Source organism: Metopolophium dirhodum, chromosome 1, assembly GCF_019925205.1.
Source record: "Metopolophium dirhodum isolate CAU chromosome 1, ASM1992520v1, whole genome shotgun sequence".
NCBI classification, from domain to species: Eukaryota; Metazoa; Arthropoda; class Insecta; order Hemiptera; family Aphididae; genus Metopolophium; species Metopolophium dirhodum.
The window spans coordinates 138,440,582-138,512,670 of record NC_083560.1 but is presented as its reverse complement, the minus strand read 5'-3'; the positions used below and the strand labels follow the sequence as shown (position 1 = coordinate 138,512,670).

The 72,089-nt window shown below is 26.5% G+C and overlaps 3 protein-coding genes across 3 annotated transcripts; 1 reads left to right on the top strand and 2 right to left on the bottom strand.

Moving 5' to 3' along the window:
• Positions 1-48,824: 48,824 nt before the first annotated feature.
• Positions 48,825-49,862, bottom strand: LOC132932714 (ATP-dependent DNA helicase PIF1-like). Its single transcript, XM_060999080.1, has one exon. It carries the CDS (start codon positions 49,860-49,862, stop codon positions 48,825-48,827), a length of 1,038 nt encoding a protein of 345 aa, XP_060855063.1.
• A 190-nt stretch (positions 49,863-50,052) lies between these two features.
• LOC132932713 (uncharacterized) lies at positions 50,053-53,560 on the bottom strand. The gene is made up of 3 exons (XM_060999079.1): positions 52,875-53,560; positions 52,239-52,743; positions 50,053-52,157 (listed from the first exon to the last, which is right to left on the bottom strand). The coding sequence occupies exons 1-3, from the start codon at positions 53,352-53,354 to the stop codon at positions 50,053-50,055; spliced, it is 3,090 nt and encodes a 1,029-aa protein (XP_060855062.1). The 5' UTR covers positions 53,355-53,560.
• Positions 53,561-71,406: 17,846 nt separating this feature from the next.
• LOC132932712 (uncharacterized) lies at positions 71,407-71,838 on the top strand. The gene has a single exon (XM_060999078.1). It carries the CDS (start codon positions 71,407-71,409, stop codon positions 71,836-71,838), a length of 432 nt encoding a protein of 143 aa, XP_060855061.1.
• Positions 71,839-72,089: the final 251 nt, after the last annotated feature.

Here is a 72,089-nt window from a genome sequence, read left to right as displayed (position 1 = left end):
CTTAAAATAAATAAATTCTAAACACAAATGTCCACATATAGGTGGATCGTTATAATATTGGAATTTGTCATCGGTATACATAAGGTTGTCTTCACCCGAATATTTTACAAGTTCAGGAGGAGGAACGATTCCAAATGAATCGAAATAAAATTTCTTATTTTTATTTTTTTCCATGCAACCCAATGTGACCCATCTTTAGTAGAATTATTTAAATTTAATATTCCTCATTCATTTAACAATGGTTTTTTAGGTAATTCATCTCTCATGAAACAACCTCTGAATATTTTTATATTATTTCCAAATTGTATTATATCAAAATTACTTAATTGTTTAATTTTTGGATTTTATTGTCAATGTTTTTTTAAAAATGTTGATTTATTGAAATTATTCGTTTTTTTGATTTGTTTTTTTTTTTTTCAAATATTAAAATCATTCCTAAACGTATTTTTCCTTTCATTGTATATGCAGTGAAAATAGCCGGAAATTTTTCAGACATAGAACTATCAGGATCATTATATCTTTCCAATGCTTTTTTTTCTAAAATGTCTTTATGATTTTCGTACTAATAATCTTGTTCTTTTGCAGCTCTGTCTAATTTGTTCTTCATTTTTCTCTAAATTTGTAAATGGTCCTAAATAATTATAATTAGGATAATGCATCGGAGGTAAAAATTTACAATTAAAAAAAATCATTAAAAAAAACCTGTACCTTTTACAATTTTCTTTGGTAAACTTGAAATTTATGACCACAAAAATATCGTCCCTTTATCAGGAATGTCAATTACTTTTTCCATTTTTTTAATACAAAAATTAAGAATTTCAAAGTTTATCATCATGGTATTTATTATTTCCGCCCTTTCTTCACTAGATATATGATAGATTTTTTCTCTTAATTGTTTTATATCATATTCTATGTCATTTGTTATTTCCTTTGGTAAATTGATCACAGATTGTAGTAAATATTCAATATCTTTAGCATCATCTATTAAATGTTCCATTTTTGTTTTAAATAATTTAAGAATAGCCTGTTTTTCATTATGAAAACCATAATTTCCTGCTATTTCTTCAGCTGCTATTAAATTACATCTTTCATTTAATTGTTTCATATTATCTATCCAACGCTATTCAATTTCGTTATTTGTATAATTCATTAAACCAGCTCCTTTATTTTCTATCGGTATTGTAGGATTTAAATTTTCTTTTGGTATTGTTGGTGTTTTATTTTCTTTTGCATTTTTATTTGAAATAACTGCTTTCCAAATAGGACTAATCAATTTCATATATCTGTCATCTCCACTTGATTTATCTTTTCCTGTTGATCTATCATTATTTTGATATATTGAATCTGTTTCAATCAATATTTTTGCATATTTATTAAAATCTTCATTATTATATTCACTCTGTTTTGGAACGTCTTTCCGAGTTAACAAACACCATATACCTGGAGTTAGTATACGTTCTTTACCATTTAATATTATATTATCTAAATTAAATTGTCTTATAAGAGAATTATATTTTGTTTTTATCGGAGAACTTTTAGGTGTTTTAATATTTTCATAAACCTCTGTACTTAATAATCCTAATATCTCTGCATTACGAGGTTTATAAGGAGTAGGTATTAACATTTTTTTAATATCATTACCGGTTTTAATTGCAACCTCTTTAACATCATTAACAGATGATTTAACTTTTGATAAACCTTCTAACATTGGTTCAAAATTTTTTACTTTTTCTTCTGCTGAATGTTTATCATTTATAACTCTTTTTCCATAGTTACTTTTTACATTTTTTTTTTATGTGAATTATTGTTTTTAACTTTACTGGTGTCCATGCTTTTACTTTTAATTTTTTTTACATTATTTTCATCTTCATCTTCATATTTATCTTTTTTCAAATTATTTAACTTTTTTTCAGAATGTGATAAATCTTATTTTTTAAAAGTATATTTTAAACTGATGAATTAATTCTTTAATATTTCCAGGTTAGTTTTCTAAATTAGTTCCTTCTTTAAAATGGTTTTGTGTTTCTGGTGGTTCTGGAAAAGTAACTTTTTTTTTTTATTATTTTTCTTAAATTCTTTTGAATTTGTTCGACATTCATTTATTATTTGAAAAATATTAATTTTTCAAGTTTATAGTAGAAACGATTATTGATTAGATCGATTGTTATAAAACCATAGTCATTTTTCCAACAATCTGAACATAGAGTTTTAAAATCATTTAAAGAAATAATATTACTTAAAAAATTCTCCCAAATTTTTTTAATAAATTGAGTTGATTTAAAAACCATTAAAAATAGTTAAATTATTTCTAATATATTGTTTATTTGCTGAACTATAACATTGTGTTAAAAAAAAAACCGAAGTATTTTTTGGTCTTCATCTATTCATATATTCATAAATAGCTTTTTGTTCATCTAAAGGAATATCATCAAAAAAAACTAAGCTATCGCGTTTACATTCGTCTTCAGATATTATATCTGTATCAGAGACATAAAAATAAATCTCAGGTATATCTTCAAATAGTTATACCAGTTCTTTATAAATTGGTTGGTCGAGACTTTTTGTAAAAATATATAAATTTTCATAATTAGTCCAATGATTTAGAATTATACTCTTCAACAGAGTTGTTTTTCCTTTACCTGATGGACCAATCTGCATATCTCACATAGGTAAATGAAATAAAGATTTTATTTTAGATTATTTTATTTCAATAAAATTCATTTTATAATAAACATTTTTTTTTATTTCTGCTATTATAAATAACGAATAATATGTTTTTAAAACTATGATCCGTTTATTGAAAGAGTTCAAACGAAAACTTTGATACCTACGAATAACGCCTAATAAAGATATTATTTTTAAAATAAATAACATGAATGGTTTTCTGGATATAAAAAAAAACAAAGTTTTCTATCTATGGTTGATATTTGCAAAAAGATGGAAAAGAATATTCTAATGATTCAAAAATACAACTAATTGATAATTTTCCTCCATATTTATTTAGTAAAGTTGTAGTTAAAATTCGAGGTAAAACAGTATCTGAAATTGAGTATGTAGGAAGAGTAAGTACAACTAAATGTGTAATAAGCTACTCTCTGGATGTAAACGGACCAACTATAAACTCAGGTTTTGTAAGCAATTTTAAAGGTGGAGGTAATTTTAATGTTATGGGTGACTTATCACAATTTGGTTTACAATTTTTCAAACACCATCCATATCTATTCTTTAATTAAATCAAGATAAACAATAAAATCATCATCATCAAAATAATATTTATCAATTTGATCTATAAAATGTATTTCTATATTTTGAAAATTTCCTTTACTCAATTTTTGAAGTAAATGTAATAACATTTTCATCATTTTGTAATTTCATACCTGAAGGTAATAAACTATTCAATTGTTGAATTGAATAATTTCCTTTTATTTTAGTTTTAATTTCATTACTTCGACAAAAAAATTTCAAACCGACGACGAGATGAAACAAGTGGTCTTGAAGTGGATGAAGGAGATGGCGGGAGAGTTCTATGAGGAGGAAACAATGATTTAAACAACGTAAGAAGAGTGAGAGCAAGTGTTGTACAAAACTTTCAACATTAGTTAAAATTAAAAAAAAACATTACTTAATAATCAATAATTATTAATTAATAATATATATTTATTTTATTATTAATTATAATTTGAAATATTATATTAGAAACAATTCGATGTCTACATAATGAAAAAGATTTAATAAAAATAAAACTTAAAATAAATAAATTCTAAACACAAATGTCCACATATAGGTGGATCGTTATAATATTGGAATTTGTCATCGGTATACATAAGGTTGTCTTCACCCGAATATTTTACAAGTTCAGGAGGAGGAACGATTCCAAATGAATCGAAATAAAATTTCTTATTTTTATTTTTTTCCATGCAACCCAATGTGACCCATCTTTAGTAGAATTATTTAAATTTAATATTCCTCATTCATTTAACAATGGTTTTTTAGGTAATTCATCTCTCATGAAACAACCTCTGAATATTTTTATATTATTTCCAAATTGTATTATATCAAAATTACTTAATTGTTTAATTTTTGGATTTTATTGTCAATGTTTTTTTAAAAATGTTGATTTATTGAAATTATTCGTTTTTTTGATTTGTTTTTTTTTTTTTTCAAATATTAAAATCATTCCTAAACGTATTTTTCCTTTCATTGTATATGCAGTGAAAATAGCCGGAAATTTTTCAGACATAGAACTATCAGGATCATTATATCTTTCCAATGCTTTTTTTTCTAAAATGTCTTTATGATTTTCGTACTAATAATCTTGTTCTTTTGCAGCTCTGTCTAATTTGTTCTTCATTTTTCTCTAAATTTGTAAATGGTCCTAAATAATTATAATTAGGATAATGCATCGGAGGTAAAAATTTACAATTAAAAAAAATCATTAAAAAAAACCTGTACCTTTTACAATTTTCTTTGGTAAACTTGAAATTTATGACCACAAAAATATCGTCCCTTTATCAGGAATGTCAATTACTTTTTCCATTTTTTTAATACAAAAATTAAGAATTTCAAAGTTTATCATCATGGTATTTATTATTTCCGCCCTTTCTTCACTAGATATATGATAGATTTTTTCTCTTAATTGTTTTATATCATATTCTATGTCATTTGTTATTTCCTTTGGTAAATTGATCACAGATTGTAGTAAATATTCAATATCTTTAGCATCATCTATTAAATGTTCCATTTTTGTTTTAAATAATTTAAGAATAGCCTGTTTTTCATTATGAAAACCATAATTTCCTGCTATTTCTTCAGCTGCTATTAAATTACATCTTTCATTTAATTGTTTCATATTATCTATCCAACGCTATTCAATTTCGTTATTTGTATAATTCATTAAACCAGCTCCTTTATTTTCTATCGGTATTGTAGGATTTAAATTTTCTTTTGGTATTGTTGGTGTTTTATTTTCTTTTGCATTTTTATTTGAAATAACTGCTTTCCAAATAGGACTAATCAATTTCATATATCTGTCATCTCCACTTGATTTATCTTTTCCTGTTGATCTATCATTATTTTGATATATTGAATCTGTTTCAATCAATATTTTTGCATATTTATTAAAATCTTCATTATTATATTCACTCTGTTTTGGAACGTCTTTCCGAGTTAACAAACACCATATACCTGGAGTTAGTATACGTTCTTTACCATTTAATATTATATTATCTAAATTAAATTGTCTTATAAGAGAATTATATTTTGTTTTTATCGGAGAACTTTTAGGTGTTTTAATATTTTCATAAACCTCTGTACTTAATAATCCTAATATCTCTGCATTACGAGGTTTATAAGGAGTAGGTATTAACATTTTTTTAATATCATTACCGGTTTTAATTGCAACCTCTTTAACATCATTAACAGATGATTTAACTTTTGATAAACCTTCTAACATTGGTTCAAAATTTTTTACTTTTTCTTCTGCTGAATGTTTATCATTTATAACTCTTTTTCCATAGTTACTTTTTACATTTTTTTTTTTATGTGAATTATTATTTTTAACTTTACTGGTGTCCATGCTTTTACTTTTAATTTTTTTTACATTATTTTCATCTTCATCTTCATATTTATTTTTTTTCAAATTATTTAACTTTTTTTCAGAATGTGATAAATCTTATTTTTTAAAAGTATATTTTAAACTGATGAATTAATTCTTTAATATTTCCAGGTTAGTTTTCTAAATTAGTTCCTTCTTTAAAATGGTTTTGTGTTTCTGGTGGTTCTGGAAAAGTAACTTTTTTTTTTTATTATTTTTCTTAAATTCTTTTGAATTTGTTCGACATTCATTTATTATATGAAAAATATTAATTTTTCAAGTTTATAGTAGAAACGATTATTGATTAGATCGATTGTTATAAAACCATAGTCATTTTTCCAACAATCTGAACATAGAGTTTTAAAATCATTTAAAGAAATAATATTACTTAAAAAATTCTCCCAAATTTTTTTAATAAATTGAGTTGATTTAAAAACCATTAAAAATAGTTAAATTATTTCTAATATATTGTTTATTTGCTGAACTATAACATTGTGTTAAAAAAAAAACCGAAGTATTTTTTGGTCTTCATCTATTCATATATTCATAAATAGCTTTTTGTTCATCTAAAGGAATATCATCAAAAAAAACTAAGCTATCGCGTTTACATTCGTCTTCAGATATTATATCTGTATCAGAGACATAAAAATAAATCTCAGGTATATCTTCAAATAGTTATACCAGTTCTTTATAAATTGGTTGGTCGAGACTTTTTGTAAAAATATATAAATTTTCATAATTAGTCCAATGATTTAGAATTATACTCTTCAACAGAGTTGTTTTTCCTTTACCTGATGGACCAATCTGCATATCTCACATAGGTAAATGAAATAAAGATTTTATTTTAGATTATTTTATTTCAATAAAATTCATTTTATAATAAACATTTTTTTTTATTTCTGCTATTATAAATAACGAATAATATGTTTTTAAAACTATGATCCGTTTATTGAAAGAGTTCAAACGAAAACTTTGATACCTACGAATAACGCCTAATAAAGATATTATTTTTAAAATAAATAACATGAATGGTTTTCTGGATATAAAAAAAAACAAAGTTTTCTATCTATGGTTGATATTTGCAAAAAGATGGAAAAGAATATTCTAATGATTCAAAAATACAACTAATTGATAATTTTCCTCCATATTTATTTAGTAAAGTTGTAGTTAAAATTCGAGGTAAAACAGTATCTGAAATTGAGTATGTAGGAAGAGTAAGTACAACTAAATGTGTGATAAGCTACTCTCTGGATGTAAACGGACCAACTATAAACTCAGGTTTTGTAAGCAATTTTAAAGGTGGAGGTAATTTTAATGTTATGGGTGACTTATCACAATTTGGTTTACAATTTTTCAAACACCATCCATATCTATTCTTTAATTAAATCAAGATAAACAATAAAATCATCATCATCAAAATAATATTTTTTACCAATTTGATCTATAAAATGTATTTCTATATTTTGAAAATTTCCTTTACTCAATTTTTGAAGTAAATGTAATAACATTTTCATAATTTTGTAATTTCATACCTGAAGGTAATAAACTATTCAATTGTTGAATTGAATAATTTCCTTTTATTTTAGTTTTAATTTCATTACTTCGACAAAAAAATTTCAAACCGACGACGAGATGAAACAAGTGGTCTTGAAGTGGATGAAGGAGATGGCGGGAGAGTTCTATGAGGAGGAAACAATGATTTAAACAACGTAAGAAGAGTGAGAGCAAGTGTTGTACAAAACTTTCAACATTAGTTAAAATTAAAAAAAAACATTACTTAATAATCAATAATTATTAATTAATAATATATATTTATTTTATTATTAATTATAATTTGAAATATTATATTAGAAACAATTCGATGTCTACATAATGAAAAAGATTTAATAAAAATAAAACTTAAAATAAATAAATTCTAAACACAAATGTCCACATATAGGTGGATCGTTATAATATTGGAATTTGTCATCGGTATACATAAGGTTGTCTTCACCCGAATATTTTACAAGTTCAGGAGGAGGAACGATTCCAAATGAATCGAAATAAAATTTCTTATTTTTATTTTTTTCCATGCAACCCAATGTGACCCATCTTTAGTAGAATTATTTAAATTTAATATTCCTCATTCATTTAACAATGGTTTTTTTAGGTAATTCATCTCTCATGAAACAACCTCTGAATATTTTTATATTATTTCCAAATTGTATTATATCAAAATTACTTAATTGTTTAATTTTTGGATTTTATTGTCAATGTTTTTTTAAAAATGTTGATTTATTGAAATTATTCGTTTTTTTGATTTGTTTTTTTTTTTTTTCAAATATTAAAATCATTCCTAAACGTATTTTATCCTTTCATTGTATATGCAGTGAAAATAGCCGGAAATTTTTCAGACATAGAACTATCAGGATCATTATATCTTTCCAATGCTTTTTTTTCTAAAATGTCTTTATGATTTTCGTACTAATAATCTCGTTCTTTTGCAGCTCTGTCTAATTTGTTCTTCATTTTTCTCTAAATTTGTAAATGGTCCTAAATAATTATATTTAGGATAATGCATCGGAGGTAAAAATTTACAATTCAAAAAATCATTTAAAAAAAACCTGTACCTTTTACAATTTTCTTTGGTAAACTTGAAATTTATGACCACAAAAATATCGTCCCTTTATCAGGAATGTCAATTACTTTTTCCATTTTTTTAATACAAAAATTAAGAATTTCAAAGTTTATCATCATGGTATTTATTATTTCCGCCCTTTCTTCACTAGATATATGATAGATTTTTTCTCTTAATTGTTTTATATCATATTCTATGTCATTTGTTATTTCCTTTGGTAAATTGATCACAGATTGTAGTAAATATTCAATATCTTTAGCATCATCTATTAAATGTTCCATTTTTGTTTTAAATAATTTAAGAATAGCCTGTTTTTCATTATGAAAACCATAATTTCCTGCTATTTCTTCAGCTGCTATTAAATTACATCTTTCATTTAATTGTTTCATATTATCTATCCAACGCTATTCAATTTCGTTATTTGTATAATTCATTAAACCAGCTCCTTTATTTTCTATCGGTATTGTAGGATTTAAATTTTCTTTTGGTATTGTTGGTGTTTTATTTTCTTTTGCATTTTTATTTGAAATAACTGCTTTCCAAATAGGACTAATCAATTTCATATATCTGTCATCTCCACTTGATTTATCTTTTCCTGTTGATCTATCATTATTTTGATATATTGAATCTGTTTCAATCAATATTTTTGCATATTTATTAAAATCTTCATTATTATATTCACTCTGTTTTGGAACGTCTTTCCGAGTTAACAAACACCATATACCTGGAGTTAGTATACGTTCTTTACCATTTAATATTATATTATCTAAATTAAATTGTCTTATAAGAGAATTATATTTTGTTTTTATCGGAGAACTTTTAGGTGTTTTAATATTTTCATAAACCTCTGTACTTAATAATCCTAATATCTCTGCATTACGAGGTTTATAAGGAGTAGGTATTAACATTTTTTTAATATCATTACCGGTTTTAATTGCAACCTCTTTAACATCATTAACAGATGATTTAACTTTTGATAAACCTTCTAACATTGGTTCAAAATTTTTTACTTTTTCTTCTGCTGAATGTTTATCATTTATAACTCTTTTTCCATAGTTACTTTTTACATTTTTTTTTTTATGTGAATTATTGTTTTTAACTTTACTGGTGTCCATGCTTTTACTTTTAATTTTTTTTACATTATTTTCATCTTCATCTTCATATTTATCTTTTTTCAAATTATTTAACTTTTTTTCAGAATGTGATAAATCTTATTTTTTAAAAGTATATTTTAAACTGATGAATTAATTCTTTAATATTTCCAGGTTAGTTTTCTAAATTAGTTCCTTCTTTAAAATGGTTTTGTGTTTCTGGTGGTTCTGGAAAAGTAACTTTTTTTTTTTATTATTTTTCTTAAATTCTTTTGAATTTGTTCGACATTCATTTATTATATGAAAAATATTAATTTTTCAAGTTTATAGTAGAAACGATTATTGATTAGATCGATTGTTATAAAACCATAGTCATTTTTCCAACAATCTGAACATAGAGTTTTAAAATCATTTAAAGAAATAATATTACTTAAAAAATTCTCCCAAATTTTTTTAATAAATTGAGTTGATTTAAAAACCATTAAAAATAGTTAAATTATTTCTAATATATTGTTTATTTGCTGAACTATAACATTGTGTTAAAAAAAAACCGAAGTATTTTTTGGTCTTCATCTATTCATATATTCATAAATAGCTTTTTGTTCATCTAATGGAATATCATCAAAAAAAACTAAGCTATCGCGTTTACATTCGTCTTCAGATATTATATCTGTATCAGAGACATAAAAATAAATCTCAGGTATATCTTCAAATAGTTATACCAGTTCTTTATAAATTGGTTGGTCGAGACTTTTTGTAAAAATATATAAATTTTCATAATTAGTCCAATGATTTAGAATTATACTCTTCAACAGAGTTGTTTTTCCTTTACCTGATGGACCAATCTGCATATCTCACATAGGTAAATGAAATAAAGATTTTATTTTAGATTATTTTATTTCAATAAAATTCATTTTATAATAAACATTTTTTTTTATTTCTGCTATTATAAATAACGAATAATATGTTTTTAAAACTATGATCCGTTTATTGAAAGAGTTCAAACGAAAACTTTGATACCTACGAATAACGCCTAATAAAGATATTATTTTTAAAATAAATAACATGAATGGTTTTCTGGATATAAAAAAAAACAAAGTTTTCTATCTATGGTTGATATTTGCAAAAAGATGGAAAAGAATATTCTAATGATTCAAAAATACAACTAATTGATAATTTTCCTCCATATTTATTTAGTAAAGTTGTAGTTAAAATTCGAGGTAAAACAGTATCTGAAATTGAGTATGTAGGAAGAGTAAGTACAACTAAATGTGTAATAAGCTACTCTCTGGATGTAAACGGACCAACTATAAACTCAGGTTTTGTAAGCAATTTTAAAGGTGGAGGTAATTTTAATGTTATGGGTGACTTATCACAATTTGGTTTACAATTTTTCAAACACCATCCATATCTATTCTTTAATTAAATCAAGATAAACAATAAAATCATCATCATCAAAATAATATTTTATACCAATTTGATCTATAAAATGTATTTCTATATTTTGAAAATTTCCTTTACTCAATTTTTGAAGTAAATGTAATAACATTTTCATCATTTTGTAATTTCATACCTGAAGGTAATAAACTATTCAATTGTTGAATTGAATAATTTCCTTTTATTTTAGTTTTAATTTCATTACTTCGACAAAAAAATTTCAAACCGACGACGAGATGAAACAAGTGGTCTTGAAGTGGATGAAGGAGATGGCGGGAGAGTTCTATGAGGAGGAAACAATGATTTAAACAACGTAAGAAGAGTGAGAGCAAGTGTTGTACAAAACTTTCAACATTAGTTAAAATTAAAAAAAAACATTACTTAATAATCAATAATTATTAATTAATAATATATATTTATTTTATTATTAATTATAATTTGAAATATTATATTAGAAACAATTCGATGTCTACATAATGAAAAAGATTTAATAAAAATAAAACTTAAAATAAATAAATTCTAAACACAAATGTCCACATATAGGTGGATCGTTATAATATTGGAATTTGTCATCGGTATACATAAGGTTGTCTTCACCCGAATATTTTACAAGTTCAGGAGGAGGAACGATTCCAAATGAATCGAAATAAAATTTCTTATTTTTATTTTTTTCCATGCAACCTAATGTGACCCATCTTTAGTAGAATTATTTAAATTTAATATTCCTCATTCATTTAACAATGGTTTTTTAGGTAATTCATCTCTCATGAAACAACCTCTGAATATTTTTATATTATTTCCAAATTGTATTATATCAAAATTACTTAATTGTTTAATTTTTGGATTTTATTGTCAATGTTTTTTTAAAAATGTTGATTTATTGAAATTATTCGTTTTTTTGATTTGTTTTTTTTTTTTTCCAAATATTAAAATCATTCCTAAACGTATTTTATCCTTTCATTGTATATGCAGTGAAAATAGCCGGAAATTTTTCAGACATAGAACTATCAGGATCATTATATCTTTCCAATGCTTTTTTTTCTAAAATGTCTTTATGATTTTCGTACTAATAATCTCGTTCTTTTGCAGCTCTGTCTAATTTGTTCTTCATTTTTCTCTAAATTTGTAAATGGTCCTAAATAATTATATTTAGGATAATGCATCGGAGGTAAAAATTTACAATTCAAAAAATCATTAAAAAAAACCTGTACCTTTTACAATTTTCTTTGGTAAACTTGAAATTTATGACCACAAAAATATCGTCCCTTTATCAGGAATGTCAATTACTTTTTCCATTTTTTTAATACAAAAATTAAGAATTTCAAAGTTTATCATCATGGTATTTATTATTTCCGCCCTTTCTTCACTAGATATATGATAGATTTTTTCTCTTAATTGTTTTATATCATATTCTATGTCATTTGTTATTTCCTTTGGTAAATTTATCACAGATTGTAGTAAATATTCAATATCTTTAGCATCATCTATTAAATGTTCCATTTTTGTTTTAAATAATTTAAGAATAGCCTGTTTTTCATTATGAAAACCATAATTTCCTGCTATTTCTTCAGCTGCTATTAAATTACATCTTTCATTTAATTGTTTCATATTATCTATCCAACGCTATTCAATTTCGTTATTTGTATAATTCATTAAACCAGCTCCTTTATTTTCTATCGGTATTGTAGGATTTAAATTTTCTTTTGGTATTGTTGGTGTTTTATTTTCTTTTGCATTTTTATTTGAAATAACTGCTTTCCAAATAGGACTAATCAATTTCATATATCTGTCATCTCCACTTGATTTATCTTTTCCTGTTGATCTATCATTATTTTGATATATTGAATCTGTTTCAATCAATATTTTTGCATATTTATTAAAATCTTCATTATTATATTCACTCTGTTTTGGAACGTCTTTCCGAGTTAACAAACACCATATACCTGGAGTTAGTATACGTTCTTTACCATTTAATATTATATTATCTAAATTAAATTGTCTTATAAGAGAATTGTATTTTGTTTTTATCGGAGAACTTTTAGGTGTTTTAATATTTTCATAAACCTCTGTACTTAATAATCCTAATATCTCTGCATTACGAGGTTTATAAGGAGTAGGTATTAACATTTTTTTAATATCATTACCGGTTTTAATTGCAACCTCTTTAACATCATTAACAGATAATTTAACTTTTGATAAACCTTCTAACATTGGTTCAAAATTTTTTACTTTTTCTTCTGCTGAATGTTTATCATTTATAACTCTTTTTCCATAGTTACTTTTTACATTTTTTTTTTTATGTGAATTATTGTTTTTAACTTTACTGGTGTCCATGCTTTTACTTTTAATTTTTTTTACATTATTTTCATCTTCATCTTCATATTTATCTTTTTTCAAATTATTTAACTTTTTTTCAGAATGTGATAAATCTTATTTTTTAAAAGTATATTTTAAACTGTTGAATTAATTCTTTAATATTTCCAGGTTAGTTTTCTAAATTAGTTCCTTCTTTAAAATGGTTTTGTGTTTCTGGTGGTTCTGGAAAAGTAACTTTTTTTTTTTATTATTTTTCTTAAATTCTTTTGAATTTGTTCGACATTCATTTATTATATGAAAAATATTAATTTTTCAAGTTTATAGTAGAAACGATTATTGATTAGATCGATTGTTATAAAACCATAGTCATTTTTCCAACAATCTGAACATAGAGTTTTAAAATCATTTAAAGAAATAATATTACTTAAAAAATTCTCCCAAATTTTTTTAATACATTGATTTGATTTAAAAACCATTAAAAATAGTTAAATTATTTCTAATATATTGTTTATTTGCTGAACTATAACATTGTGTTCAAAAAAAACCGAAGTATTTTTTGGTCTTCATCTATTCATATATTCATAAATAGCTTTTTGTTCATCTAAAGGAATATCATCAAAAAAAACTAAGCTATCGCGTTTACATTCGTCTTCAGATATTATATCTGTATCAGAGACATAAAAATAAATCTCAGGTATATCTTCAAATAGTTATACCAGTTCTTTATAAATTGCTTGGTCGAGACTTTTTGTAAAAATATATAAATTTTCATAATTAGTCCAATGATTTAGAATTATACTCTTCAACAGAGTTGTTTTTCCTTTACCTGATGGACCAATCTGCATATCTCACATAGGTAAATGAAATAAAGATTTTATTTTAGATTATTTTATTTCAATAAAATTCATTTTATAATAAACATTTTTGTTTATTTCTGCTATTATAAATAACGAATAATATGTTTTTAAAACTATGATCCGTTTATTGAAAGAGTTCAAACGAAAACTTTGATACCTACGAATAACGCCTAATAAAGATATTATTTTTAAAATAAATAACATGAATGGTTTTCTGGATATAAAAAAAAACAAAGTTTTCTATCTATGGTTGATATTTGCAAAAAGATGGAAAAGAATATTCTAATGATTCAAAAATACAACTAATTGATAATTTTCCTCCATATTTATTTAGTAAAGTTGTAGTTAAAATTCGAGGTAAAACAGTATCTGAAATTGAGTATGTAGGCAGAGTAAGTACAACTAAAGGTGTGATAAGCTACTCTCTGGATGTAAACGGACCAACTATAAACTCAGGTTTTGTAAGCAATTTTAAAGGTGGAGGTAATTTTAATGTTATGGGTGACTTATCACAATTTGGTTTACAATTTTTCAAACACCATCTATATCTATTCTTTAGTTAAATCAAGATAAACAATAAAATCATCATCATCAAAATAATATTTTTTACCATTTTGGTCTATAAAATGTATTTCTATAATTTGAAAATTTCCTTTACTCAATTTTTGAAGTAAATGTAATAACATTTTCATCATTTTGTAATTTCATACCTGAAGGTAATAAACTATTCAATTGTTGAATTGAATAATTTCCTTTTATTTTAGTTTTAATTTCATTACTTCGACAAAAAAATTTCAAACCGACGACGAGATGAAACAAGTGGTCTTGAAGTGGATGAAGGAGATGGCGGGAGAGTTCTATGAGGAGGAAACAATGATTTAAACAACGTAAGAAGAGTGAGAGCAAGTGTTGTACAAAACTTTCAACATTAGTTAAAATTAAAAAAAACATTACTTAATAATCAATAATTATTAATTAATAATATATATTTATTTTATTATTAATTATAATTTGAAATATTATATTAGAAACAATTCGATGTCTACATAATGAAAAAGATTTAATAAAAATAAAACTTAAAATAAATAAATTCTAAACACAAATGTCCACATATAGGTGGATCGTTATAATATTGGAATTTGTCATCGGTATACATAAGGTTGTCTTCACCCGAATATTTTACAAGTTCAGGAGGAGGAACGATTCCAAATAAATCGAAATAAAATTTCTTATTTTTATTTTTTTCCATGCAACCCAATGTGACCCATCTTTAGTAGAATTATTTAAATTTAATATTCCTCATTCATTTAACAATGGTTTTTTAGGTAATTCATCTCTCATGAAACAACCTTTGAATATTTTTATATTATTTCCAAATTGTATTATATCAAAATTACTTAATTGTTTAATTTTTGGATTTTATTGTCAATGTTTTTTTAAAAACGTTGATTTATTGAAATTATTCGTTTTTTTGATTTGTTTTTTTTTTTTCAAATATTAAAATCATTCCTAAACGTATTTTTTCTTTCATTGTATATGCAGTGAAAATAGCCGGAAATTTTTCAGACATAGAACTATCAGGATCATTATATCTTTCCAATGCTTTTTTTTCTAAAATGTCTTTATGATTTTCGTACTAATAATCTCGTTCTTTTGCAGCTCTGTCTAATTTGTTCTTCATTTTTCTCTAAATTTGTAAATGGTCCTAAATAATTATATTTAGGATAATGCATCGGAGGTAAAAATTTACAATTCAAAAAATCATTAAAAAAAACCTGTACCTTTTACAATTTTCTTTGGTAAACTTGAAATTTATGACCACAAAAATATCGTCCCTTTATCAGGAATGTCAATTACTTTTTCCATTTTTTTAATACAAAAATTAAGAATTTCAAAGTTTATCATCATGGTATTTATTATTTCCGCCCTTTCTTCACTAGATATATGATAGATTTTTTCTCTTAATTGTTTTATATCATATTCTATGTCATTTGTTATTTCCTTTGGTAAATTGATCACAGATTGTAGTAAATATTCAATATCTTTAGCATCATCTATTAAATGTTCCATTTTTGTTTTAAATAATTTAAGAATAGCCTGTTTTTCATTATGAAAACCATAATTTCCTGCTATTTCTTCAGCTGCTATTAAATTACATCTTTCATTTAATTGTTTCATATTATCTATCCAACGCTATTCAATTTCGTTATTTGTATAATTCATTAAACCAGCTCCTTTATTTTCTATCGGTATTGTAGGATTTAAATTTTCTTTTGGTATTGTTGGTGTTTTATTTTCTTTTGCATTTTTATTTGAAATAACTGCTTTCCAAATAGGACTAATCAATTTCATATATCTGTCATCTCCACTTGATTTATCTTTTCCTGTTGATCTATCATTATTTTGATATATTGAATCTGTTTCAATCAATATTTTTGCATATTTATTAAAATCTTCATTATTATATTCACTCTGTTTTGGAACGTCTTTCCGAGTTAACAAACACCATATACCTGGAGTTAGTATACGTTCTTTACCATTTAATATTATATTATCTAAATTAAATTGTCTTATAAGAGAATTGTATTTTGTTTTTATCGGAGAACTTTTAGGTGTTTTAATATTTTCATAAACCTCTGTACTTAATAATCCTAATATCTCTGCATTACGAGGTTTATAAGGAGTAGGTATTAACATTTTTTTAATATCATTACCGGTTTTAATTGCAACCTCTTTAACATCATTAACAGATGATTTAACTTTTGATAAACCTTCTAACATTGGTTCAAAATTTTTTACTTTTTCTTCTGCTGAATGTTTATCATTTATAACTCTTTTTCCATAGTTACTTTTTACATTTTTTTTTTATGTGAATTATTGTTTTTAACTTTACTGGTGTCCATGCTTTTACTTTTAATTTTTTTTACATTATTTTCATCTTCATCTTCATATTTATCTTTTTTCAAATTATTTAACTTTTTTTCAGAATGTGATAAATCTTATTTTTTAAAAGTATATTTTAAACTGATGAATTAATTCTTTAATATTTCCAGGTTAGTTTTCTAAATTAGTTCCTTCTTTAAAATGGTTTTGTGTTTCTGGTGGTTCTGGAAAAGTAACTTTTTTTTTTATTATTTTTCTTAAATTCTTTTGAATTTGTTCGACATTCATTTATTATATGAAAAATATTAATTTTTCAAGTTTATAGTAGAAACGATTATTGATTAGATCGATTGTTATAAAACCATAGTCATTTTTCCAACAATCTGAACATAGAGTTTTAAAATCATTTAAAGAAATAATATTACTTAAAAAATTCTCCCAAATTTATTTAATAAATTGAGTTGATTTAAAAACCATTAAAAATAGTTAAATTATTTCTAATATATTGTTTATTTGCTGAACTATAACATTGTGTTCAAAAAAAACCGAAGTATTTTTTGGTCTTCATCTATTCATATATTCATAAATAGCTTTTTGTTCATCTAAAGGAATATCATCAAAAAAAACTAAGCTATCGCGTTTACATTCGTCTTCAGATATTATATCTGTATCAGAGACATAAAAATAAATCTCAGGTATATCTTCAAATAGTTATACCAGTTCTTTATAAATTGCTTGGTCGAGACTTTTTGTAAAAATATATAAATTTTCATAATTAGTCCAATGATTTAGAATTATACTCTTCAACAGAGTTGTTTTTCCTTTACCTGATGGACCAATCTGCATATCTCACATAGGTAAATGAAATAAAGATTTTATTTTAGATTATTTTATTTCAATAAAATTCATTTTATAATAAACATTTTTGTTTATTTCTGCTATTATAAATAACGAATAATATGTTTTTAAAACTATGATCCGTTTATTGAAAGAGTTCAAACGAAAACTTTGATACCTACGAATAACGCCTAATAAAGATATTATTTTTAAAATAAATAACATGAATGGTTTTCTGGATATAAAAAAAAACAAAGTTTTCTATCTATGGTTGATATTTGCAAAAAGATGGAAAAGAATATTCTAATGATTCAAAAATACAACTAATTGATAATTTTCCTCCATATTTATTTAGTCAAGTTGTAGTTAAAATTCGAGGTAAAACAGTATCTGAAATTGAGTATGTAGGAAGAGTAAGTACAACTAAATGTGTGATAAGCTACTCTCTGGATGTAAACGGACCAACTATAAACTCAGGTTTTGTAAGCAATTTTAAAGGTGGAGGTAATTTTAATGTTATGGGTGACTTATCACAATTTGGTTTACAATTTTTCAAACACCATCCATATCTATTCTTTAATTAAATCAAGATAAAAAATAAAATCATCATCATCAAAATAATATTTTTTACCAATTTGGTCTATAAAATGTATTTCTATATTTTGAAAATTTCCTTTACTCAATTTTTGAAGTAAATGTAATAACATTTTCATCATTTTGTAATTTCATACCTGAAGGTAATAAACTATTCAATTGTTGAATTGAATAATTTCCTTTTATTTTAGTTTTAATTTCATTACTTCGACAAAAAAATTTCAAACCGACGACGAGATGAAACAAGTGGTCTTGAAGTGGATGAAGGAGATGGCGGGAGAGTTCTATGAGGAGGAAACAATGATTTAAACAACGTAAGAAGAGTGAGAGCAAGTGTTGTACAAAACTTTCAACATTAGTTAAAATTAAAAAAAACATTACTTAATAATCAATAATTATTAATTAATAATATATATTTATTTTATTATTAATTATAATTTGAAATATTATATTAGAAACAATTCGATGTCTACATAATGAAAAAGATTTAATAAAAATAAAACTTAAAATAAATAAATTCTAAACACAAATGTCCACATATAGGTGGATCGTTATAATATTGGAATTTGTCATCGGTATACATAAGGTTGTCTTCACCCGAATATTTTACAAGTTCAGGAGGAGGAACGATTCCAAATGAATCGGAATAAAATTTTTTATTTTTATTTTTTTCCATGCAACCCAATGTGACCCATCTTTAGTAGAATTATTTAAATTTAATATTCCTCATTCATTTAACAATGGTTTTTTAGGTAATTCATCTCTCATGAAACAACCTCTGAATATTTTTATATTATTTCCAAATTGTATTATATCAAAATTACTTAATTGTTTAATTTTTGGATTTTATTGTCAATGTTTTTTTAAAAATGTTGATTTATTGAAATTATTCGTTTTTTTGATTTGTTTTTTTTTTTTCAAATATTAAAATCATTCCTAAACGTATTTTTCCTTTCATTGTATATGCAGTGAAAATAGCAGGAAATTTTTCAGACATAGAACTATCAGGATCATTATATCTTTCCAATGCTTTTTTTTCTAAAATGTCTTTATGATTTTCGTACTAATAATCTTGTTCTTTTGCAGCTCTGTCTAATTTGTTCTTCATTTTTCTCTAAATTTGTAAATGGTCCTAAATAATTATATTTAGGATAATGCATCGGAGGTAAAAATTTACAATTCAAAAAATCATTAAAAAAAACCTGTACCTTTTACAATTTTCTTTGGTAAACTTGAAATTTATGACCACAAAAATATCGTCCCTTTATCAGGAATGTCAATTACTTTTTCCATTTTTTTAATACAAAAATTAAGAATTTCAAAGTTTATCATCATGGTATTTATTATTTCCGCCCTTTCTTCACTAGATATATGATAGATTTTTTCTCTTAATTGTTTTATATCATATTCTATGTCATTTGTTATTTCCTTTGGTAAATTGATCACAGATTGTAGTAAATATTCAATATCTTTAGCATCATCTATTAAATGTTCCATTTTTGTTTTAAATAATTTAAGAATAGCCTGTTTTTCATTATGAAAACCATAATTTCCTGCTATTTCTTCAGCTGCTATTAAATTACATCTTTCATTTAATTGTTTCATATTATCTATCCAACGCTATTCAATTTCGTTATTTGTATAATTCATTAAACCAGCTCCTTTATTTTCTATCGGTATTGTAGGATTTAAATTTTCTTTTGGTATTGTTGGTGTTTTATTTTCTTTTGCATTTTTATTTGAAATAACTGCTTTCCAAATAGTACTAATCAATTTCATATATCTGTCATCTCCACTTGATTTATCTTTTCCTGTTGATCTATCATTATTTTGATATATTGAATCTGTTTCAATCAATATTTTTGCATATTTATTAAAATCTTCATTATTATATTCACTCTGTTTTGGAACGTCTTTCCGAGTTAACAAACACCATATACCTGGAGTTAGTATACGTTCTTTACCATTTAATATTATATTATCTAAATTAAATTGTCTTATAAGAGAATTGTATTTTGTTTTTATCGGAGAACTTTTAGGTGTTTTAATATTTTCATAAACCTCTGTACTTAATAATCCTAATATCTCTGCATTACGAGGTTTATAAGGAGTAGGTATTAACATTTTTTTAATATCATTACCGGTTTTAATTGCAACCTCTTTAACATCATTAACAGATGATTTAACTTTTGATAAACCTTCTAACATTGGTTCAAAATTTTTTACTTTTTCTTCTGCTGAATGTTTATCATTTATAACTCTTTTTCCATAGTTACTTTTTACATTTTTTTTTTATGTGAATTATTGTTTTTAACTTTACTGGAGTCCATGCTTTTACTTTTAATTTTTTTTACATTATTTTCATCTTCATCTTCATATTTATCTTTTTTCAAATTATTTAACTTTTTTTCAGAATGTGATAAATCTTATTTTTTAAAAGTATATTTTAAACTGATGAATTAATTCTTTAATATTTTCAGGTTAGTTTTCTAAATTAGTTCCTTCTTTAAAATGGTTTTGTGTTTCTGGTGGTTCTGGAAAAGTAACTTTTTTTTTTTATTATTTTTCTTAAATTCTTTTGAATTTGTTCGACATTCATTTATTATATGAAAAATATTAATTTTTCAAGTTTATAGTAGAAACGATTATTGATTAGATCGATTGTTATAAAACCATAGTCATTTTTCCAACAATCTGAACATAGAGTTTTAAAATCATTTAAAGAAATAATATTACTTAAAAAATTCTCCCAAATTTATTTAATAAATTGAGTTGATTTAAAAACCATTAAAAATAGTTAAATTATTTCTAATATATTGTTTATTTGCTGAACTATAACATTGTGTTCAAAAAAAAACCGAAGTATTTTTTGGTCTTCATCTATTCATATATTCATAAATAGCTTTTTGTTCATCTAAAGGAATATCATCAAAAAAAACTAAGCTATCGCGTTTACATTCGTCTTCAGATATTATATCTGTATCAGAGACATAAAAATAAATCTCAGGTATATCTTCAAATAGTTATACCAGTTCTTTATAAATTGCTTGGTCGAGACTTTTTGTAAAAATATATAAATTTTCATAATTAGTCCAATGATTTAGAATTATACTCTTCAACAGAGTTGTTTTTCCTTTACCTGATGGACCAATCTGCATATCTCACATAGGTAAATGAAATAAAGATTTTATTTTAGATTATTTTATTTCAATAAAATTCATTTTATAATAAACATTTTTGTTTATTTCTGCTATTATAAATAACGAATAATATGTTTTTAAAACTATGATCCGTTTATTGAAAGAGTTCAAACGAAAACTTTGATACCTACGAATAACGCCTAATAAAGATATTATTTTTAAAATAAATAACATGAATGGTTTTCTGGATATAAAAAAAAACAAAGTTTTCTATCTATGGTTGATATTTGCAAAAAGATGGAAAAGAATATTCTAATGATTCAAAAATACAACTAATTGATAATTTTCCTCCATATTTATTTAGTCAAGTTGTAGTTAAAATTCGAGGTAAAACAGTATCTGAAATTGAGTATGTAGGAAGAGTAAGTACAACTAAATGTGTGATAAGCTACTCTCTGGATGTAAACGGACCAACTATAAACTCAGGTTTTGTAAGCAATTTTAAAGGTGGAGGTAATTTTAATGTTATGGGTGACTTATCACAATTTGGTTTACAATTTTTCAAACACCATCCATATCTATTCTTTAATTAAATCAAGATAAAAAATAAAATCATCATCATCAAAATAATATTTTTTACCAATTTGGTCTATAAAATGTATTTCTATATTTTGAAAATTTCCTTTACTCAATTTTTGAAGTAAATGTAATAACATTTTCATCATTTTGTAATTTCATACCTGAAGGTAATAAACTATTCAATTGTTGAATTGAATAATTTCCTTTTATTTTAGTTTTAATTTCATTACTTCGACAAAAAAATTTCAAACCGACGACGAGATGAAACAAGTGGTCTTGAAGTGGATGAAGGAGATGGCGGGAGAGTTCTATGAGGAGGAAACAATGATTTAAACAACGTAAGAAGAGTGAGAGCAAGTGTTGTACAAAACTTTCAACATTAGTTAAAATTAAAAAAAACATTACTTAATAATCAATAATTATTAATTAATAATATATATTTATTTTATTATTAATTATAATTTGAAATATTATATTAGAAACAATTCGATGTCTACATAATGAAAAAGATTTAATAAAAATAAAACTTAAAATAAATAAATTCTAAACACAAATGTCCACATATAGGTGGATCGTTATAATATTGGAATTTGTCATCGGTATACATAAGGTTGTCTTCACCCGAATATTTTACAAGTTCAGGAGGAGGAACGATTCCAAATGAATCGGAATAAAATTTTTTATTTTTATTTTTTTCCATGCAACCCAATGTGACCCATCTTTAGTAGAATTATTTAAATTTAATATTCCTCATTCATTTAACAATGGTTTTTTAGGTAATTCATCTCTCATGAAACAACCTCTGAATATTTTTATATTATTTCCAAATTGTATTATATCAAAATTACTTAATTGTTTAATTTTTGGATTTTATTGTCAATGTTTTTTTAAAAATGTTGATTTATTGAAATTATTCGTTTTTTTGATTTGTTTTTTTTTTTTCAAATATTAAAATCATTCCTAAACGTATTTTTCCTTTCATTGTATATGCAGTGAAAATAGCAGGAAATTTTTCAGACATAGAACTATCAGGATCATTATATCTTTCCAATGCTTTTTTTTCTAAAATGTCTTTATGATTTTCGTACTAATAATCTTGTTCTTTTGCAGCTCTGTCTAATTTGTTCTTCATTTTTCTCTAAATTTGTAAATGGTCCTAAATAATTATATTTAGGATAATGCATCGGAGGTAAAAATTTACAATTCAAAAAATCATTAAAAAAAACCTGTACCTTTTACAATTTTCTTTGGTAAACTTGAAATTTATGACCACAAAAATATCGTCCCTTTATCAGGAATGTCAATTACTTTTTCCATTTTTTTAATACAAAAATTAAGAATTTCAAAGTTTATCATCATGGTATTTATTATTTCCGCCCTTTCTTCACTAGATATATGATAGATTTTTTCTCTTAATTGTTTTATATCATATTCTATGTCATTTGTTATTTCCTTTGGTAAATTGATCACAGATTGTAGTAAATATTCAATATCTTTAGCATCATCTATTAAATGTTCCATTTTTGTTTTAAATAATTTAAGAATAGCCTGTTTTTCATTATGAAAACCATAATTTCCTGCTATTTCTTCAGCTGCTATTAAATTACATCTTTCATTTAATTGTTTCATATTATCTATCCAACGCTATTCAATTTCGTTATTTGTATAATTCATTAAACCAGCTCCTTTATTTTCTATCGGTATTGTAGGATTTAAATTTTCTTTTGGTATTGTTGGTGTTTTATTTTCTTTTGCATTTTTATTTGAAATAACTGCTTTCCAAATAGGACTAATCAATTTCATATATCTGTCATCTCCACTTGATTTATCTTTTCCTGTTGATCTATCATTATTTTGATATATTGAATCTGTTTCAATCAATATTTTTGCATATTTATTAAAATCTTCATTATTATATTCACTCTGTTTTGGAACGTCTTTCCGAGTTAACAAACACCATATACCTGGAGTTAGTATACGTTCTTTACCATTTAATATTATATTATCTAAATTAAATTGTCTTATAAGAGAATTGTATTTTGTTTTTATCGGAGAACTTTTAGGTGTTTTAATATTTTCATAAACCTCTGTACTTAATAATCCTAATATCTCTGCATTACGAGGTTTATAAGGAGTAGGTATTAACATTTTTTTAATATCATTACCGGTTTTAATTGCAACCTCTTTAACATCATTAACAGATGATTTAACTTTTGATAAACCTTCTAACATTGGTTCAAAATTTTTTACTTTTTCTTCTGCTGAATGTTTATCATTTATAACTCTTTTTCCATAGTTACTTTTTACATTTTTTTTTTATGTGAATTATTGTTTTTAACTTTACTGGTGTCCATGCTTTTACTTTTAATTTTTTTTACATTATTTTCATCTTCATCTTCATATTTATCTTTTTTCAAATTATTTAACTTTTTTTCAGAATGTGATAAATCTTATTTTTTAAAAGTATATTTTAAACTGATGAATTAATTCTTTAATATTTCCAGGTTAGTTTTCTAAATTAGTTCCTTCTTTAAAATGGTTTTGTGTTTCTGGTGGTTCTGGAAAAGTAACTTTTTTTTTTATTATTTTTCTTAAATTCTTTTGAATTTGTTCGACATTCATTTATTATATGAAAAATATTAATTTTTCAAGTTTATAGTAGAAACGATTATTGATTAGATCGATTGTTATAAAACCATAGTCATTTTTCCAACAATCTGAACATAGAGTTTTAAAATCATTTAAAGAAATAATATTACTTAAAAAATTCTCCCAAATTTATTTAATAAATTGAGTTGATTTAAAAACCATTAAAAATAGTTAAATTATTTCTAATATATTGTTTATTTGCTGAACTATAACATTGTGTTCAAAAAAAACCGAAGTATTTTTTGGTCTTCATCTATTCATATATTCATAAATAGCTTTTTGTTCATCTAAAGGAATATCATCAAAAAAAACTAAGCTATCGCGTTTACATTCGTCTTCAGATATTATATCTGTATCAGAGACATAAAAATAAATCTCAGGTATATCTTCAAATAGTTATACCAGTTCTTTATAAATTGGTTGGTCGAGACTTTTTGTAAAAATATATAAATTTTCATAATTAGTCCAATGATTTAGAATTATACTCTTCAACAGAGTTGTTTTTCCTTTACCTGATGGACCAATCTGCATATCTCACATAGGTAAATGAAATAAAGATTTTATTTTAGATTATTTTATTTCAATAAAATTCATTTTATAATAAACATTTTTGTTTATTTCTGCTATTATAAATAACGAATAATATGTTTTTAAAACTATGATCCGTTTATTGAAAGAGTTCAAACGAAAACTTTGATACCTACGAATAACGCCTAATAAAGATATTATTTTTAAAATAAATAACATGAATGGTTTTCTGGATATAAAAAAAAACAAAGTTTTCTATCTATGGTTGATATTTGCAAAAAGATGGAAAAGAATATTCTAATGATTCAAAAATACAACTAATTGATAATTTTCCTCCATATTTATTTAGTCAAGTTGTAGTTAAAATTCGAGGTAAAACAGTATCTGAAATTGAGTATGTAGGAAGAGTAAGTACAACTAAATGTGTGATAAGCTACTCTCTGGATGTAAACGGACCAACTATAAACTCAGGTTTTGTAAGCAATTTTAAAGGTGGAGGTAATTTTAATGTTATGGGTGACTTATCACAATTTGGTTTACAATTTTTCAAACACCATCCATATCTATTCTTTAATAAAATCAAGATAAAAAATAAAATCATCATCATCAAAATAATATTTTTTACCAATTTGGTCTATAAAATGTATTTCTATATTTTGAAAATTTCCTTTACTCAATTTTTGAAGTAAATGTAATAACATTTTCATCATTTTGTAATTTCATACCTGAAGGTAATAAACTATTCAATTGTTGAATTGAATAATTTCATTTTATTTTAGTTTTAATTTCATTACTTCGACAAAAAAATTTCAAACCGACGACGAGATGAAACAAGTGGTCTTGAAGTGGATGAAGGAGATGGCGGGAGAGTTCTATGAGGAGGAAACAATGATTTAAACAACGTAAGAAGAGTGAGAGCAAGTGTTGTACAAAACTTTCAACATTAGTTAAAATTAAAAAAAAACATTACTTAATAATCAATAATTATTAATTAATAATATATATTTATTTTATTATTAATTATAATTTGAAATATTATATTAGAAACAATTCGATGTCTACATAATGAAAAAGATTTAATAAAAATAAAACTTAAAATAAATAAATTCTAAACACAAATGTCCACATATAGGTGGATCGTTATAATATTGGAATTTGTCATCGGTATACATAAGGTTGTCTTCACCCGAATATTTTACAAGTTCAGGAGGAGGAACGATTCCAAATGAATCGGAATAAAATTTTTTATTTTTATTTTTTTCCATGCAACCCAATGTGACCCATCTTTAGTAGAATTATTTAAATTTAATATTCCTCATTCATTTAACAATGGTTTTTTAGGTAATTCATCTCTCATGAAACAACCTCTGAATATTTTTATATTATTTCCAAATTGTATTATATCAAAATTACTTAATTGTTTAATTTTTGGATTTTATTGTCAATGTTTTTTTAAAAATGTTGATTTATTGAAATTATTCGTTTTTTTGATTTGTTTTTTTTTTTTTTTCAAATATTAAAATCATTCCTAAACGTATTTTATCCTTTCATTGTATATGCAGTGAAAATAGCCGGAAATTTTTCAGACATAGAACTATCAGGATCATTATATCTTTCCAATGCTTTTTTTTCTAAAATGTCTTTATGATTTTCGTACTAATAATCTTGTTCTTTTGCAGCTCTGTCTAATTTGTTCTTCATTTTTCTCTGAATTTGTAAATGGTCCTAAATAATTATATTTAGGATAATGCATCGGAGGTAAAAATTTACAATTCAAAAAATCATTAAAAAAAACCTGTACCTTTTACAATTTTCTTTGGTAAACTTGAAATTTATGACCACAAAAATATCGTCCCTTTATCAGGAATGTCAATTACTTTTTCCATTTTTTTAATACAAAAATTAAGAATTTCAAAGTTTATCATCATGGTATTTATTATTTCCGCCCTTTCTTCACTAGATATATGATAGATTTTTTCTCTTAATTGTTTTATATCATATTCTATGTCATTTGTTATTTCCTTTGGTAAATTGATCACAGATTGTAGTAAATATTCAATATCTTTAGCATCATCTATTAAATGTTCCATTTTTGTTTTAAATAATTTAAGAATAGCCTGTTTTTCATTATGAAAACCATAATTTCCTGCTATTTCTTCAGCTGCTATTAAATTACATCTTTCATTTAATTGTTTCATATTATCTATCCAACGCTATTCAATTTCGTTATTTGTATAATTCATTAAACCAGCTCCTTTATTTTCTATCGGTATTGTAGGATTTAAATTTTCTTTTGGTATTGTTGGTGTTTTATTTTCTTTTGCATTTTTATTTGAAATAACTGCTTTCCAAATAGGACTAATCAATTTCATATATCTGTCATCTCCACTTGATTTATCTTTTCCTGTTGATCTATCATTATTTTGATATATTGAATCTGTTTCAATCAATATTTTTGCATATTTATTAAAATCTTCATTATTATATTCACTCTGTTTTGGAACGTCTTTCCGAGTTAACAAACACCATATACCTGGAGTTAGTATACGTTCTTTACCATTTAATATTATATTATCTAAATTAAATTGTCTTATAAGAGAATTGTATTTTGTTTTTATCGGAGAACTTTTAGGTGTTTTAATATTTTCATAAACCTCTGTACTTAATAATCCTAATATCTCTGCATTACGAGGTTTATAAGGAGTAGGTATTAACATTTTTTTAATATCATTACCGGTTTTAATTGCAACCTCTTTAACATCATTAACAGATGATTTAACTTTTGATAAACCTTCTAACATTGGTTCAAAATTTTTTACTTTTTCTTCTGCTGAATGTTTATCATTTATAACTCTTTTTCCATAGTTACTTTTTACATTTTTTTTTTATGTGAATTATTGTTTTTAACTTTACTGGTGTCCATGCTTTTACTTTTAATTTTTTTTACATTATTTTCATCTTCATCTTCATATTTATCTTTTTTCAAATTATTTAACTTTTTTTCAGAATGTGATAAATCTTATTTTTTAAAAGTATATTTTAAACTGATGAATTAATTCTTTAATATTTCCAGGTTAGTTTTCTAAATTAGTTCCTTCTTTAAAATGGTTTTGTGTTTCTGGTGGTTCTGGAAAAGTAACTTTTTTTTTTATTATTTTTCTTAAATTCTTTTGAATTTGTTCGACATTCATTTATTATATGAAAAATATTAATTTTTCAAGTTTCTAGTAGAAACGATTATTGATTAGATCGATTGTTATAAAACCATAGTCATTTTTCCAACAATCTGAACATAGAGTTTTAAAATCATTTAAAGAAATAATATTACTTAAAAAATTCTCCCAAATTTATTTAATAAATTGAGTTGATTTAAAAACCATTAAAAATAGTTAAATTATTTCTAATATATTGTTTATTTGCTGAACTATAACATTGTGTTCAAAAAAAACCGAAGTATTTTTTGGTCTTCATCTATTCATATATTCATAAATAGCTTTTTGTTCATCTAAAGGAATATCATCAAAAAAAACTAAGCTATCGCGTTTACATTCGTCTTCAGATATTATATCTGTATCAGAGACATAAAAATAAATCTCAGGTATATCTTCAAATAGTTATACCAGTTCTTTATAAATTGGTTGGTCGAGACTTTTTGTAAAAATATATAAATTTTCATAATTAGTCCAATGATTTAGAATTATACTCTTCAACAGAGTTGTTTTTCCTTTACCTGATGGACCAATCTGCATATCTCACATAGGTAAATGAAATAAAGATTTTATTTTAGATTATTTTATTTCAATAAAATTCATTTTATAATAAACATTTTTGTTTATTTCTGCTATTATAAATAACGAATAATATGTTTTTAAAACTATGATCCGTTTATTGAAAGAGTTCAAACGAAAACTTTGATACCTACGAATAACGCCTAATAAACATTTTTGTTTATTTCTGCTATTATAAATAACGAATAATATGTTTTTAAAACTATGATCCGTTTATTGAAAGAGTTCAAACGAAAACTTTGATACCTACGAATAACGCCTAATAAAGATATTATTTTTAAAATAAATAACATGAATGGTTTTCTGGATATAAAAAAAAACAAAGTTTTCTATCTATGGTTGATATTTGCAAAAAGATGGAAAAGAATATTCTAATGATTCAAAAATACAACTATTGATAATTTTCCTCCATATTTATTTAGTCAAGTTGTAGTTAAAATTCGAGGTAAAACAGTATCTGAAATTGAGTATGTAGGAAGAGTAAGTACAACTAAATGTGTGATAAGCTACTCTCTGGATGTAAACGGACCAACTATAAACTCAGGTTTTGTAAGCAATTTTAAAGGTGGAGGTAATTTTAATGTTATGGGTGACTTATCACAATTTGGTTTACAATTTTTCAAACACCATCCATATCTATTCTTTAATTAAATCAAGATAAAAAATAAAATCATCATCATCAAAATAATATTTTTTACCAATTTGGTCTATAAAATGTATTTCTATAATTTGAAAATTTCCTTTACTCAATTTTTGAAGTAAATGTAATAACATTTTCATCATTTTGTAATTTCATACCTGAAGGTAATAAACTATTCAATTGTTGAATTGAATAATTTCATTTTATTTTAGTTTTAATTTCATTACTTCGACAAAAAAATTTCAAACCGACGACGAGATGAAACAAGTGGTCTTGAAGTGGATGAAGGAGATGGCGGGAGAGTTCTATGAGGAGGAAACAATGATTTAAACAACGTAAGAAGAGTGAGAGCAAGTGTTGTACAAAACTTTCAACATTAGTTAAAATTAAAAAAAACATTACTTAATAATCAATAATTATTAATTAATAATATATATTTATTTTATTATTAATTATAATTTGAAATATTATATTAGAAACAATTCGATGTCTACATAATGAAAAAGATTTAATAAAAATAAAACTTAAAATAAATAAATTCTAAACACAAATGTCCACATATAGGTGGATCGTTATAATATTGGAATTTGTCATCCGGTATACATAAGGTTGTCTTCACCCGAATATTTTACAAGTTCAGGAGGAGGAACGATTCCAAATGAATCGAAATAAAATTTCTTATTTTTATTTTTTTCCATGCAACCCAATGTGACCCATCTTTAGTAGAATTATTTAAATTTAATATTCCTCATTCATTTAACAATGGTTTTTTAGGTAATTCATCTCTCATGAAACAACCTCTGAATATTTTTATATTATTTCCAAATTGTATTATATCAAAATTACTTAATTGTTTAATTTTTGGATTTTATTGTCAATGTTTTTTTAAAAATGTTGATTTATTGAAATTATTCGTTTTTTTGATTTGTTTTTTTTTTTTCAAATATTAAAATCATTCCTAAACGTATTTTTCCTTTCATTGTATATGCAGTGAAAATAGCAGGAAATTTTTCAGACATAGAACTATCAGGATCATTATATCTTTCCAATGCTTTTTTTTCTAAAATGTCTTTATGATTTTCGTACTAATAATCTTGTTCTTTTGCAGCTCTGTCTAATTTGTTCTTCATTTTTCTCTAAATTTGTAAATGGTCCTAAATAATTATAATTAGGATAATGCATCGGAGGTAAAAATTTACAATTAAAAAAAATCATTAAAAAAAACCTGTACCTTTTACAATTTTCTTTGGTAAACTTGAAATTTATGACCACAAAAATATCGTCCCTTTATCAGGAATGTCAATTACTTTTTCCATTTTTTTAATACAAAAATTAAGAATTTCAAAGTTTATCATCATGGTATTTATTATTTCCGCCCTTTCTTCACTAGATATATGATAGATTTTTTCTCTTAATTGTTTTATATCATATTCTATGTCATTTGTTATTTCCTTTGGTAAATTTATCACAGATTGTAGTAAATATTCAATATCTTTAGCATCATCTATTAAATGTTCCATTTTTGTTTTAAATAATTTAAGAATAGCCTGTTTTTCATTATGAAAACCATAATTTCCTGCTATTTCTTCAGCTGCTATTAAATTACATCTTTCATTTAATTGTTTCATATTATCTATCCAACGCTATTCAATTTCGTTATTTGTATAATTCATTAAACCAGCTCCTTTATTTTCTATCGGTATTGTAGGATTTAAATTTTCTTTTGGTATTGTTGGTGTTTTATTTTCTTTTGCATTTTTATTTGAAATAACTGCTTTCCAAATAGGACTAATCAATTTCATATATCTGTCATCTCCACTTGATTTATCTTTTCCTGTTGATCTATCATTATTTTGATATATTGAATCTGTTTCAATCAATATTTTTGCATATTTATTAAAATCTTCATTATTATATTCACTCTGTTTTGGAACGTCTTTCCGAGTTAACAAACACCATATACCTGGAGTTAGTATACGTTCTTTACCATTTAATATTATATTATCTAAATTAAATTGTCTTATAAGAGAATTATATTTTGTTTTTATCGGAGAACTTTTAGGTGTTTTAATATTTTCATAAACCTCTGTACTTAATAATCCTAATATCTCTGCATTACGAGGTTTATAAGGAGTAGGTATTAACATTTTTTTAATATCATTACCGGTTTTAATTGCAACCTCTTTAACATCATTAACAGATGATTTAACTTTTGATAAACCTTCTAACATTGGTTCAAAATTTTTTACTTTTTCTTCTGCTGAATGTTTATCATTTATAACTCTTTTTCCATAGTTACTTTTTACATTTTTTTTTTATGTGAATTATTGTTTTTAACTTTACTGGTGTCCATGCTTTTACTTTTAATTTTTTTTACATTATTTTCATCTTCATCTTCATATTTATCTTTTTTCAAATTATTTAACTTTTTTTCAGAATGTGATAAATCTTATTTTTTAAAAGTATATTTTAAACTGATGAATTAATTCTTTAATATTTCCAGGTTAGTTTTCTAAATTAGTTCCTTCTTTAAAATGGTTTTGTGTTTCTGGTGGTTCTGGAAAAGTAACTTTTTTTTTTTATTATTTTTCTTAAATTCTTTTGAATTTGTTCGACATTCATTTATTATATGAAAAATATTAATTTTTCAAGTTTATAGTAGAAACGATTATTGATTAGATCGATTGTTATAAAACCATAGTCATTTTTCCAACAATCTGAACATAGAGTTTTAAAATCATTTAAAGAAATAATATTACTTAAAAAATTCTCCCAAATTTTTTTAATACATTGATTTGATTTAAAAACCATTAAAAATAGTTAAATTATTTCTAATATATTGTTTATTTGCTGAACTATAACATTGTGTTCAAAAAAAAACCGAAGTATTTTTTGGTCTTCATCTATTCATATATTCATAAATAGCTTTTTGTTCATCTAAAGGAATATCATCAAAAAAAACTATGCTATCGCGTTTACATTCGTCTTCAGATATTATATCTGTATCAGAGACATAAAAATAAATCTCAGGTATATCTTCAAATAGTTATACCAGTTCTTTATAAATTGGTTGGTCGAGACTTTTTGTAAAAATATATAAATTTTCATAATTAGTCCAATGATTTAGAATTACACTCTTCAACAGAGTTGTTTTTCCTTTACCTGATGGACCAATCTGCATATCTCACATAGGTAAATGAAATAAAGATTTTATTTTAGATTATTTTATTTCAATAAAATTCATTTTATAATAAACATTTTTTTTTATTTCTGCTATTATAAATAACGAATAATATGTTTTTAAAACTATGATCCTTTTATTGAAAGAGTTCAAACGAAAACTTTGATACCTACGAATAACGCCTAATAAAGATATTATTTTTAAAATAAATAACATGAATGGTTTTCTGGATATAAAAAAAAACAAAGTTTTCTATCTATGGTTGATATTTGCAAAAAGATGGAAAAGAATATTCTAATGATTCAAAAATACAACTAATTGATAATTTTCCTCCATATTTATTTAGTAAAGTTGTAGTTAAAATTCGAGGTAAAACAGTATCTGAAATTGAGTATGTAGGAAGAGTAAGTACAACTAAATGTGTGATAAGCTACTCTCTGGATGTAAACGGACCAACTATAAACTCAGGTTTTGTAAGCAATTTTAAAGGTGGAGGTAATTTTAATGTTATGGGTGACTTATCACAATTTGGTTTACAATTTTTCAAACACCATCCATATCTATTCTTTAATTAAATCAAGATAAACAATAAAATCATCATCATCAAAATAATATTTTTTACCAATTTGGTCTATAAAATGTATTTCTATATTTTGAAAATTTCCTTTACTCAATTTTTGAAGTAAATGTAATAACATTTTCATCATTTTGTAATTTCATACCTGAAGGTAATAAACTATTCAATTGTTGAATTGAATAATTTCCTTTTATTTTAGTTTTAATTTCATTACTTCGACAAAAAAATTTCAAACCGACGACGAGATGAAACAAATGGTCTTGAAGTGGATGAAGGAGATGGCGGGAGAGTTCTATGAGGAGGAAACAATGATTTAAACAACGTAAGAAGAGTGAGAGCAAGTGTTGTACAAAACTTTCAACATTAGTTAAAATTAAAAAAAAACATTACTTAATAATCAATAATTATTAATTAATAATATATATTTATTTTATTATTAATTATAATTTGAAATATTATATTAGAAACAATTCGATGTCTACATAATGAAAAAGATTTAATAAAAATAAAACTTAAAATAAATAAATTCTAAACACAAATGTCCACATATAGGTGGATCGTTATAATATTGGAATTTGTCATCGGTACACATAAGGTTGTCTTCACCCGAATATTTTACAAGTTCAGGAGGAGGAACGATTCCAAATGAATCGGAATAAAATTTTTTATTTTTATTTTTTTCCATGCAACCCAATGTGACCCATCTTTAGTAGAATTATTTAAATTTAATATTCCTCATTCATTTAACAATGGTTTTTTAGGTAATTCATCTCTCATGAAACAACCTCTGAATATTCTTATATTTCCAAATTGTATTATATCAAAATTACTTAATTGTTTAATTTTTGGATTTTATTGTCAATGTTTTTTTAAAAACGTTGATTTATTGAAATTATTCGTTTTTTTGATTTGTTTTTTTTTTTTCAAATATTAAAATCATTCCTAAACGTATTTTTTCTTTCATTGTATATGCAGTGAAAATAGCCGGAAATTTTTCAGACATAGAACTATCAGGATCATTATATCTTTCCAATGCTTTTTTTTCTAAAATGTCTTTATGATTTTCGTACTAATAATCTCGTTCTTTTGCAGCTCTGTCTAATTTGTTCTTCATTTTTCTCTAAACTTGTAAATGGTCCTAAATAATTATATTTAGGATAATGCATCGGAGGTAAAAATTTACAATTCAAAAAATCAATAAAAAAAACCTGTACCTTTTACAATTTTCTTTGGTAAACTTGAAATTTATGACCACAAAAATATCGTCCCTTTATCAGGAATGTCAATTACTTTTTCCATTTTTTTAATACAAAAATTAAGAATTTCAAAGTTTATCATCATGGTATTTATTATTTCCGCCCTTTCTTCACTAGATATATGATAGATTTTTTCTCTTAATTGTTTTATATCATATTCTATGTCATTTGTTATTTCCTTTGGTAAATTTATCACAGATTGTAGTAAATATTCAATATCTTTAGCATCATCTATTAAATGTTCCATTTTTGTTTTAAATAATTTAAGAATAGCCTGTTTTTCATTATGAAAACCATAATTTCCTGCTATTTCTTCAGCTGCTATTAAATTACATCTTTCATTTAATTGTTTCATATTATCTATCCAACGCTATTCAATTTCGTTATTTGTATAATTCATTAAACCAGCTCCTTTATTTTCTATCGGTATTGTAGGATTTAAATTTTCTTTTGGTATTGTTGGTGTTTTATTTTCTTTTGCATTTTTATTTGAAATAACTGCTTTCCAAATAGGACTAATCAATTTCATATATCTGTCATCTCCACTTGATTTATCTTTTCCTGTTGATCTATCATTATTTTGATATATTGAATCTGTTTCAATCAATATTTTTGCATATTTATTAAAATCTTCATTATTATATTCACTCTGTTTTGGAACGTCTTTCCGAGTTAACAAACACCATATACCTGGAGTTAGTATACGTTCTTTACCATTTAATATTATATTATCTAAATTAAATTGTCTTATAAGAGAATTATATTTTGTTTTTATCGGAGAACTTTTAGGTGTTTTAATATTTTCATAAACCTCTGTACTTAATAATCCTAATATCTCTGCATTACGAGGTTTATAAGGAGTAGGTATTAACATTTTTTTAATATCATTACCGGTTTTAATTGCAACCTCTTTAACATCATTAACAGATGATTTAACTTTTGATAAACCTTCTAACATTGGTTCAAAATTTTTTACTTTTTCTTCTGCTGAATGTTTATCATTTATAACTCTTTTTCCATAGTTACTTTTTACATTTTTTTTTTATGTGAATTATTGTTTTTAACTTTACTGGTGTCCATGCTTTTACTTTTAATTTTTTTTACATTATTTTCATCTTCATCTTCATATTTATCTTTTTTCAAATTATTTAACTTTTTTTCAGAATGTGATAAATCTTATTTTTTAAAAGTATATTTTAAACTGATGAATTAATTCTTTAATATTTCCAGGTTAGTTTTCTAAATTAGTTCCTTCTTTAAAATGGTTTTGTGTTTCTGGTGGTTCTGGAAAAGTAACTTTTTTTTTTTATTATTTTTCTTAAATTCTTTTGAATTTGTTCGACATTCATTTATTATATGAAAAATATTAATTTTTCAAGTTTATAGTAGAAACGATTATTGATTAGATCGATTGTTATAAAACCATAGTCATTTTTCCAACAATCTGAACATAGAGTTTTAAAATCATTTAAAGAAATAATATTACTTAAAAAATTCTCCCAAATTTTTTTAATACATTGATTTGATTTAAAAACCATTAAAAATAGTTAAATTATTTCTAATATATTGTTTATTTGCTGAACTATAACATTGTGTTCAAAAAAAAACCGAAGTATTTTTTGGTCTTCATCTATTCATATATTCATAAATAGCTTTTTGTTCATCTAAAGGAATATCATCAAAAAAAACTATGCTATCGCGTTTACATTCGTCTTCAGATATTATATCTGTATCAGAGACATAAAAATAAATCTCAGGTATATCTTCAAATAGTTATACCAGTTCTTTATAAATTGGTTGGTCGAGACTTTTTGTAAAAATATATAAATTTTCATAATTAGTCCAATGATTTAGAATTACACTCTTCAACAGAGTTGTTTTTCCTTTACCTGATGGACCAATCTGCATATCTCACATAGGTAAATGAAATAAAGATTTTATTTTAGATTATTTTATTTCAATAAAATTCATTTTATAATAAACATTTTTTTTTATTTCTGCTATTATAAATAACGAATAATATGTTTTTAAAACTATGATCCTTTTATTGAAAGAGTTCAAACGAAAACTTTGATACCTACGAATAACGCCTAATAAAGATATTATTTTTAAAATAAATAACATGAATGGTTTTCTGGATATAAAAAAAAACAAAGTTTTCTATCTATGGTTGATATTTGCAAAAAGATGGAAAAGAATATTCTAATGATTCAAAAATACAACTAATTGATAATTTTCCTCCATATTTATTTAGTAAAGTTGTAGTTAAAATTCGAGGTAAAACAGTATCTGAAATTGAGTATGTAGGAAGAGTAAGTACAACTAAATGTGTGATAAGCTACTCTCTGGATGTAAACGGACCAACTATAAACTCAGGTTTTGTAAGCAATTTTAAAGGTGGAGGTAATTTTAATGTTATGGGTGACTTATCACAATTTGGTTTACAATTTTTCAAACACCATCCATATCTATTCTTTAATTAAATCAAGATAAACAATAAAATCATCATCATCAAAATAATATTTTTTACCAATTTGGTCTATAAAATGTATTTCTATATTTTGAAAATTTCCTTTACTCAATTTTTGAAGTAAATGTAATAACATTTTCATCATTTTGTAATTTCATACCTGAAGGTAATAAACTATTCAATTGTTGAATTGAATAATTTCCTTTTATTTTAGTTTTAATTTCATTACTTCGACAAAAAAATTTCAAACCGACGACGAGATGAAACAAATGGTCTTGAAGTGGATGAAGGAGATGGCGGGAGAGTTCTATGAGGAGGAAACAATGATTTAAACAACGTAAGAAGAGTGAGAGCAAGTGTTGTACAAAACTTTCAACATTAGTTAAAATTAAAAAAAAACATTACTTAATAATCAATAATTATTAATTAATAATATATATTTATTTTATTATTAATTATAATTTGAAATATTATATTAGAAACAATTCGATGTCTACATAATGAAAAAGATTTAATAAAAATAAAACTTAAAATAAATAAATTCTAAACACAAATGTCCACATATAGGTGGATCGTTATAATATTGGAATTTGTCATCGGTACACATAAGGTTGTCTTCACCCGAATATTTTACAAGTTCAGGAGGAGGAACGATTCCAAATGAATCGGAATAAAATTTTTTATTTTTATTTTTTTCCATGCAACCCAATGTGACCCATCTTTAGTAGAATTATTTAAATTTAATATTCCTCATTCATTTAACAATGGTTTTTTAGGTAATTCATCTCTCATGAAACAACCTCTGAATATTCTTATATTTCCAAATTGTATTATATCAAAATTACTTAATTGTTTAATTTTTGGATTTTATTGTCAATGTTTTTTTAAAAACGTTGATTTATTGAAATTATTCGTTTTTTTGATTTGTTTTTTTTTTTTCAAATATTAAAATCATTCCTAAACGTATTTTTTCTTTCATTGTATATGCAGTGAAAATAGCCGGAAATTTTTCAGACATAGAACTATCAGGATCATTATATCTTTCCAATGCTTTTTTTTCTAAAATGTCTTTATGATTTTCGTACTAATAATCTCGTTCTTTTGCAGCTCTGTCTAATTTGTTCTTCATTTTTCTCTAAACTTGTAAATGGTCCTAAATAATTATATTTAGGATAATGCATCGGAGGTAAAAATTTACAATTCAAAAAATCAATAAAAAAAACCTGTACCTTTTACAATTTTCTTTGGTAAACTTGAAATTTATGACCACAAAAATATCGTCCCTTTATCAGGAATGTCAATTACTTTTTCCATTTTTTTAATACAAAAATTAAGAATTTCAAAGTTTATCATCATGGTATTTATTATTTCCGCCCTTTCTTCACTAGATATATGATAGATTTTTTCTCTTAATTGTTTTATATCATATTCTATGTCATTTGTTATTTCCTTTGGTAAATTTATCACAGATTGTAGTAAATATTCAATATCTTTAGCATCATCTATTAAATGTTCCATTTTTGTTTTAAATAATTTAAGAATAGCCTGTTTTTCATTATGAAAACCATAATTTCCTGCTATTTCTTCAGCTGCTATTAAATTACATCTTTCATTTAATTGTTTCATATTATCTATCCAACGCTATTCAATTTCGTTATTTGTATAATTCATTAAACCAGCTCCTTTATTTTCTATCGGTATTGTAGGATTTAAATTTTCTTTTGGTATTGTTGGTGTTTTATTTTCTTTTGCATTTTTATTTGAAATAACTGCTTTCCAAATAGGACTAATCAATTTCATATATCTGTCATCTCCACTTGATTTATCTTTTCCTGTTGATCTATCATTATTTTGATATATTGAATCTGTTTCAATCAATATTTTTGCATATTTATTAAAATCTTCATTATTATATTCACTCTGTTTTGGAACGTCTTTCCGAGTTAACAAACACCATATACCTGGAGTTAGTATACGTTCTTTACCATTTAATATTATATTATCTAAATTAAATTGTCTTATAAGAGAATTATATTTTGTTTTTATCGGAGAACTTTTAGGTGTTTTAATATTTTCATAAACCTCTGTACTTAATAATCCTAATATCTCTGCATTACGAGGTTTATAAGGAGTAGGTATTAACATTTTTTTAATATCATTACCGGTTTTAATTGCAACCTCTTTAACATCATTAACAGATGATTTAACTTTTGATAAACCTTCTAACATTGGTTCAAAATTTTTTACTTTTTCTTCTGCTGAATGTTTATCATTTATAACTCTTTTTCCATAGTTACTTTTTACATTTTTTTTTTATGTGAATTATTGTTTTTAACTTTACTGGTGTCCATGCTTTTACTTTTAATTTTTTTTACATTATTTTCATCTTCATCTTCATATTTATCTTTTTTCAAATTATTTAACTTTTTTTCAGAATGTGATAAATCTTATTTTTTAAAAGTATATTTTAAACTGATGAATTAATTCTTTAATATTTCCAGGTTAGTTTTCTAAATTAGTTCCTTCTTTAAAATGGTTTTGTGTTTCTGGTGGTTCTGGAAAAGTAACTTTTTTTTTTTATTATTTTTCTTAAATTCTTTTGAATTTGTTCGACATTCATTTATTATATGAAAAATATTAATTTTTCAAGTTTATAGTAGAAACGATTATTGATTAGATCGATTGTTATAAAACCATAGTCATTTTTCCAACAATCTGAACATAGAGTTTTAAAATCATTTAAAGAAATAATATTACTTAAAAAATTCTCCCAAATTTTTTTAATACATTGATTTGATTTAAAAACCATTAAAAATAGTTAAATTATTTCTAATATATTGTTTATTTGCTGAACTATAACATTGTGTTCAAAAAAAAACCGAAGTATTTTTTGGTCTTCATCTATTCATATATTCATAAATAGCTTTTTGTTCATCTAAAGGAATATCATCAAAAAAAACTATGCTATCGCGTTTACATTCGTCTTCAGATATTATATCTGTATCAGAGACATAAAAATAAATCTCAGGTATATCTTCAAATAGTTATACCAGTTCTTTATAAATTGGTTGGTCGAGACTTTTTGTAAAAATATATAAATTTTCATAATTAGTCCAATGATTTAGAATTACACTCTTCAACAGAGTTGTTTTTCCTTTACCTGATGGACCAATCTGCATATCTCACATAGGTAAATGAAATAAAGATTTTATTTTAGATTATTTTATTTCAATAAAATTCATTTTATAATAAACATTTTTTTTTATTTCTGCTATTATAAATAACGAATAATATGTTTTTAAAACTATGATCCTTTTATTGAAAGAGTTCAAACGAAAACTTTGATACCTACGAATAACGCCTAATAAAGATATTATTTTTAAAATAAATAACATGAATGGTTTTCTGGATATAAAAAAAAACAAAGTTTTCTATCTATGGTTGATATTTGCAAAAAGATGGAAAAGAATATTCTAATGATTCAAAAATACAACTAATTGATAATTTTCCTCCATATTTATTTAGTAAAGTTGTAGTTAAAATTCGAGGTAAAACAGTATCTGAAATTGAGTATGTAGGAAGAGTAAGTACAACTAAATGTGTGATAAGCCACTCTCTGGATGTAAACGGACCAACTATAAACTCAGGTTTTGTAAGCAATTTTAAAGGTGGAGGTAATTTTAATGTTATGGGTGACTTATCACAATTTGGTTTACAATTTTTCAAACACCATCCATATCTATTCTTTAATTAAATCAAGATAAACAATAAAATCATCATCATCAAAATAATATTTTTTACCAATTTGGTCTATAAAATGTATTTCTATATTTTGAAAATTTCCTTTACTCAATTTTTGAAGTAAATGTAATAACATTTTCATCATTTTGTAATTTCATACCTGAAGGTAATAAACTATTCAATTGTTGAATTGAATAATTTCCTTTTATTTTAGTTTTAATTTCATTACTTCGACAAAAAAATTTCAAACCGACGACGAGATGAAACAAATGGTCTTGAAGTGGATGAAGGAGATGGCGGGAGAGTTCTATGAGGAGGAAACAATGATTTAAACAACGTAAGAAGAGTGAGAGCAAGTGTTGTACAAAACTTTCAACATTAGTTAAAATTAAAAAAAAACATTACTTAATAATCAATAATTATTAATTAATAATATATATTTATTTTATTATTAATTATAATTTGAAATATTATATTAGAAACAATTCGATGTCTACATAATGAAAAAGATTTAATAAAAATAAAACTTAAAATAAATAAATTCTAAACACAAATGTCCACATATAGGTGGATCGTTATAATATTGGAATTTGTCATCGGTACACATAAGGTTGTCTTCACCCGAATATTTTACAAGTTCAGGAGGAGGAACGATTCCAAATGAATCGGAATAAAATTTTTTATTTTTATTTTTTTCCATGCAACCCAATGTGACCCATCTTTAGTAGAATTATTTAAATTTAATATTCCTCATTCATTTAACAATGGTTTTTTAGGTAATTCATCTCTCATGAAACAACCTCTGAATATTCTTATATTTCCAAATTGTATTATATCAAAATTACTTAATTGTTTAATTTTTGGATTTTATTGTCAATGTTTTTTTAAAAACGTTGATTTATTGAAATTATTCGTTTTTTTGATTTGTTTTTTTTTTTTCAAATATTAAAATCATTCCTAAACGTATTTTTTCTTTCATTGTATATGCAGTGAAAATAGCCGGAAATTTTTCAGACATAGAACTATCAGGATCATTATATCTTTCCAATGCTTTTTTTTCTAAAATGTCTTTATGATTTTCGTACTAATAATCTCGTTCTTTTGCAGCTCTGTCTAATTTGTTCTTCATTTTTCTCTAAACTTGTAAATGGTCCTAAATAATTATATTTAGGATAATGCATCGGAGGTAAAAATTTACAATTCAAAAAATCAATAAAAAAAACCTGTACCTTTTACAATTTTCTTTGGTAAACTTGAAATTTATGACCACAAAAATATCGTCCCTTTATCAGGAATGTCAATTACTTTTTCCATTTTTTTAATACAAAAATTAAGAATTTCAAAGTTTATCATCATGGTATTTATTATTTCCGCCCTTTCTTCACTAGATATATGATAGATTTTTTCTCTTAATTGTTTTATATCATATTCTATGTCATTTGTTATTTCCTTTGGTAAATTTATCACAGATTGTAGTAAATATTCAATATCTTTAGCATCATCTATTAAATGTTCCATTTTTGTTTTAAATAATTTAAGAATAGCCTGTTTTTCATTATGAAAACCATAATTTCCTGCTATTTCTTCAGCTGCTATTAAATTACATCTTTCATTTAATTGTTTCATATTATCTATCCAACGCTATTCAATTTCGTTATTTGTATAATTCATTAAACCAGCTCCTTTATTTTCTATCGGTATTGTAGGATTTAAATTTTCTTTTGGTATTGTTGGTGTTTTATTTTCTTTTGCATTTTTATTTGAAATAACTGCTTTCCAAATAGGACTAATCAATTTCATATATCTGTCATCTCCACTTGATTTATCTTTTCCTGTTGATCTATCATTATTTTGATATATTGAATCTGTTTCAATCAATATTTTTGCATATTTATTAAAATCTTCATTATTATATTCACTCTGTTTTGGAACGTCTTTCCGAGTTAACAAACACCATATACCTGGAGTTAGTATACGTTCTTTACCATTTAATATTATATTATCTAAATTAAATTGTCTTATAAGAGAATTATATTTTGTTTTTATCGGAGAACTTTTAGGTGTTTTAATATTTTCATAAACCTCTGTACTTAATAATCCTAATATCTCTGCATTACGAGGTTTATAAGGAGTAGGTATTAACATTTTTTTAATATCATTACCGGTTTTAATTGCAACCTCTTTAACATCATTAACAGATGATTTAACTTTTGATAAACCTTCTAACATTGGTTCAAAATTTTTTACTTTTTCTTCTGCTGAATGTTTATCATTTATAACTCTTTTTCCATAGTTACTTTTTACATTTTTTTTTTATGTGAATTATTGTTTTTAACTTTACTGGTGTCCATGCTTTTACTTTTAATTTTTTTTACATTATTTTCATCTTCATCTTCATATTTATCTTTTTTCAAATTATTTAACTTTTTTTCAGAATGTGATAAATCTTATTTTTTAAAAGTATATTTTAAACTGATGAATTAATTCTTTAATATTTCCAGGTTAGTTTTCTAAATTAGTTCCTTCTTTAAAATGGTTTTGTGTTTCTGGTGGTTCTGGAAAAGTAACTTTTTTTTTTTATTATTTTTCTTAAATTCTTTTGAATTTGTTCGACATTCATTTATTATATGAAAAATATTAATTTTTCAAGTTTATAGTAGAAACGATTATTGATTAGATCGATTGTTATAAAACCATAGTCATTTTTCCAACAATCTGAACATAGAGTTTTAAAATCATTTAAAGAAATAATATTACTTAAAAAATTCTCCCAAATTTTTTTAATACATTGATTTGATTTAAAAACCATTAAAAATAGTTAAATTATTTCTAATATATTGTTTATTTGCTGAACTATAACATTGTGTTCAAAAAAAAACCGAAGTATTTTTTGGTCTTCATCTATTCATATATTCATAAATAGCTTTTTGTTCATCTAAAGGAATATCATCAAAAAAAACTATGCTATCGCGTTTACATTCGTCTTCAGATATTATATCTGTATCAGAGACATAAAAATAAATCTCAGGTATATCTTCAAATAGTTATACCAGTTCTTTATAAATTGGTTGGTCGAGACTTTTTGTAAAAATATATAAATTTTCATAATTAGTCCAATGATTTAGAATTACACTCTTCAACAGAGTTGTTTTTCCTTTACCTGATGGACCAATCTGCATATCTCACATAGGTAAATGAAATAAAGATTTTATTTTAGATTATTTTATTTCAATAAAATTCATTTTATAATAAACATTTTTTTTTATTTCTGCTATTATAAATAACGAATAATATGTTTTTAAAACTATGATCCTTTTATTGAAAGAGTTCAAACGAAAACTTTGATACCTACGAATAACGCCTAATAAAGATATTATTTTTAAAATAAATAACATGAATGGTTTTCTGGATATAAAAAAAAACAAAGTTTTCTATCTATGGTTGATATTTGCAAAAAGATGGAAAAGAATATTCTAATGATTCAAAAATACAACTAATTGATAATTTTCCTCCATATTTATTTAGTAAAGTTGTAGTTAAAATTCGAGGTAAAACAGTATCTGAAATTGAGTATGTAGGAAGAGTAAGTACAACTAAATGTGTGATAAGCTACTCTCTGGATGTAAACGGACCAACTATAAACTCAGGTTTTGTAAGCAATTTTAAAGGTGGAGGTAATTTTAATGTTATGGGTGACTTATCACAATTTGGTTTACAATTTTTCAAACACCATCCATATCTATTCTTTAATTAAATCAAGATAAACAATAAAATCATCATCATCAAAATAATATTTTTTACCAATTTGGTCTATAAAATGTATTTCTATATTTTGAAAATTTCCTTTACTCAATTTTTGAAGTAAATGTAATAACATTTTCATCATTTTGTAATTTCATACCTGAAGGTAATAAACTATTCAATTGTTGAATTGAATAATTTCCTTTTATTTTAGTTTTAATTTCATTACTTCGACAAAAAAATTTCAAACCGACGACGAGATGAAACAAATGGTCTTGAAGTGGATGAAGGAGATGGCGGGAGAGTTCTATGAGGAGGAAACAATGATTTAAACAACGTAAGAAGAGTGAGAGCAAGTGTTGTACAAAACTTTCAACATTAGTTAAAATTAAAAAAAAACATTACTTAATAATCAATAATTATTAATTAATAATATATATTTATTTTATTATTAATTATAATTTGAAATATTATATTAGAAACAATTCGATGTCTACATAATGAAAAAGATTTAATAAAAATAAAACTTAAAATAAATAAATTCTAAACACAAATGTCCACATATAGGTGGATCGTTATAATATTGGAATTTGTCATCGGTACACATAAGGTTGTCTTCACCCGAATATTTTACAAGTTCAGGAGGAGGAACGATTCCAAATGAATCGGAATAAAATTTTTTATTTTTATTTTTTTCCATGCAACCCAATGTGACCCATCTTTAGTAGAATTATTTAAATTTAATATTCCTCATTCATTTAACAATGGTTTTTTAGGTAATTCATCTCTCATGAAACAACCTCTGAATATTCTTATATTTCCAAATTGTATTATATCAAAATTACTTAATTGTTTAATTTTTGGATTTTATTGTCAATGTTTTTTTAAAAACGTTGATTTATTGAAATTATTCGTTTTTTTGATTTGTTTTTTTTTTTTCAAATATTAAAATCATTCCTAAACGTATTTTTTCTTTCATTGTATATGCAGTGAAAATAGCCGGAAATTTTTCAGACATAGAACTATCAGGATCATTATATCTTTCCAATGCTTTTTTTTCTAAAATGTCTTTATGATTTTCGTACTAATAATCTCGTTCTTTTGCAGCTCTGTCTAATTTGTTCTTCATTTTTCTCTAAACTTGTAAATGGTCCTAAATAATTATATTTAGGATAATGCATCGGAGGTAAAAATTTACAATTCAAAAAATCAATAAAAAAAACCTGTACCTTTTACAATTTTCTTTGGTAAACTTGAAATTTATGACCACAAAAATATCGTCCCTTTATCAGGAATGTCAATTACTTTTTCCATTTTTTTAATACAAAAATTAAGAATTTCAAAGTTTATCATCATGGTATTTATTATTTCCGCCCTTTCTTCACTAGATATATGATAGATTTTTTCTCTTAATTGTTTTATATCATATTCTATGTCATTTGTTATTTCCTTTGGTAAATTTATCACAGATTGTAGTAAATATTCAATATCTTTAGCATCATCTATTAAATGTTCCATTTTTGTTTTAAATAATTTAAGAATAGCCTGTTTTTCATTATGAAAACCATAATTTCCTGCTATTTCTTCAGCTGCTATTAAATTACATCTTTCATTTAATTGTTTCATATTATCTATCCAACGCTATTCAATTTCGTTATTTGTATAATTCATTAAACCAGCTCCTTTATTTTCTATCGGTATTGTAGGATTTAAATTTTCTTTTGGTATTGTTGGTGTTTTATTTTCTTTTGCATTTTTATTTGAAATAACTGCTTTCCAAATAGGACTAATCAATTTCATATATCTGTCATCTCCACTTGATTTATCTTTTCCTGTTGATCTATCATTATTTTGATATATTGAATCTGTTTCAATCAATATTTTTGCATATTTATTAAAATCTTCATTATTATATTCACTCTGTTTTGGAACGTCTTTCCGAGTTAACAAACACCATATACCTGGAGTTAGTATACGTTCTTTACCATTTAATATTATATTATCTAAATTAAATTGTCTTATAAGAGAATTATATTTTGTTTTTATCGGAGAACTTTTAGGTGTTTTAATATTTTCATAAACCTCTGTACTTAATAATCCTAATATCTCTGCATTACGAGGTTTATAAGGAGTAGGTATTAACATTTTTTTAATATCATTACCGGTTTTAATTGCAACCTCTTTAACATCATTAACAGATGATTTAACTTTTGATAAACCTTCTAACATTGGTTCAAAATTTTTTACTTTTTCTTCTGCTGAATGTTTATCATTTATAACTCTTTTTCCATAGTTACTTTTTACATTTTTTTTTTATGTGAATTATTGTTTTTAACTTTACTGGTGTCCATGCTTTTACTTTTAATTTTTTTTACATTATTTTCATCTTCATCTTCATATTTATCTTTTTTCAAATTATTTAACTTTTTTTCAGAATGTGATAAATCTTATTTTTTAAAAGTATATTTTAAACTGATGAATTAATTCTTTAATATTTCCAGGTTAGTTTTCTAAATTAGTTCCTTCTTTAAAATGGTTTTGTGTTTCTGGTGGTTCTGGAAAAGTAACTTTTTTTTTTTATTATTTTTCTTAAATTCTTTTGAATTTGTTCGACATTCATTTATTATATGAAAAATATTAATTTTTCAAGTTTATAGTAGAAACGATTATTGATTAGATCGATTGTTATAAAACCATAGTCATTTTTCCAACAATCTGAACATAGAGTTTTAAAATCATTTAAAGAAATAATATTACTTAAAAAATTCTCCCAAATTTTTTTAATACATTGATTTGATTTAAAAACCATTAAAAATAGTTAAATTATTTCTAATATATTGTTTATTTGCTGAACTATAACATTGTGTTCAAAAAAAAACCGAAGTATTTTTTGGTCTTCATCTATTCATATATTCATAAATAGCTTTTTGTTCATCTAAAGGAATATCATCAAAAAAAACTATGCTATCGCGTTTACATTCGTCTTCAGATATTATATCTGTATCAGAGACATAAAAATAAATCTCAGGTATATCTTCAAATAGTTATACCAGTTCTTTATAAATTGGTTGGTCGAGACTTTTTGTAAAAATATATAAATTTTCATAATTAGTCCAATGATTTAGAATTACACTCTTCAACAGAGTTGTTTTTCCTTTACCTGATGGACCAATCTGCATATCTCACATAGGTAAATGAAATAAAGATTTTATTTTAGATTATTTTATTTCAATAAAATTCATTTTATAATAAACATTTTTTTTTATTTCTGCTATTATAAATAACGAATAATATGTTTTTAAAACTATGATCCTTTTATTGAAAGAGTTCAAACGAAAACTTTGATACCTACGAATAACGCCTAATAAAGATATTATTTTTAAAATAAATAACATGAATGGTTTTCTGGATATAAAAAAAAACAAAGTTTTCTATCTATGGTTGATATTTGCAAAAAGATGGAAAAGAATATTCTAATGATTCAAAAATACAACTAATTGATAATTTTCCTCCATATTTATTTAGTAAAGTTGTAGTTAAAATTCGAGGTAAAACAGTATCTGAAATTGAGTATGTAGGAAGAGTAAGTACAACTAAATGTGTGATAAGCCACTCTCTGGATGTAAACGGACCAACTATAAACTCAGGTTTTGTAAGCAATTTTAAAGGTGGAGGTAATTTTAATGTTATGGGTGACTTATCACAATTTGGTTTACAATTTTTCAAACACCATCCATATCTATTCTTTAATTAAATCAAGATAAACAATAAAATCATCATCATCAAAATAATATTTTTTACCAATTTGGTCTATAAAATGTATTTCTATATTTTGAAAATTTCCTTTACTCAATTTTTGAAGTAAATGTAATAACATTTTCATCATTTTGTAATTTCATACCTGAAGGTAATAAACTATTCAATTGTTGAATTGAATAATTTCCTTTTATTTTAGTTTTAATTTCATTACTTCGACAAAAAAATTTCAAACCGACGACGAGATGAAACAAATGGTCTTGAAGTGGATGAAGGAGATGGCGGGAGAGTTCTATGAGGAGGAAACAATGATTTAAACAACGTAAGAAGAGTGAGAGCAAGTGTTGTACAAAACATTCAACATTAGTTAAAATTAAAAAAAACATTACTTAATAATCAATAATTATTAATTAACTAGCAGACCCGGCGAACCCGGCGAAAAGAAAAAAAATTTTTTTTGTTATATATTTGAAAAGGAAAATATTTATTTCATTTCACAACAGTAATAAATTCATTTCAATTACCTACTAAAATGAAGTGTTATTTAATTGTTTCATTGTAGTGCTCTTTGGTAAACCACATTTTTTGTTTTTTGGTCTGACGTTAACACAAACAAAGCGGATGGTTTCCCAACTCGTGAACACGCAACGTATAACTGTCCATGTGAAAAACAATGATTTTCCAAATTTATCCCGCAAACACTAAGCGATTGGCCTTGCGACTTATTAATTGTCATTGCGAACGCAAGGCGAACTGGGAATTGCAATCGTTTGAAGTCAAACGGAAGATCAGTCGGAATCATTGGTATTCGAGGAATACATACATTTTCACCTGCGTACTTTCCGTTAATAATGGTTGCCTCAATTAAATTCGGCATAAGTCTCTTTACCGAAAGTCGAGTACCGTTGCAAAGTCGCGGTGGATTCAAATTACGCAGTATCAAAATAACTGTACCAACTTTCAGTTGCAAGTTATGTGGTGGAAATCCTGGTATCTCCAGAGAGTTAAAAAACTCCGTTGGATAATTTACTACATCATCGGGATTTGTTATTGAATCAACGGATTTGTATGTCACCAAATCGCCAGCAATTTTTGATTGAATGGTGAAATTCAGTGCGTGGACATCATTATTCTTTGCTGCAAGAATTGCTCGTTGACTTAACCAAGCATAATTCTTATAATTCTCACTAATGTTTGGGAAAACATTTTCAATAAGAACTAATTGAGTGTCTACAAATCGGCAAAAGTCGTTGGTAAGAGTAATTAATCCAGATGTCGCATCAACTGGGACTTTTCCATTTCCAAGATCTAACAATTGTTTGGAAAATTGTGCAGCACTTTGATCATTTTGAAGTTGAACTCTCATATTAGTGGTTAGCGATAATGTTTTTACGTTATTCCATAAAGGTGATGCCTTTAGGCAAGTATTCAATTCATCTGCAGGCGTTCCACGGGGAACTACTGGCAACGTCTGCCTGAAATCGCCTGCCAACAATATCATCAAGCCGCCAAAGATGTTGTTATTTCTCCGAAGATCCTTGTGTGAAGTTAAGTGCTTCAAGTGATTTCTTATGTGCCATTGTGCACTCATCCCAAACAATGAGCTTGCATTGCATTAACAATTTTCCCATTGCACTGGATCGGGAAATATTGCACGTTGTAGTATCAATTGTGTTTAAATTGAGTGGCAACTTAAGCGCAGAATGTGCAGTACGACCGCCATCTAGAAGAGTCGCCGCAATTCCAGATGATGCTAACGCCAAAGCTATGTCACATCTTGATCAAATAGTGGCCAAAATCAATGAAATGACAAATGTTTTCCCTGTTCCTCCAGGTGCATCCAGGAAGAATAGACCACCAGTATTATTGTCCACCGCTTGCATTAATGTTTTGTATACTTGTTTTTGCTGTTCATTCAGCAACGGACCATTATTTCTAACGAATTCCTGCAATGTATCAACATTGTATTGCAGCTCTCGATTTAATTCTTGGTTGAATGCATCGTGCATCGATCGATTTGGCGCAATCATTCCTACTTCAATCAGTAGCTTGTTTGCAATAGTCAAGCATTGATCCTCAATCAGAATCAATCCTTCATTGTAGATTTCATCGGTTATTTGGATGTCAGGATTATTCGTTTGAATACGCAAGCGATGCAAGATATCTTCACATATGGCGTCTTTGTATTTGTTCCATAACTGAATTGGTTGTGAAGGAAAACATGTGGTGATGATAATTGCGAACAGCGTTCGTATTTGGTACGCATTTGATGAAACAACTGAATCTGCAAGTGTTAAATCCCAATGAGAATCGTTCTCCAGCAAACCCAATAGTTGACATGCTTCTCGATATGTTTGGCATTGGTGGCCATTCACAGTTTTCAAATGCGCAAATGATTTCGGTCCACGTACATTTACTAACAGCAGTCGCAAATAAAAACATTCATCGTTTCTAGGATGAACAGTGTACATACGACCTAGTGCATCAGTTGAAAACACCTGTGGCCAGTCTGGAACTGGGGTTCCTTGTTTGCGACGTTGGAATTTCTTTGTTGATTGATTCCAAGTGTAATACTTGGGCATTTCAACGTACATCAGCGTCGCTGCGAATGGATCTGCTTCACACATTGCAAAGAAGCTAGTCAATGTTGTCGATGGTGGTCTCTCAGCTCGTTGTGCCGCATTAGCCTCAGTGAAGTAAACTCTTTGGCCATTTTCCAAATGCACTGCTAAATGTACAACTGTGGGATATCTTTCATGAATTTGAAATGACAATAATCGCCACAGTGCTTCATTAGTACTGACGTATCTGCCCATTTGGAAGTTGCTGATTTCGTCATTCACATTTTCCGACGCAATACCAAACACAGCCATGTCGCTGCCTTTTGTGACGTACTTGCACAAATATTTGATTGATTTGGCCGAATGACAACTCTCAACGTTTGCATGTGTTTCGAAAATTCGTGATAGCAGCGGGCAATATGGTACAATGAATTCATTTCCGATCTCAATCTCTTGATTTTGAACTTTAACTTTGATAGTTCGACCGTTATCTTCTTTTGAACGCCGACGATAAACTGGATATCCATCGTTCCCTGTGACTGTTTCAGCAACTAACGGTCGCGGATATCGTTTTGTGCACTTTCCATCAGCCATGCAAGGCGATAATGGATTTAATGCACCGCACGGTCCATGCACCATCTGTGTCGTCACAATGTCGTGTAGACGGGGATCAGTGACTGGATCAGGAATTTCAGCTGATATGATGTCATCCACTTCATTTGAATGTAATTTGTTCAGCAACCAAATTAGGATATGAGCATGCGGTAGTCCACGCTTCTGCCATTCCACCGAGTACATATAACAACGTGTGTCACCAAAAACTCGATACTTAGTAAGCACATCCATCATAACCTTGAGTTTTTGCTGAAATACTCTGGCGATTATGTCATGGCGATCTTGCGGTTTTCGACCCGGTTCCAACTCGCGTTCAATTTCCGTCCACTTCGGATTGCATGTGACCGTAATAAATAAATCCGGAGTTCCATAATTTCGCACGTACGTCATAGCGTCTTGAGCGTATTCGTGCATGTGGCGTGGGCTTCCGATATAAGTTGATGGGAGAACCGTCAGTCGTCCAATATTCTGAACATCACCATCTGAATGAATAGCATCACGCAAGTGTATATAGTCCTCAGATCGTAGCTTTGGCTGATTGAATCTGATGAACGCTAAACGTTCGGTCTCGACTTTGACATACATGTCGACAGCGAATTGCTGGAATAGCCGACCGCACTTCAGAATGACATTCTCCTCATGTGTACGAATCATCATACGATACGCATAGTAATTCATTGCGCTTAGATTTTTATTATTCGTTGATACTCCTGAAAATGCAAAATTAAATGAATTGTTAATGGAAACCAATAAAAGTAATAATGGAAATAATTAGTGTGTGAATATTGTACCTGTAATTGGATCGACCATCTTCAACGTGATGTCGTATCCGTCTTGCCCTTGCCAATAAATGATTGGATATTGTAACGCATCGTACAAACGATGTGTCTCGTTTACACGATGCATGATATTGCTTCTTCGCTGAACGACAATGTCTCGTGATTTAGTTGGATCGCCAACAATAATTGCAGCAACATCATTAACGGTGGGTGCATTGAATCTTCGCACATGTTCACCTGTTGGAGTACAATCCGCTCTTATGACAAATTTGTGCGTATCCGATGGCATTCGTTCCAATGCTGTTTTGAACATATTAACCACAGCATTATTAGCGTGAAAAAATGCTTGCAACTGTTCAATAATTCGTCTCTTTAACTGTTGTGCTCCCTGTTTATTGCACCGCACGTTCAGCTGATCCACCATCGACGAAATGAAATATATTTGCAGAAATTGATGCGGTTCATCTGGTGTGGTTGGCACCATTGAACCATGCAAATGATATATTTGACCTTGTATCTGTAATTGCAAATAATCATTAAAATTTGTTCATGAATACATTGTAAATCGTGTGATGGTGTAGTGTGTGGTGTATATGAAGTTGTTATGTGTTGCAATTATGTGTTGGTTATGTGTGTTGTATCTTTTACCTTGCAAGTCGGCATGAAGCCGCCTTCTCGAATGATATTAGCTCCAAAGGAAGTCATGCGAAAGCAGTTATTGTATTCAAGGATGTGTTGAAGAAAATGGCTGGAATCGGGATCACTTCCATCAAACAATGTTTTCAGTGGCTGTGGTGGTGTAAGTAATGGATCCAGTTTGACTTTTCCACTTGCGCAGCACAATCCAACCGTTTCTCTTTTGAACTTTAACGCATTGCAATATCGGCATATAGTCGTCATTCGTCCAATATCCAAATTTTCATCATCACTGTAGTTCGCAGTGGGATCATATTGGAATGCCAAGCGATTGTATGATGCCAATGATCTTCGTGTGCTCACGCGATGTCTCAATCGGTCATTTTCTCTTATTATATTTTGTCTTTCTTCTCTTAAGTTCCTTGAATAGACTTGTTGCTGGCTTGCATGTCTTGTGCGGCGGCCGATGTTCGCACGTCGTTCTCTAGGCATTTTGGACTATGGACAGAGTGTTGAATTTAACTTCAAATGCACGATCCACATAATTTACACTGAGCTTAAATGAAATTAACTGAGCAGAGAATAATGACTATCTGTCAAACACTTTATCACGCACCGTTGCTATTGGTTTGAAGTACATGCTATGTATAATAGATGGCGCTGTATGTGAAAAACGATTTCCCCACTTTTCTGTTGAATTTTTCCTGAATTTTTCAGAATTTTCTTTGCTATAAACCTCACGGAGCCCAAGACCTTTCCAACAAATGCAAAACCGTGGAAATCGGTTCGTGCGTTCTGGAGTTATAGCGTCAGGGAGGAAAACCGGACTTATTTTTATATAATAGATAATATATATTTATTTTATTATTAATTATAATTTGAAATATTATATTAGAAACAATTCGATGTCTACATAATGAAAAAGATTTAATAAAAATAAAACTTAAAATAAATAAATTCTAAACACAAATGTCCACATATAGGTGGATCGTTATAATATTGGAATTTGTCATCGGTATACATAAGGTTGTCTTCACCCGAATATTTTACAAGTTCAGGAGGAGGAACGATTCCAAATGAATCGAAATAAAATTTCTTATTTTTATTTTTTTCCATGCAACCCAATGTGACCCATCTTTAGTAGAATTATTTAAATTTAATATTCCTCATTCATTTAACAATGGTTTTTTAGGTAATTCATCTCTCATGAAACAACCTCTGAATATTTTTATATTATTTCCAAATTGTATTATATCAAAATTACTTAATTGTTTAATTTTTGGATTTTATTGTCAATGTTTTTTTAAAAATGTTGATTTATTGAAATTATTCGTTTTTTTGATTTGTTTTTTTTTTTTTCAAATATTCAAATCATTCCTAAACGTATTTTTCCTTTCATTGTATATGCAGTGAAAATAGCAGGAAATTTTTCAGACATAGAACTATCAGGATCATTATATCTTTCCAATGCTTTTTTTTCTAAAATGTCTTTATGATTTTCGTACTAATAATCTTGTTCTTTTGCAGCTCTGTCTAATTTGTTCTTCATTTTTCTCTAAATTTGTAAATGGTCCTAAATAATTATAATTAGGATAATGCATCGGAGGTAAAAATTTACAATTAAAAAAAATCATTAAAAAAAACCTGTACCTTTTACAATTTTCTTTGGTAAACTTGAAATTTATGACCACAAAAATATCGTCCCTTTATCAGGAATGTCAATTACTTTTTCCGTTTTTTTAATACAAAAATTAAGAATTTCAAAGTTTATCATCATGGTATTTATTATTTCCGCCCTTTCTTCACTAGATATATGATAGATTTTTTCTCTTAATTGTTTTATATCATATTCTATGTCATTTGTTATTTCCTTTGGTAAATTTATCACAGATTGTAGTAAATATTCAATATCTTTAGCATCATCTATTAAATGTTCCATTTTTGTTTTAAATAATTTAAGAATAGCCTGTTTTTCATTATGAAAACCATAATTTCCTGCTATTTCTTCAGCTGCTATTAAATTACATCTTTCATTTAATTGTTTCATATTATCTATCCAACGCTATTCAATTTCGTTATTTGTATAATTCATTAAACCAGCTCCTTTATTTTCTATCGGTATTGTAGGATTTAAATTTTCTTTTGGTATTGTTGGTGTTTTATTTTCTTTTGCATTTTTATTTGAAATAACTGCTTTCCAAATAGGACTAATCAATTTCATATATCTGTCATCTCCACTTGATTTATCTTTTCCTGTTGATCTATCATTATTTTGATATATTGAATCTGTTTCAATCAATATTTTTGCATATTTATTAAAATCTTCATTATTATATTCACTCTGTTTTGGAACGTCTTTCCGAGTTAACAAACACCATATACCTGGAGTTAGTATACGTTCTTTACCATTTAATATTATATTATCTAAATTAAATTGTCTTATAAGAGAATTATATTTTGTTTTTATCGGAGAACTTTTAGGTGTTTTAATATTTTCATAAACCTCTGTACTTAATAATCCTAATATCTCTGCATTACGAGGTTTATAAGGAGTAGGTATTAACATTTTTTTAATATCATTACCGGTTTTAATTGCAACCTCTTTAACATCATTAACAGATGATTTAACTTTTGATAAACCTTCTAACATTGGTTCAAAATTTTTTACTTTTTCTTCTGCTGAATGTTTATCATTTATAACTCTTTTTCCATAGTTACTTTTTACATTTTTTTTTTATGTGAATTATTGTTTTTAACTTTACTGGTGTCCATGCTTTTACTTTTAATTTTTTTTACATTATTTTCATCTTCATCTTCATATTTATCTTTTTTCAAATTATTTAACTTTTTTTCAGAATGTGATAAATCTTATTTTTTAAAAGTATATTTTAAACTGATGAATTAATTCTTTAATATTTCCAGGTTAGTTTTCTAAATTAGTTCCTTCTTTAAAATGGTTTTGTGTTTCTGGTGGTTCTGGAAAAGTAACTTTTTTTTTTTTATTATTTTTCTTAAATTCTTTTGAATTTGTTCGACATTCATTTATTATATGAAAAATATTAATTTTTCAAGTTTATAGTAGAAACGATTATTGATTAGATCGATTGTTATAAAACCATAGTCATTTTTCCAACAATCTGAACATAGAGTTTTAAAATCATTTAAAGAAATAATATTACTTAAAAAATTCTCCCAAATTTTTTTAATACATTGATTTGATTTAAAAACCATTAAAAATAGTTAAATTATTTCTAATATATTGTTTATTTGCTGAACTATAACATTGTGTTCAAAAAAAAACCGAAGTATTTTTTGGTCTTCATCTATTCATATATTCATAAATAGCTTTTTGTTCATCTAAAGGAATATCATCAAAAAAAACTATGCTATCGCGTTTACATTCGTCTTCAGATATTATATCTGTATCAGAGACATAAAAATAAATCTCAGGTATATCTTCAAATAGTTATACCAGTTCTTTATAAATTGGTTGGTCGAGACTTTTTGTAAAAATATATAAATTTTCATAATTAGTCCAATGATTTAGAATTACACTCTTCAACAGAGTTGTTTTTCCTTTACCTGATGGACCAATCTGCATATCTCACATAGGTAAATGAAATAAAGATTTTATTTTAGATTATTTTATTTCAATAAAATTCATTTTATAATAAACATTTTTTTTTATTTCTGCTATTATAAATAACGAATAATATGTTTTTAAAACTATGATCCTTTTATTGAAAGAGTTCAAACGAAAACTTTGATACCTACGAATAACGCCTAATAAAGATATTATTTTTAAAATAAATAACATGAATGGTTTTCTGGATATAAAAAAAAACAAAGTTTTCTATCTATGGTTGATATTTGCAAAAAGATGGAAAAGAATATTCTAATGATTCAAAAATACAACTAATTGATAATTTTCCTCCATATTTATTTAGTAAAGTTGTAGTTAAAATTCGAGGTAAAACAGTATCTGAAATTGAGTATGTAGGAAGAGTAAGTACAACTAAATGTGTGATAAGCCACTCTCTGGATGTAAACGGACCAACTATAAACTCAGGTTTTGTAAGCAATTTTAAAGGTGGAGGTAATTTTAATGTTATGGGTGACTTATCACAATTTGGTTTACAATTTTTCAAACACCATCCATATCTATTCTTTAATTAAATCAAGATAAACAATAAAATCATCATCATCAAAATAATATTTTTTACCAATTTGGTCTATAAAATGTATTTCTATATTTTGAAAATTTCCTTTACTCAATTTTTGAAGTAAATGTAATAACATTTTCATCATTTTGTAATTTCATACCTGAAGGTAATAAACTAATCAATTGTTGAATTGAATAATTTCCTTTTATTTTAGTTTTAATTTCATTACTTCGACAAAAAAATTTCAAACCGACGACGAGATGAAACAAGTGGTCTTGAAGTGGATGAAGGAGATGGCGGGAGAGTTCTATGAAGAGGGCATCAATAAGCTTGTGCCACGACTTAAAAAATGCATAAAAAGTGACTAGGTGAAAAAATAAGTAATATACCAGTAGCATACCTACAATGTTCTGTTATTTTTTTTTAAATATATTCTTTTTAAAAATATAGAAAAATTTATAATTGCTAATCAAAAATAGATTTGTGATGCCAATTTAAAAATATTAAGTATGGATGCACTGTATCCCGGTAGTATACACGACAGCCACATTTGGAACAATTGCAATGTACTACCGATAGTTCAAGAATTAAGCAGACGCAATCATTGTTTCTATCTTCTGGGTCGGTTGTAAAATATAATGAATCTTGTAAAATTTACATTGAGAGATATTTATTTTTTATAACTTTATAAAATATATGTATATATAAAAATAGAAAATTGTATTGGATTTAAATGGAGGATGGTATATAGTATATTTAGGTGATTCTGGGTATGCACTTGGATCATGGCTATTAATGCCATACCAAAATCCACTAAATGATGAAGACAAACTGTATAATACCAAACAAAGGTGCAATGGATAATTAAAGATGAGATTTAGGTATTTATATAACAATTTGTTTTATATGCCTGCATATATAACTATATCATACTTTATCTATATTATATCATTTAATTTAAGGTGTTTATTGAAACACAGAGTGCTTTATTATGCACCTGAAAAAGCTACAGAAATAATAAATGCATGTGTGGTACTACACAATATTTGCATAACATATAATGAGCCTGACCCTGAAGTGTTTAATGATCGGGTCGAAATAGATTTTGGCATGTACGGACATGACAATGGAATGCCTGTGACGATCAGAGGTAGGTGACCAGTTGACTGTAAGCAGTAGGCTGCAGTGATAAGTATGTTGCGTGTGCGTGCGACAGCGACTTTGTCCCGTGGGCCGATCGATAACAATACCTGTCGGTGAGGCAAACGCACACACGCTCTCATCTTTTGTCTCCATGGTCTGGGCCACGTCGACTAATACCGTGTGTAGGGATATCGGCCGAATAATTTACGTCTCCACATGCTCTTTCACTGTCTCTTCATTCCCACTGTACCTGTCAACCGTCGTCTTTTTTGTGCGTTTGCGGCCGACTAAGCCGACGTACGACACTTTCTTTCCATACGCCGGTTCAAGCACCATGTTGGAGGAGTAGAGCACCGCGATCGCCGTAGCGCCATCGGACGGCACGGATAGGAAACATGGTGGTAACGTACCTGAATTTGTATATATCTATTTAACACCGTGGCCCGTATCCCTATAACTTAAAAATATTATTATTGCCATATTGGCTGGTTTATTATTATTATTATTATTATTATGGTGTGCGTTTTTTTATTTATCCATATCTGTCCGAGTTTTATGCCGACGGCTTTCTCGGCGCCAACTTTAAATAATATAGGTGAATCTGCCGGGTACTAAAAATATTATTAAGTATGCCCGGACACCTGATATACTTCGCGCGCACCACTAATTACCTACCGACTCTAGTACACTATGACCTATGGTGTGTTTGTGTGTGAATAACTCAGTCGGCAGCGGTCAGGATCGCTTCACGAGTACCGACGAGCTACGTAATATGAATGTGGAGTGTATGTGTGTATTTGTGTGAGTGTGTGCTTAAAAGAAAACTAATAATAAAAGGTAACACGTTTCAAGTAAATAATTATTTGCTGTATAATTCACAATATCAATAATAATGTAACTATATTAGAATCACAGCAACACAATAATATAGTTTAAAAAAAGGTATAATATAAATAATTAATGGGTGGTCCTTACGACCAAGATATAATATAATATTTATACGGCCCTTCCGGCGCGATAATAATTATTAATTAATAATACAAAAATATAATGATAAAATAACTCACAGTTAGTGGAGCGCAGTCTGGCCAGCTGGCAGCTGGTCCTAGCTATATAATGAAAATAAGGTTTCACACACACACAAGATAAAAAAATATAATAAAAATAATAATTTTGGCGATTCGCGCCTTGACAACAATATAGTAATAATAATAATTTTGGCGATTCGCGCCTTGACAACAATATAATAATAATAATTTTACGTGGCCCTCCTCGCCGCGACGATCAGCGCACGCGGCTATAAAAACAATAATAATATCAATAAGCGCACCGTACACAGATCAAAAAAAAAATACAATAATAATTTACGTGGCGATTTGCGCCAACATAACCAATCTTATACTGGCAATTCGTGCCGACAAAAAAAACTATAATTTAATTTATAAAACGGCGATTTGCGCACGTAATAATGGGTGTTTTGATTAGGTGAAAACCCGTACTGACGCATTTGCGGCGGCCTATGTGACCGATACCGCGTCGCGGCCTAATCTACATATTATATAATATCTAGAACAATATAAAAATAAAAATGAACAATACTCAGGTGTGCGTGCGAGTGTGTGTAAGCCGGTCGGTGGAGGGATATATGGCGATACGGTGGCGACAATTAACAATTAAAATTAAAGCATTACCTGGCGTCGACAATAGGTACTAATATTTTTACCCGAATAGTGTGCCATATTATTGTTAGGATTTCCTCATTTCTGGTATTACAAAATATAAAAAATCCACGGCGCTCCGACCTTTTGGGGTCTCGGCTTGTGGTTGGCGACCTGACTCGACCACATGACTCTCGGGTCATGCGCAATATGACTCGAGTTGTCACATGCCCCAGAATGTGATCAATGGAAACAATGATTTAAACAACGGAAGAAGAGTGAGAGCAAGTGTTGTACAAAACTTTCAACATTAGTTAAAATTTAAAAAAACATTACTTAATAATCAATAATTATTAATTAATAATATATATTTATTTTATTATTAATTATAATTTGAAATATTATATTAGAAACAATTCGATGTCTATATAATGAAAAAGGGGCCACGCCGACTAATACCGTGTGTAGGGATATCGGCCGAATAATTTACGTTTCCACATGCTCTTTCTCTGTCTCTTCATTCCCACTGTACCTATCAACCGTTGTCTTTTTTGTGCGTTTTCAAAGTTTGCAGAATATGAGATACCTCTTAGTGACTGCCGAGGCCAGGGGTATGATAACGGAAGCAATATGGTTGGAGAATATCAAGGAGTACAGTCCGTATTCGAGCTCAAAATCAAAGAGCATTTTTTGCCCCATGTGCTGCTTTTAATCTAAACTTACTCCTTTGTGATGTTTCTCAAAGTTGTATTAGAGCTATATCATTTTTTGGAATGATTGAACGTGTGTACACTCTATTTTCAGCGTCTACAAAAAGACGGGATATTTTAAAAAAACACTGTTCTATAGTGTTGTAAAAGTGGACAGCTACACGATGGGAAAGTAGATATAAATGTGTTAAAGCGATCAGAGATCAACTACCTGAGGTACTAAATGCTTTATAAGAAATAGCTGAATGCACTAATGATCCAAAGTCAGTGAGTGAAGCAAAATCAATTATAGATGAATAGATGAGTTTTGAATTTGTATTAAGTCTGGTAATCTGGCATGATATTTTGGGTCAAGTTAAAATTGTAAACAGAATTTTACAAGATCCTAAAATGGATTTAGATGCATCGGCTAGCAGCTTAGGGAGTCTTATCACTTTTCTAGACAAATATCGTACAAATGGATTTGAAAACGCCAAATTGGTCGGAATAGAAATCGTTGAATCTATTGGTGGAAGTGCTAACTTCATGGAAAAAAGATCAAGAAAGAAAAAAAAAATGTTTAACTACGAAAGTAACGATGAATATACAATTAGTTCAGAAGAAGAATTTCGTTGTGATTATTTTTTGATTCTAATTGACCGTGCTACGGAAGCATTGAGAGTACGATTTGAGTACCAGAGCACATTTAACTTCAATTTTGGATTTTTGTACAGAATCGGAAAACTTAAACATCAAAATGATGATTTTATTAAAAATTGTTGTAACGATTTTCAAAACGTATTGAGTGAAGGCAATTCTAGAGATATAAGTTGTGCAGATTTATACATGGAACTTCTTATTTTTCGAAGTATAGTAGACGAAAACGCAACACCTCTGCAGGCATTATCTTTTTTAAAAAACGTTTCTAGTTAATTTCCAAATATAGAAGTGGCAATTAGAATAATGCTCACCATACCAGTTACATCAGCTGGTGATGAACGTTCATTCTCTAAATTGAAGCTGATAAAAAATTATTTAAGAAGCAATCTATCACAATATAAGTTATCGATCTGACCCTTATCAGCATCGAACATAGTATTGCCGATTCTTTGAGCTACAATGAGACAGTTGATCAGTTTGCATCAAAAAAAGCACGGAAAAAAAATATTTAAATAATATTATATTTTGTTAAATTTTTTTATTCTTAGTAAACGTAATTATACTCATTTCATTATTATTATAATTTATGTTCAATATAATAAAAATATTTATTAATAAAATATTGCTTGTACATTGTTTATACGAACAAATTTAGGTTTCTAACATAATTAAAACGTACGTTGGCCTGTACGGTCTTATTGCATTTTTCGTCGGTCGCTTATCGCTATTTCTATATTTATTACCTATATTCCAGTGTATATCGATATATCATTCGTTTTTACGTACTTTATATTTATTTTATTCTTTCTCCGTCTATTTAAGATGCCCGTATGCAATAAATGTTCCGTTAATATTACTAAAGCATCCTCCATAAAATGCATTGATTGTGACTTAACATGGCACGCAAAATGCCAACAACTCACTAAAAAGGATATTGACTACTTAAAAGAAGCCAATAACATATGGCGATGCAGCAAACGCGCTAGCGCCAAAAGAGCCTCTCTAAGACTCGAAAATCCAACCAACTTAGAAAGTAACGAACTACTTGAGATCAAAGAAATTATTTTACAACTCAGGGATTGCTTTCAAAATCACAAGGACGATACTGCCAACAATTTTGAAATTCTGAATAATAAATTCAACGCTATTGATAAAATTATCACAGAAAACCAAGCACTGAAGACACACATATCTAAATTGGAAAAACAGATTGAATCCATAGAACGTCGCCAAATCGCCAACGACATTATCATTGATAGTGTCCCCGAAAATAAAAATGAAAACTGCGCAATACTTATTAAAAATATTGGTAAACAGCTAAACGTAAACATAAATAACTCTATGATTAATGATTGTCATAGAGTTGGTTTTAACCATAATAATACGCACCCTAGAAGAATCTTAGTCAGCTTTAGTAACCACCAAGTTAAAGTTGATTTTCTCAAAGCTCGACAAATATTTAGGAATTTCTCTAGTAAATTTAATGACATCCAACCGGATGTACCCATATATATTAGAGAAAACTTAACAACCAAAGGAAATAAATTATTCAAAGAAGCCAGAGACCTAAAAAAACTGCTAAACTTTCAATTTGTATGGACCAGTGGCGCCGAACCCTATATACAGGTGGGGCGACCGCCAAAAAGTGGGTGGGTGGGTCGTAGGTGCCAGGTGGTTAGGAGGGTGGTCGTGAGTGTGGATGTGGATGAGAGATGATTGTGATATATACAACGCTTTCACTATAATAAGTAATAAGTATAAAGTTAAAATAGGTACTAGGTAATAAGCAGTTAACAGTTATGAATACCTAGAATGCTTGAACGTATCTATTGCATTATTACAGTATGTCAGTGTTACTGTAACTTATCATATAAACTGACTTAAAACTGTTACCATAATATTAGTAGCTTGTGTAGTTGTGTCAATCAGTCACTGTATACGATTATACATAATATAATGTAATATTATCATGGGCGTAAGTAAGGGGGGTTTTGGGTGTTCAAATACCCCCCGAAATTAAATAGAACAATTTTGAGCTATTCATTAATACTATTAATAGTTCATATTTAATTTTAATATTTTATAATATTAATATAGATCTAGATCAAAACCCCCTCCGAAAATATTTCCTACCTACGCCCTAATGTGTATAAACGAATTTTTATGTAAGTGTAATAATATTATTTATGTAAAATTTTATATGAGTTATTACGACGAATTACGGTTACCTCTAAGTATGGTTTAGAAATGGATAAAAGACAGAGCCAAAATATTTGCCCAAATAGCCCAAATAGGTACCTACTGATAGTTTGATTGAATATTATGTAGGTATTGTGATATTATTTATTGTTAGCCGACAGCCGTAATCGGGGAAAAAATCTAAAATTATCTCTAAATCCAATAACACCGTCCCGTCGCACCATCATAATATAAATATATAATGTTGTTATGTACTTATGTGTACGAACGTACGCCGTACGGTATACGTCTGCGACGACGCACTATTTATGGAAAATATTTTTAGACTGTGATAAAACTGATAAATGCATAATAGTACAAATCAAATTAAATAATATTATTATTATGGTTAATCATATTATTGTTATGCGGGCTACAAGCTACGAGTCTTTAAGGTGCGATTCCTAAGGAAGCGTCTAGTGACGCGCGACCGGCGCGGCTGACGCGGCGTGTTTTGAATTTTCGCCGCGCGACTGAATAGGTATTCCTTACAAACTACAAATCGCAGCCGCAGCAGACGCGTGGCAGGACTTTATCAAATAAATTAACATATGTTATTTTAAAAATATGATATGATATCATATTAATCGTTTGCATCGTGTTTTACTTAACCTTTTTGTCGTGTATCGTGTTTGATTTTTTAACCATGTCGCTCAGTAAAAATAAAAAAGTTCTTCTACATCTGCTTTTAGAAGAAGTAGACGAAGAAGAAATGATAATCAAACATATACTAAGTAATAAAACAAAAAAAGTTCACGAGATGTTTCGAGCTAGAAAAACGGAAGGTTTTTTTAATATTTTAATTGAAAAGCATTTATATCGAGACGACAGAAAATTTAGAGAGTTTTTTAGGCTTATTTGGGATCAATTCAACTATGTTCTAAACCTTATCGAAGATGACATACAAATAAACCCTTGTAACAGAGTTGGAGATTCAATTACAGCGGCTGAAAAATTAGCATTAACATTAAGGTAAGCATTTATTATTTTAATTCTTTATGAGAATTTATTAAAATAAAAATGTATAAAAAATACAACAAAGAAATATGAAGTATTTTATCAAATGTATCTAAGATGTGACTCCAATAATTATCCTATTATTATAGAGCCAATAATGAATAGGTTATGTATATGTATATAGTACATTATATATATATATATATATATACATATAATACATATTACATATATTATATACATAATAAATAAAATCAAAATTCATATAATATCTAGTTATGATATAATATAAATTATATACATTTAAACCAGTCCATACATAAAAATGTATTACAAATTATCAAAATTAAGTAAATTAGTATTTAACTTAAAAACAAAATATATAATATAAATATTTAATTAATAAAACAACTGTAGTACCTGTATACAATAACAAAACCATTTTTTAATAAAAAAAAATACCCACTTCTTTTTTGAGAAACTAATAAAAATGATTAAAAAAAACTATCTACTACAGGAATTATATAAAACAAAAATTATTAAATAAAAATATTTAATTATTATGGAACTCTTGTGTCCAATTTGGTATTGGAGATATAACATCAAACTCACTTGAGTTTGACGTAGAGTTATAGTCAATGAAGTTTGAAGTTTGAGTCGTAGGTGTTACTCTTTCAGGGAAAACATAATCTGAAGTACTAACAGGCTGATACATTGGTCTAATATTTTGAAACTCCAATACATTTATTATTCTGAACACATCCATTTTAGCTTTTGCTTGTAGCTCTGGAGAAAACATTTTAACAGTAAGAGCCATACTTTTAAAAAAAGCTTCAATAGGGTCTTCTTCATTTGTTTTTGATAACTCTTGTAATAAAAGTCTCCTTTCTTCACCTCTCCTATTCAAAACTTGGACTAGAGCTTCATTTTTTTTGTGCCGTTTTACTCCTGCTATTGATGATGATGTTTTTTGTGTATCTGATCCAACAGTCTCCTCAGCTTGGGGTGCAGATAGTTCATCTTCTGGCTCTATGGCTATATCAGCATTACTTTCATGTAAGTCATCATTATCCTCATGATAATTAAATATTTAAAAATGTTAAAATTGTTAAATTTACGGTCTTTCATATATCGTAAGTAAGTGGATGTCGCTCTGCTGTACAGTACTTTACAAGTGGGTTACTGTAATGGATGGTATTAAATTGGAATTCAATGATATAATATCATTGTATACCAAAAACGATTCTGATCGGATCCGAGTTTTCAGTCTAGGATATTTTATAATATATTAATTATATTATTCTTAAAGAAAATTTAGGTACCTGTAAAATAAATTCCAAATCAATCAAATTAGATTCATTATATTACGTGGAACCTCGTATCAAATTTTCAATCCTTAGCTAAAAAGTTAAAAATTTTATAAATATCATAAATTTTTAACAACTAAAGAATTTGTAAATTTTCAATTAAACAAATTTTGTCAAAATTTGAACTTAAAATGGTTATAAAAAAAATGCATGTCTATGTAAAGCTACTGCATATTAAATAAATAAGAAGTTGATATAATTTTAAATTTTTTTATTATTCTAGTTATTTAGGAATTTGTATCATAGAAACTATAGTTTATGTTTTTATGGCTTTAATATATTATACTTTAAAGGCAGTGGTTAAAGTGAGGGGGGACGGAGTCCCCCTTCTTATTTACGGTAAGATTATGCGTCCCCTTTAATTTAAGTCTCCAAAGTCCGGGGGGACGCTACCAAATTTTAGTAATGTATAAAATAGCTCACTCATCCACACACACACATCGATTATTCACCGAATTTAAACGTATTTTATTTCGCGTCAATAATCTCCATGTTTCTAATGATAGGTATAGTGACTAATATAGTGTATAGTGGTGTCTAATTATAGATACACGGTCGCTCGTGTAGATAGCCTGATAACACGTACTCGGGCTATACGTAGAAACATACGAACGCCAGAACGTGGGAATACCGTTTAGCGAGACACACAATAGTCAATAATATAACATAAATGATAAATCATAATATTCATAATACTATTGATATTTATTATTTAATGCTCTATTATTGATATGATATTGAGAATGGTTGTGATAGTGTGATTAGCGATTTTAATGAGTAATGACCAATAAATAATTGTTTCTTCAAAAAGAAGTGTGTTGACTAGTGATCATATTTCATCGTTAGCTTTCATTAATTGTACTGGACCACCAATTAATAAATTCAATCCCAACATCTATATTAAAACTTGGATATTATCAGGGAAAAGAACTGCAGATGAACAATGTTGTCCAAAAAGAAAAAAGAAAGATGAAGAAGAATCTTATACATCTTTATGGTTATGTTTAGATAAATAGTTACACATACTGGCTATACTTGTACTTATAACATTTACATAGCTTATGTCACTTATAATACCTATGCGATATGATAATATTATAATTTAAATAAATTATTTATTATTTGTTTTTTTAATTAAATGTTTAAAAATAAAATGTAAACCCATATTTTTTTTTTTTAACATTTCAGGCAATGAATTGCAATTTATATTTTACATTACTTAGCAGGCATTATATATTTTAAATCATTTCTTTAGGAGAAAATTTGATTTTATATACTATTAACATAAACTTTTTGTGAAAAAATTACAAGGGTGTGTGAAAGAAACAAATTATACCTAGTGAGTAGTGGGTTTCTTAAAAAAGTTTGGTTAGATATAGACTTTGGAAGAACTCGGGAACGCTCCTCAATTTTTAGTGACTTTAGTCCCCCCTCAACATTTTTTCCACTTTAACCACTGTTTAAAGGTATATATTATTATATATTATATATTTATATATATAAATTTATTGCTATAGCAACCCATAACAAAACCATTATATTTATAAGCGCTTGATGTTCATAGTCGTTGTTATTTAAAAATAAATAACTGTTATCAAAATTAAATTATAATTTAGCTATGCGTTGCTATGGTCACCAGGTTTCTATAGTATGTATAAATAAACAATGTGGTCACGCTTTTTCGTTACGAACAATTTTTTTTCAGTCACTACACCAGACCTGCAATAAAAGCTATGCAATAGCTTAAAAAAAAAACTTAAAAATATAGAAAATTTGAAGAGGTGGGTGCAACAACCAGACATCTCCATGAAAATGTTCAGGAGAGACAAAATAGTGTTTTAAAAAATAACTAAAAATTTTAAAAAATTGTAAAAAATATAATTGAAATCTAATTTTGGGCTTATAATTGATGCCAACACCCAAATTGTCAAAAAAAAAATTCTGTACTCACCAAACCAAAAACAATTTGGAGATGTCTGGTTGTTGCACTAAAAATGTTATCATCGGTAATATAACATTATAATATATGCATTGTTTTAAACATTGATACATCTATACAAATAAATAACAAAAAGGTACATGTTTTTTTGTTAAAATAAAAATGTTTCCTTCATTTTATTAGTATTTATAAAACAAGTTATAATAGTATTCATGAAAAAAAAATATATAAAATATAAATAACAGAAAACTGTAAGTAAGTACTTGCTTCTTTTTTAAAATAAAACTGTTACCTTCATTTTATTAATAGGTATTTAAAAACAATAAAATAAAACAATTTATAATAATAGTTAACATGAGAAAAAAACAATATAAAAATTAAATAATAAAAAATAGTAGTAGGTATACATGTTTTTTGTTTATATACAAAACAAATTACTTATATTATTCATGAAAAAAAAAACTAATATAAAATATAAATAACAGACAACTGTAGGTAAGTACTTGATTTTTTGTTAAATTAAAACTGTAACCTTAATATTTTATTAATAGGTATTTAAAAACAATAAAATAAAACAATTTATAATAATAGTTAACATGAGAAAAAAACCATATAAAAATTAAATAATAAAAAATAGTAGTAGGTATACATGTTTTTTGTTTATATACAAAACAAATTAGTTATATTATTCATGAAAAAAAAAACTAATATAAAATATAAATAAAAAATAACAGTAATTTTGTTTTACTATTCATCAGAGTTGTCTTCATGTGGTAAATCGTTTGATTCAAGAGCATGATAAAACCAGAGATTGTCAGGTGGGACATTTTTAGACGCCAAATCCCTTACATCTAATAATTTAGCTTCTTTTATTTTGAGAGGACTATTATAAAGAATACTTAAAGGTCCTGATAGACTTAACTGTGCATTTGGTTTATGTAATTTGAAAAGTTCTTTGGCAGTGGAATGAACCGATATACTTGCAAACAAACCATCTTTAGTATACTCCATAAATCGGTATGATAAAATGGAAAAATGTTAACTGTTTTTTTAAAAAAATGTTTTGTATGATCTGTATAATTTAGTATTGTATCTTGTTTTACATCAATAACATTGAAGCTTTTACATGTATCTTTGACAAGTTTTTGGTAAGTGGCTGGTAAAAAAACATATTCTAATTTTCTTTTATTTTTTTCAATTAATGCAAAAGCTCTATCACAAGGTAAAAAACTATGTCCAGGTTGTGGATATCGATGTACTATAGTTTTTATACCAAATTTTTTTAATGCTAATGTGTAAAAGTACTGTGTTAGACCAAAGTTTTTATTTTGTGCGCTACAGTTGTCAGAAAACAAATATACAGTCTCAACACTTTTATCCATTATATTGGAAAAAAAATGATTTATAAAGTTTATAACTTCATTTTGGCCCTTGCGACCTGTAGCTTCGTCATACATATAAAAATATGATTTTCCTGTTTTCCCTGAATGTATACAAAAATTGTACACCCACAGTTGCCTTTTATAATAAACATCTCCACTTGGTATTTGGGGCAGTGGCATATTTTGTTGATAATCAAATGATAAAACTTCACATTTGTTGTTTGGATCCTTGGATTCTATAGTTTTTTCTTTTAAGTCAGTATAAAATACTTCAGCTTTAGAAAGGTGCAATTGTTTTTCAGTCTGTAGTTTATTTTTTAATTCTTCATTTGTTTCCACTTTAATTAAATTTTGAAGCTTATCACACACCTGACAGGTGTCAGAACGTGGATAGCCAAAAGAAAGTTTAAAATTGGTTAAAAAGTATCTTCGATAGAAGTCATAGGAAAGATTTGGTTTTATATTTTCATTTTCTAGTACTTGTTGCCAATTTTCATTTTCATATTTCAACATGTAAAGCTCATACATTTTATACATATTAAGGTCAGGTGATAGGTATCGAACAGATTCATTTTTATTGCGGCTGTAATGGGATTTATGAGCAGGAAAACTTCTAATATGGGTGTCTACCTGAAAAATAGTTTTCTCACTTTTAGAATTTCCTCTATTCATATGTTTTCCGCGCTTATCTACTGGACTTGGTATATTATCCTGTATTGATTTTATGATCCGTTCCACTCTAGATTTATGTATACCAAACAGAGAACAGAATGCTTTCTTACACACTACTTTTTCACTTTGATCAACTCTGATTTTATAAATACAAGCACATGATTTAGGTTTACTAGAGTCCTTGGGTCGTTTTCTTATAATTTTATTCACTTTTATTAAGCCTCCAAGAAAAGTATCTTGTTTCTCCTTGTGTCCTATTTCATTAAATAAATTTAAAATTTTACTTTTTTCGCTGTCAAGTACTTTGGTAAAACATTTGTGGATACATTGACAGTCAGGTCCTGTTACTCTTGGCATAACATGTTTTCCACGTAAACTTACATGGTCTACACCAGTTGCATTCAAACTTTTACTCACATTTCGTCTCCATCTATGAATATTCTTACGTTTTTTTTTACCTTGAGTACTGTTTTCTTCATCGGAATCTTCTATGATACGAACGCCGTCATCTTCGACATTGACATTATTATTGTTATTTATTGTTTCTAGGTCACTATCATAAGCCAAAATATTACCTAGATTGCTATTAAAATCAGATAGGATAGATATATCAGACACTTCAATCGGCGAGAATGGATTGTAATCGGAATTATCAAAACTATTCGAAAACGTAGTCGGAACACTCGAAACACTCATTGTTATCACAAAATGTTACATCTAACTGGTTAGTAGGTACTAAAGTAGAAAGTAGGAACTAAACTACGTCTTTTATACATCTAACAACAACTAACTTGTAATAAGTTTAAAGTTAATAAAACTACAAATATAATAAAACTAAAGGAACAATATTTATTATTTAGAAAATAGAAATTAATATATTATGATAACATTGATTTCATATCAGTGATAAGAACAGTCATTACAGTATGACCAATATTCGGCGCACAACAAGACATCTCCGGAGAAGTCTTGTTGTTGTAACAAAAAATAAAAGAGACATCTCCGTTTGTATTATATCTCCGTATCTAATGTTTGGATATGTCTGATTGTTGCACCAATCGATCGAGATTTTTTTTTCTATAGGAAAAGTGAAAAAAGTGATTTTCGAAAAAAAGTGGAGATGTCTGGTTGTTGCACCCACCTCTTCATTTCAAACGTCTACTTAAAAAGATTTGAAAATTTTTGAAAATTTTATCAAATATAGAAAATGCCTGTATAACCATTCAGTGAAAATTTCATGTTTCTACGGTAATTAGTTTTATAGAGTTACACTAATATCTAAAATCGATTTTTTCAAAAATTGATTTTGCGTAAAAATTCACGTTTTTCCTTAATTTTTTTTTTTTGGTTTTTCCCGGTGCTTTTGAAAACTATTGGGAATTTCAAAAATGACCTCCCCCAATGCACCAACTAGATTCACTTTCGAACCAAAAAAGCTATTTAAGTTGAAAATCGAAGCATTATTTCGACAAGTTCTCGTGTACACAGACACAAAAAAAAAAATAATAAAAAAAACACATCATCGTAAAATCAATACATTCATCGCCCCGTTTATTTCAGAATCTAACACTAAATTATACTATACAATTTACTTTTAATTATTATTATAATATGTTTATATATAGATGTAAATATATATAATATATTTATTGATGTATTTATTATTTAATAGATTCATGGCGACAGGAGAGTCACTACGTTCTTTGGCATTTTCATTTCGAATATCACAGAGTTATATTACTAGAATTTTACAATTGGTTTTGAAGAGTTTAAGTTCGCGACTGACACCAATTTTAATACCGTCACCATCAAAAGAAGATTTACTGCGTATTTCAGCTGAATTTTGGACGAGATGGAATTTCCCCAACTGCGTTGGAGCGATCGACGGGAAACATATACGGATCTTTTGTACCCGAAAAACTGGATCGCTTTTCTTTAATTATAAGGACTTTTTTTCAATTGTTTTACTGGCCATTGTTGATGCCAATTGTAAATTTATATACGTAGATATTGGTGCGTATGGCAAGGAAGGCGACAGCGGTATATTCACAAAATCCAGTTTATTCAAACGAATACAACAAGGAGAATACTTCCCAGATTGCGCCTAGCTTTCGAATTCCGAACAGTCATTGCCATACGTTCATGTCGGTGATGAAGCGTTCAGGTTAGAGCCACATATGATGCGACCATATACACGAGGTGAGGCAAGGAACGATTATGAAAAAACGATTTTTAACTACCGTTTGTCACGAGCCAGAAGAACATCGGAAAACAGTTTTGGACTTTTAAGTCAAATATTTCGTGTTTTCTATACTCCTATAGCTTTAAAAACCGAAACTGTTGATAATTTAGTATTATC

What these genes read in the sequence shown, in the direction of transcription:
- LOC132932712 (XM_060999078.1), top strand. Translation starts at nt 71,407, where the DNA reads ATGGCGACAGGAGAGTCACTACGTTCTTTGGCATTTTCATTTCGAATA.
- LOC132932713 (XM_060999079.1), bottom strand. Translation starts at nt 53,354, where the DNA reads ATGCCTAGAGAACGACGTGCGAACATCGGCCGCCGCACAAGACATGCA. An exon ending in GCTTCATGCCGACTTGCAAG is followed by an intron (nt 52,744 to 52,874) that starts GTAAAAGATACA and finishes TTGCAATTACAG; the next exon opens with ATACAAGGTCAAATATATCA. An exon ending in GATGGTCGATCCAATTACAG is followed by an intron (nt 52,158 to 52,238) that starts GTACAATATTCA and finishes TTGCATTTTCAG; the next exon opens with GAGTATCAACGAATAATAAA.
- LOC132932714 (XM_060999080.1), bottom strand. Translation starts at nt 49,862, where the DNA reads ATGAGTGCACAATGGCACATAAGAAATCACTTGAAGCACTTAACTTCA.